General features: G+C 40.4%; 3 protein-coding genes and 1 long non-coding RNA gene across 9 annotated transcripts; 3 read left to right on the top strand and 1 right to left on the bottom strand.

Moving 5' to 3' along the window:
* The first annotated feature begins 9,425 nt into the window (after positions 1-9,425).
* Positions 9,426-14,338, top strand: LOC126803450 (uncharacterized). The gene is made up of 3 exons (XM_050531258.1): positions 9,426-9,550; positions 9,898-10,642; positions 14,316-14,338. The coding sequence occupies exons 2-3, from the start codon at positions 9,898-9,900 to the stop codon at positions 14,336-14,338; spliced, it is 768 nt and encodes a 255-aa protein (XP_050387215.1). The 5' UTR covers positions 9,426-9,550.
* A 3,143-nt stretch (positions 14,339-17,481) lies between these two features.
* Positions 17,482-20,662, top strand: LOC126803242 (MATH domain and coiled-coil domain-containing protein At2g42480-like). Of its 4 annotated transcripts, none has more exons than XM_050531032.1 (4): positions 17,482-17,672; positions 17,776-17,936; positions 18,887-19,047; positions 19,506-20,662. In XM_050531032.1, the coding sequence occupies exons 2-4, from the start codon at positions 17,812-17,814 to the stop codon at positions 20,468-20,470; spliced, it is 1,251 nt and encodes a 416-aa protein (XP_050386989.1). In that variant the 5' UTR covers positions 17,482-17,672; positions 17,776-17,811; the 3' UTR covers positions 20,471-20,662. The 4 variants fall into 4 exon arrangements, with proteins under 4 accessions (XP_050386989.1, XP_050386990.1, XP_050386992.1 ...); XM_050531033.1 differs by lacking the exon at positions 17,482-17,672 and adding an exon at positions 18,541-18,669 and having other exon boundaries at positions 17,796-17,936; positions 18,891-19,047; XM_050531035.1 differs by lacking the exon at positions 17,482-17,672 and adding an exon at positions 18,541-18,669 and having other exon boundaries at positions 17,796-17,936.
* Positions 20,663-34,708: 14,046 nt separating this feature from the next.
* Positions 34,709-38,027, bottom strand: LOC126803255 (uncharacterized). 3 transcript variants are annotated; one of them, XR_007673079.1, is made up of 8 exons: positions 37,239-37,571; positions 37,026-37,133; positions 36,836-36,933; positions 36,497-36,745; positions 36,283-36,394; positions 36,001-36,072; positions 35,091-35,136; positions 34,709-34,931 (listed from the first exon to the last, which is right to left on the bottom strand). It is a non-coding gene; the product is annotated as an uncharacterized LOC126803255 (long non-coding RNA). The 3 variants fall into 3 exon arrangements; XR_007673077.1 differs by lacking the exons at positions 37,026-37,133; positions 37,239-37,571 and adding an exon at positions 37,585-38,027; XR_007673078.1 differs by lacking the exon at positions 37,026-37,133 and having other exon boundaries at positions 37,239-37,568.
* An 18,115-nt stretch (positions 38,028-56,142) lies between these two features.
* LOC126803243 (uncharacterized) lies at positions 56,143-58,172 on the top strand. Its single transcript, XM_050531036.1, has 3 exons — positions 56,143-56,399; positions 56,500-56,660; positions 57,071-58,172. The coding sequence occupies exons 1-3, from the start codon at positions 56,275-56,277 to the stop codon at positions 57,997-57,999; spliced, it is 1,215 nt and encodes a 404-aa protein (XP_050386993.1). The 5' UTR covers positions 56,143-56,274; the 3' UTR covers positions 58,000-58,172.
* Positions 58,173-60,948: the final 2,776 nt, after the last annotated feature.

The raw sequence follows: 60,948 nt of genomic DNA, 5'->3' as shown, positions 1-60,948 counted from the left end.
CTCTCTTGAATTATCTCTTAATTTAAATCTGAAAAAAAAAAAGAATAAATACAAGATAATTCATCAAACAAGTAAGTTACTAGAATAAGAAAGTTCAATTAGGAAAGTTACGGTATAAGAGTTTCAGTACAAGTAGGACTTTCCCAAATGGTACGTTTCCTAGTCTAAAAAGGATTCCTAATGCAAGTAGGATTCTCAATATATCGCCAATGCAACAGAAATGTCGAAAGATGAAAACTCCTAATCCCACTAGGTTTCCTAGTCCTACAAGGATTCCTACTCAAACTAGGACTCTAGACAATTTCTATGTTTTCAACTCGTTTAATCACAAAAATGCATCAAATACCGCTGAAGACTCCTACTATGACTCAATGACTCGACAGTGCAACAATAAGGGCTAGGCAAAGTACAAATGAGGGTAAAAGTATGTTAAGAACGTCGCACAAAGTGCTCTTATCACTAATGCACCAGCCATATTCATGGACTTGATGAATCGAGTTTTTAGTTCATTTTTGGATAAGTTTATTATCGTCTTCATCGATAATATTTTGATTTATTCCAAAAATGAAGCAGACCACGCACAACAGTATAAAACTACCTTACAAGTGTTGAGAGAACACAAGCTATATGCAAATTTTGAGAAGTGTGATATTTGGCAACACCAAGTGAAATTTTTGGGCCACGTTGTCTCTCAAAATGGAATAGCAATGGACCCTACAAAGATCGAAACTGTGTTGGAATGGAAAGCTCCTACCACTCCAACCGAAGTACATAGTTTTCTTGCCCTTGCTAGGTATTATCGGAGGTTCATTGAAGGCTTTTCAAAAATTGCTCTTCCATTGACAAGGTTGACTCGAAAGAATGGGAAGTATATTTGGGACGCCAACTGTGAACAAGCATTTCAGAAGCTAAAGGAAAGGCTGACGACAACACCAATCCTCACCATTCTAGAAAGTGGGATTCCTTTTGTTATATATAGCGACGCATCACATCAAGGACTCATTTGCGTTCTCATGCTAAATGGGAAGGTGGTAGCTTATGCATCTCGAAAATTGAAGATGCATGAGAAGAACTATCCAACCCATGATCTTGAGCTAGTAGCTGTGGTTTTTGCTTTGAAGGTTTGGAGGCATTATTTGTACGGAGAGCGGTTTGATCTATTCTCTGATCACAAAAGTCTAAAGTATATTTTTCTCCCAGAAAGATTTAAACATGCGACAAAGAAGATGGATGGAGCTTCAAAGACTATGACTTCACATTGCAATACCATCCCGGTAAAGCAAACGTAGTGGCTGACGCTTTAAGCCATAAACCCAGAAGTCACCTAGCTACAATTATAAGAGAGGATTGGAGCATATTAAGAACTCTAATTGAGTACAATCTTACTCCTTCAACGAACATGAATGAGATGTTTATTGGAAACTTAGTGGTGCAACCCTAATAATAAGCGAAATCATTCAAGCACAACGGGAAGATGAAGGGCTCGTGGAATACGTTCGGGGAATGAAAGAGAAGCACCCCGAAGATTGGAACACACATACGGAAGAAGGGATGTGTCTTAGAGGGACGCTTTGCGTGCCAAATGTTACATCATTAAAGGAAGATATAATGCAAGAAGCATATTGTTCAAAATTCACAATCTACCCAAGAGGAATAAATAACTATTGGTGGAACAACATGAAGAGAGACATTGCTAACTATGTCTCTAGGTGTCTTACATGCTAACTTGTGAAGGCGGAGCACGTGCGAAAGGGAGGATTATTACAACTTCTCAAAATCCAAAATGGAAGTGGGAGCACATCACGATGGACTTCATTATTGGATTGCCAAGGACGCAAAGAGGCAACGATGCAATTGAGGTCATTGTTGATCGCCTTACAAAATCTGCCCATTTCTTACCAATAAAGGTAGCAGATTCCATCGACATCTTAAGTAAGCTATACCTAAGAGAAGTAGTATGTCTGCGCGGAGTTCTTGTATCGATAGTGTCAGATCGTGATGCCCGATTCACCTCAACATTTTGTGTTAGCTTACAAAGTGCAATGGAGACGAAGTTAAACATGAGCACTGTATTTCATCCTCAAACTGATGGACAAACTCAAAGAGTTAATCAAGTGATGGAGGATATGCTTAGGTCTTGCATTTTTGATTTTGGAAGAAGCTGGGAGGATCACCTATATTTGATTGAGTTTGCTTACAACAACAGTTATCACTCAAGCATATGGATGGCCCCTTTTGAAGCTCTCTATGGGAGACCATACCGTACCCCACTATGTTGGGCTGAAGTAGGCGAAACCGTTCTTCCCGGACCTGATGTAGTTAAGCATTCTGCGAAGGTCATTGCTTCAATTAAGGAGCATTTGAAAGCTGCACAGAGTCGACAAAAGACCAATGCCGATCAACATAGGAGGAATGTAGAGTTTCATGTCAGAGATCGTGTTTTGTTGAAAGTTTCACCCATGCGAGGCGTTGTCCATTTTGGAAAAAAGATTGCCAAGTTGTCACCGCGGTTTATTGGACTTTTCCAAATTATAGAAAGAGTTGGTGATTTAGCCTATCGAATAGATCTACCACAATATTTGTCCAACGTGAATAACGTTTTCCATGTATCTATATTACGGGAATACAAGCCAGACAATTCCCATGTCATAGACTATAGTATCATAGAACTCGCGGAAGATGTCACATATGACGAATCACACATTCGCATATTAGGCAAGGAAGTAAGAAAGCTTCGTTTAAGGGCTCACCACCCTGATCACCCTATTAAGTCTATAAGGCTTGATAACGCTGGAAAGTTTACATCAAAAGCATTTGATGATTATTGCATGTCTATTGGGATCGATGTAGAGCATCCTGTTCCCCATGTGCATACACAAAATGGTCTAGCTGAAGCCACCATCAAAAGATTACAAATGGTGGCTAGGGCACTTATTATGCGCACCAATTTACCTATAAGTGCATGGGGTTATGCAATATTGCACGCAGCCTTGCTTATTCGTTTCAGACCTACTGCTAGCCAACCATTTTTTGCGTACCAGTTGGTTACTGGATATGAGCCTGGCATTTCACACTTACGCATATTTGGTTGTGCTGTATATGTGCCTATTGCACCCCCACAAGGCACAAAAATGGGTCCCCAGAGACGAGTAGGTATTTATGTTGGATATGAATCCCCAACAATTATTTGCTATTTGGAACCTTTGACAGGCAATCGTTTTACCGCTAGATTTGCGGATTGTCACTTTGATGAGACAGTCTACCCGTCGTTAGGGGGAGATAAGAAAAAAGATTTTCAAAGGGAACGACAGGAATTGTCATGGTTTGTCCCCACTCAATCTCATTTTGATCCCCGCACTCCACAATGTGAAAGTGAAGTGAAAAGAATAATCGATCTTCAGAACGTAGCATATTCGATGCCTGATGCGTTTTCTGATATCGCTAAAGTGACAAGATCACATATACCAGCTGCAAATGTGCCTGCAAGGTTAGAAATCCCTAAAAAAGGGCATGGTGCCGTAGTAGGAGGCACTGCAACCACACTTGGTGGAGGTGTGGTTGAGGCCGTGGCTCCTCAAAGGAAGAAGGGGAGGCCACTTGGTTCGACTGATACTCGCCCAAGGAAGAAAAGGGTGACTAAGGCACAACCAGATCTATTAATCATCGATGTGGAGAATCCCTCTCATGAGATTATCTCTGATTATAGTTATGTCCATGAATCATTACTGGAGGACGCTCCGATGTTTGGTATGATTTCAGAGAACAAAGAAATCTCAATGAATTATGAGAGTGCACATGAGTTGATGGAAAGATCTTCCATACACATTGATGATGCATTTGCATATAACGTTGCTCATGAAATAATAGAGCATGATGATATCGAACCACGCTCTGTTGTAGAATGTCAACAAAGAGCAGATTGGCCTAAATGGAAAGACGCAATCCAGGTAGAATTAGATTCACTGGCAAAAAGACAGGTATTTGGTCCGGTAGTGCTAACCCCACCAAGTGTAAAGCCTGTAGGACATAAATGGGTTTTTGTCAGAAAGCGTAATGAGAAGAACGAAGTCTTAAGGTACAAGGCTCGCCATGTGGCGCAAGGTTTCTCACAACGCCCTGGAATTGACTACGAGGAGACATACTCTCCCGTAATGGACGTCATAACGTTTCGCTACCTTGTTAGTTTGGTAGTTTCCGAAGGACTGGACATGCAGCTTATGGATGTGGTTACATCATATCTCTATGGGGATCTAGATTTTGAGATATATATGAAAGTGCCTGATGGCCTTCAATTGCCCAAATCAAGTGACTCTAAACCACGGAGTGCGTTTGCAATCAGGTTGAAACGCTCACTTTACGGACTAAAGCAATCTGGGCGGATGTGGTATACCCGTCTAAGTGACTACTTGATTGGGAAAGGATATAAGAATAATGAATTGTGCCCCTGCGTATTTATAAAGAAAACAAGTTCCGGATTTGCTATTGTAGCTGTATATGTTGATGACATAAACATAATAGGCACTCTTGATGAAATAAGAGAAACCACGAGCTATTTGAAATCCGAATTTGAGATGAAAGATCTTGGGAAAACTCGGTTTTGTCTAGGCCTTGAGCTAGAGCACCGAGCTTGTGGAATTCTAATCCACCAGTCTGCATATGTCCAAAAGATGCTCAGGCGATTTAACATGGACAAAGTGCACCCTGTTAGCACTCCCATGATCGGTCGAAATTTGGATGTAAAGAAAGATCCGTTTCGCCCACTAGAAGAGGACGAAGAGGTATTAGGAGCTGAAACTCCCTACCTAAGTGCAATAGGCGCATTATTGTACTTGGCCCAATGTACTCGACCAGATATTGCATTCTCAGTGAACTTGTTAGCTAGATTTAGCTCAACACCTACGTAGCGTCATTGGAGTGGTGTCAAGAACATATTTCGATACCTAAAAGGAACCATTGACTTGGGTTTATTCTTTCCTTATAGTAAGACATGAGGATCCGCGAATGGAATTGCAGTTCCTAAAGAAAAGGTCGATGACAAAATTACTATCCCCTACTCTGAAACCCCAAATAATATTTTGGTTGGTTTCGTTGATGCTGGGTATCTTTCTGACCCACATAAAGGCCGTTCCCAAACTGGTTATGTATTCACTATTGGAAAAACGGCAATATCTTGGAGATCAACCAAGCAAACCCTTGTGGCTACCTCTTCGAACCACTCAGAGATTATCGCTCTACATGAGGCGGTTCGTGAGTGCGTATGGCTAAGATCCATCATTACTCATATTCGAGGAACTAGTGGTTTAAGTTCTACCACTGAAGAGCCTACGTGCATTTATGAAGATAATGCAGCTTGCATCGAACAGATGAAGCTAGGTTATATCAAGGGTGACAATACGAAACATATATCTCCAAAATTTTTCTACAATCAGCAACAACAAGCTATCCTCAAGATTCAAGTAAACCAAGTTAAATCTGAGGAGAATGTGGCAGATCTATTCACCAAGTCATTGCCTAAAGTTACGTTTGAGAAACATGTAAAAGATATAGGAATGCGAAAGCTTTACGAACTCTCTTAATCAAAGTAAGAGTCATAGGGAGTGGTAGACTTTAGGGAGAGTCTAGACCCACACATGTCATTAGTGTGTTGTACTCTTTTTTTTCCTTAGACCAAGATTCATTTTGTCCCATTGGGTTTTTATCATTTGGCAAGGTTTTTAATGACGCAACAGTTCACGCACTACTGTGTCTTTGACTTGGCACAAGGGGGAGTGTTGAAGGAAACACATTATTTCCTTATTAGTGTGCCCTCGTCAAAGTAACTAACGGAGGCAATTGAGCAATCAGTATTTAATATATAGTTAATTACAGATATGAATTATGTAACGGACAATTCTTATTCATTGCCATTAAACTGATTGATATCTTTCCATGTAATATTTCCCCTATATAAAGGGGTTCGTAATAATACGAGTAGACCATTCCATTTTCCCTACAACACAAATACAGTTATATTTGGGGAACATAGTCAGTTTCTACAGCTAGCTAAAACATAAAATCTTCTTTCGGAAACATGCATGATATATAATGGTCTATTTTCTTGTCCATTTAGCATGTGGCTCTACTCAGAAAAGTAAAAGAACAACTTGCTTAGCACTGTTAGATAAAAGCGAGAAATTCCGAGTATGTTCTTAAATTACATAACTTAATACAAGTTAGGGCTCGTCAACGGGCAGGGTTTTAGTACATTTAAATAAGTAACGGGCAGAGTATTTTCACAAATATGAAGATTCAAGCCCGCCCACCTAAAACGAGCCTTGCGGGTTTGGCCGGGCCTAGCCTTGTGGGCTTATACTAGAAAAAACATAATCCTTTAATTTAAAAGTTTGAAACAATAAAAGAATTATTAGAAAAAATTCTAAAAAATGCACAAATAAATTCTAGTTTCGTAATATTGTCGATCGACACCAATAAATGTGATCGATATATATATTTAGGGACCCTGTAAAAATTTCATCCATTTTGAACATGGTTTGACCGTCCGTATATACAGTCAACAAAAAAGCGTTTTGACATAATAAAACCCCATTAACCGGGGATTTGCCAAATGAGTTTTATTGTTGTGACCGCACACAATTAGTGACAAAAATTAGGTGATTTCAGATATGCAAACGGCTTTCGGTGTTCGTATTTTGGTAATGGGTCTTCCTTTATGGCATATTAGTGTTGCTTTCGGTTTACTGGAAATTCCGACGATTAAACGAGGTCCGAATTGGATGAAATTTTTACAAGATCACTAAAATATATATACCGATCATATCGGCTGGTGTCGATCGATCCCGAGAAGTTTCATTCATATAGTTGTTTCATAATGTGATAGTTTTATTCTAAACATAATAAAATATGTATGTATAATGTTTTATTACTTGACGGGTTTTTACGGACCGGGTCATGGTTCACTCCTCTAATTTAAACCCGGCCCTCTACCTACGGAAGCGGGTTTTAACAGACTTTCTTGCTAGTCGGGCCGAGTAAAAGCCCATTGGACTTACGGGTCTCCACATGCTTTTCAGATTCGTGAGTTAAATAATGAGGCCTAATTACTAGTGAATAATATAATAGAAAATACAGACAAAGCTCAACTAGAATGAAGTGAAGTAATTAATGAAGATTACAAAGCATAATATTTTAATTGCAAACAATTCAGAAGTAATATGAACCAATTGGAGAAGTTGGAGGATTCAGAGTTGAGTCCTGAGCTCCGATCATCTCTTTCAGCCAAGGGCGGATCCAAGTACACCATAGGGTGGACTTAAGTCCACCTAGTTCTCCTTGCGGCCAAAAAAATCCTAGTGCATGTTCCAGGAGAATTACTATTCTACCCTTATGTGTGTCTTAGCCTAATAGGTTTCCTGTTAGGAGATAGATTAGCATCTCCGTAATAGATTAGGACTCCGAATCCTATGGGATTGTGGTTTTGTAAATGCCTATATATAGGCCACCATATCATTCAATAATACACAATTATTTCATCCTACATCACGTTATCAGCACGTTGCCCTAAAACCCTGAACTTTTAGAACCCTAGAAATTTTTTTTCCCTCCGCCGCCTGATAGGAGCACAAAGTGTGACGTTCTTAATGTATATATGCCCTATTCTTATGCTTTGTTACTTCTTATTTAGTTGTTTTAGGTTCATATTTGTCATATGTATGTTCTAGGTAGAGCTATTTCGAATTTAGATGATTTGATGATGGAATTGTGCTAAGTGTTAGAACTCCTGATTGAGCTATGATTCCTTATTCGACTAGGACTCTACTTTCCTATTTTCATTCTTTCCTATTCCTTAATAGACGACTTCTTTTTAAGAAAGACAAATCATATTTGGAAAGAAAGGAGAGTTGCCGAGTTGCATTCCTAGTTGAACAAGAAAATCATATTCGAGTTGAAGAAGGAGAAGAGGAGGCCGGCCTAGCTACTCCTAGCTTGACCAAGAGAATGCCGTGCAGCCCTTAAGTGATCTCCCTATTGGACTTGGTTTCCTACATCAAGTTGGATATGGAGTACATAAACCAAATCCATAACGAAGAGGATTTCAGTTTCCCAATTGGTTTCTATCTCCTTTTGGCACAGCAAGAAGGCTTCCTAAACCTCTATATATAGAGGCCGGCCTCTCCATTCAGCAACATCATCAGCCCTATACACAAACACAGCCATAGCTCTACCGAATTCATCCTTCACCATTCCAAGAAATCCTAAAACCGATTCCATCATTCCCCACCTATCAATAGCCTTCAAACACGCTTGTGAAGAAGGTTTCATCCATAGAAGTCTCGGCTACACTTGTGGATTGCTTGATTTATAAAGTGTAACCATGATTCACTCTTGTTTAATTTCGGTTTTGGTTTTGTTCTTGTTCTTGGATGAAGCTTGCGATTTGTGTAGTGTCATCTTGTATCAATTTTGTCTATGACATAGCTACTTGATTCAATTTACATAGAGGATTCGAAAATTGTTTTGGTTTTATGAATTTCTGTTTTTGGTTTCTACCGAACCTAGCTATGATCAATTTTCGATTTCTAAGTGTTATGACTATGCTTGTAGCATGATATTTAGGTTGTTGGATTAAAGACTTATGCTAAGAACATGTTTATTCTTGTTTATGTGATTTTCGAATTGCATGGTTGTTGGTTAAGTAAGTGACATACTTGATGAATTCAATGTGCATGGCTTTGGAATTACATGATGAAGATGAACATGTTAGATTTCGATTATGGCTGCTTGGTATTGATCGAATGTGTTAAGTGTCTATGTGTTTAGGTTACTGCTTAGAACCCTAAATGCATGATCCATCTTTGGTTGCTCAATATATGTCTCGGCATGATTCTAAGAATGGACATAGAACTTGTTTCGATTCCCTCTATGTGAGTTGTTGTGGTGATTGTTTATGTGTTGGTTGGTTGATCACATGTATATATTAGTTTAGGTTTTATTTACTGTTTTTATGACTCAATCCAAAATCTATATCAAACCTTAAAACCTTTATGAATTCGTGTAAGTATTGTGATCCTAAGCCCTGGCTGGATCCCCGGTTTGTGAACGATACCCTCTTGCTTTATACTACTATGATGTGTTCAGGGTTAAATATTGATGTCGAGTAATCGAGCACTCATCACCGCCCGCCGCAAGCAGCCCCTGCCCACCGCAGCCCCCGCCGCACGCAGCCCCTGCCCACCGCAACCCCTGCTACCGCCCTGCAGCCCCGCAGCCCCTGCCGCAGCCCCCCCTGCAGCCCCTGCCGCAACCCCCCCTGCAGCCCCTGCAGCCCCTGCCTGCAAGTCCTGCACGCAGCCCCGCAGCCCCTGCACGCAGCCCCGCAGCACCGCAGGGTCTCCTCCGCATTCGCTCCGCAAAAACATCTTTTTGCCCCGCAAGTCCCCGCATCAAAACCTTCAAAATTGCTCCTCCCGCATATTCACGCAAGAGACGTGAAATTCACAAGCAAGGACTTCGCTCAAGAGAAGCTACTCCCGTATACTACAAACCTTCAAAGGTAAATTTTTCATAAACGTTCCCGCTTTTGAACGTATAGATATATTATATCGGGCGCTATTAGCCTTCTTCTTGTCTTAATTCCGGCCTTTCTTATAACGCCGATGAGACTATAGAGGGATGGGTTTCCCCTCTTGGTCGATGTTTTCTGTGTGACGGTCCTGGGGGAGTCACGATTGTTTTGAAAGGGAAGTTAATCGATTTTCGTGTGGTCGCCTGAGTGCACCGTTGTTTTGGGTGCGATCATGAGTATCGCCGCTTGCATCGATTTTTTCTTGTGACCATATACGTCACCCCTTCTAATTCCTATTATACTTGAATCTAATCGATTTTGTATTCGTTTTGTAGATGTCATCGCCATCTCGACCGGAATTTGGCCTTCTTGATCTAGAAGGAAAGGAATACCACCGCTGGGTTTCCGACATGGAACTCGCTTTCGAGAGCCGAGGGATTGAAGGCATGTTTGCCGACCCTCCTGCTGATTTCCCACCCATGGCTAAGACTCAGACTCTCATCTTCATGAGACGTCACATCCATGCAACTCTTAAGAGGCAATACTTGAACGTAAAAGATCCTAAAGAATTATGGGACAAACTACGCTTGCGGTACAACAACGTTCATGATAAGCTTCTTCCTGAATTGACCGTTAGATGGGATAACATCCGTCTATTGGACTATAAGAGAGTGGATGATTTCAATCAGGATATGCTATGCTTGCAATCCGATCTTGGCACCGTTGGTGTCATCAAGACCGACCTAGATCTTCTCAATAAGACATTGGACACGTTTCCAATCAACTATGAGGTTCAAGCTCATACGTACCGCACTCATGTAGAGGAAGGGAAGATCCGGTCTTTTGCCGACTTAATGGCACTCTTGGCTAAGAAGGAGAGACATTTTGAAATTCTCCTCAACAACAACAATAGACCTGTTGGCACTAAAAGAATTTCTACGCCACAGTCTAACTATGGGAAAGCTCCTAAACAAAAGAATCAATCAAGGAACGCTCCATATCAGCACCAAAATAACAACTCTCGTGGTGGGAGGCAACAAGGCCGATCTCGGCCTCGGTCCAATACTTGGACCCGTGATGGTGGCGGCGCCTCACCCTCCGGGGGAGGCCGTCCCCGTCCCACACTCCAAGGAGGCCGTGCGCCTCCTAATGCCTCCACTTCTGGTAATGGCAAGTCTCCATGCTTCAAATGTGGCTCCTTCAAGCACTTTAATCGCGATTGTCGCGCTAGCAAAGAGATGATCAAGGCTTACTCCGCCTACAAGAAGTTTCTACAACCCGAATCGAATCATGTGGATGAGGACCATGAGATCGAGACTCACCATATCTCCATGAAACCCGAGCCCCTTGCTTCTAAGGCTAGGCCTCCGGTTGCTACCATGGATACTCCCGACTTTGATTAGTCGTTTTAGCTTCTTTAGCTTTATGATTCAAGTATTGTTATGGCCGACCGCCATTGTTATTTTCATTGACTTTGTAATAGTCTTTTGATTTTGGAATTAGAAGTTCATGTGTGATGTATTAAAGATTGGCATTCAATAAAATTTCTCATTTCTTGCTTACAAGACGATCTCTTTGAGAATTTTATTTATCCGACACTTAGCATGATGATCAACGTGTGCAACTCACGTGGTTTTTAAATTGGACGCTTTTTGGGTCACATGGGACCCCAATAGCACTACATTGTGGATTTGGAACTTAAAATTCGGAAAACGAACCTCGGAACGTCGAAAACGACGTCGTTTTGCCTTGGCCAGACCCGGTTACTATACAGGCGTTTCCGGCACGTTTTGCCAACATATTCGCCGTCTTCCGGCCATTTACCGGCGTTTCCGGCACCGCCACCCGGTTCCTGCCGGCGTCCCCTGTCGGACCTGAAGTTCCGGCCTCCATACCGGCCAGTTCCGACCGCCGCCGGCCGGTTTTCCGGCAATCGGTGCCGCCGGTTTTCCAATGAGTTTTTCGACGATTTTTTCGTCGTTTCTCGTCATTTTTCCGGCATATTGCAGCAGTCCCTGCTGCCACGTTTTCCTCATCCAAAATTCACCCGGTTTTGAGTTCTTTTGACATGGTTTTCCGGTTTGTTTTCCGGTTTTCTCCAAGTCCGTTATATGCACTCACCGGTACTCTTTGTGTGTGTTTTCCACACTATTTTTGGATGGTTTATACCACCCTAGTTTAATGTTTGGTATTTCACTGCTTCAATACCATGATTTCCAACTCTTTAGTTGAAGAATGTAGTACTATTGTCATGTGATACATTCGATGGGATCGACCTTTGTTCTGATTCCCATTCTTACAATATCCCACGGCGTATTGTATAGAATTGTTCCCGTGTTGCTGACTCTCTTAATTGTCATTTTGTAGATGTCCCGCGGTGAAATCGAATGTCTAGCTGATTGCGGAACCACCCACACTGTCCTACGGCACAGGCAGTTGTTCACGGATCTAGTGTTTTCGACTTCTTCGATGACTACAATGATTGGCTCGAAATCCATCATTCAAGGAAGAGGCACTGCTTCTTTCATGTTGCCTAATGGTACGACTCTTAACGTCGTAGACGCTCTTTATGCGCCGAAGTCTCCCCGCACCTTGCTACGTTTTAAGGACATACGTGCCAATGGTTTTCACCTCGATACTTATGTTGAGAATGGAGAGGAATACCTTTGTGTTACCTCTGAGAAAGCAGGCCATCGCCGCATCTTAGAGAAGATGAAGAGTCTTGGGAATGGATTGTATCTTACTTCCATTCGGATCTTTGAATCATATGCGGTTGAACGCAACTTTTGTGATTCGGACTCTTATATGCTTTGGCATGCCCGTCTCGGGCACCCTGGACGTGATATGATGATTAGAATTCTTAAGAATTCACATGGTCATCCATTTTTCAAGTCCCGGAAGCGATTGGAGGATCACCTCACCCGTGCTCCGCACGGTGAGGCCGTGCCTACCCATGCACCGCATGGTGCGGCCGAGCATGCCCCACTCGGCAGCTCCACGGCTTTCATGCCGTCGGTGGTGGCATCCCCTCTTTCACAGGAGCTTGTGATGCCTCCCGTGCTTACACATGCCTCCATGGCAATTTCTGATGCCCATCGCTCGTTTTGCAAAGCTTGTTCTCTTGCTAAATTTCAAGGAAGTCCTTCTTTTGCTAAGGCTTCAACCGAGAACATTCCATTCTTACAACGTATCCAAGGTGACATTTGTGGACCTATTCAACCAGAATGCGGACCTTTTCGATATTTCATGGTATTGGTTGATGCATCGACGCGTTGGTCACACGTCGCTTTGTTATCCACAAGGAATGCTGCATTTGCTAAGTTATTAGCTGAGATCATCAAACTTCGGGCTCACCACCCCGATTATCCTATCAAATCCATTCGTTTGGATAATGCTGGAGAATTCACCTCCAAAACTTTTGATGATTACTGCATGTCTATTGGGATCGAAGTTGAACATCCCGTTCCTCATGTTCATTCACAGACGGTCTAGCAGAGGCTACCATCAAGCGTATTCAGCTTGTTGCTCGGGCAATGGTTATGGGTACTAACCTGCCGGTCTCTGCGTGGGGATATGCAGTGTTGCATGCAGCGACACTTATTCGTTTCCGACTCGCGGCTAACCAAGCGTTTAGTGCGTACCAGATGGTAACTGGTTACGAACCCAATATTTCACACTTACGCATCTTTGGTTGCGCCGTTTATGTGCCTATTACGCCTCCGCTGCGTACTAAGATGGGTCCTCAGAGACGATTATGTATCTATGTTGGCTATAATTCCCCAACGATTGTCCGCTACTTAGAACCAACCACCGGAGATCTCTTTACTGCAAGATTTGCAGATTGTCACTTTGATGAGACATGCTTCCCGTCGTTAGGGGGAGATGGGAATGTTATCATTCCAAATGAACGTCAGGAATTGACGTGGTGTGTCCCCACTATGTCTCATTATGATCCCCGCACTGCTCAAAGCTATTAGAAGTGCAACGCATTATCGACCTCCAGAAAGTCGCGGATTCGATGCCCGACGGCTTTGTAGATATTGCTAAAGTGACGAGATCAAACATACCCACTGCGAACGTACCGGCATGGTTGGATGTCCCGAAATACGGGCGTGGAAGACAAGCTCCTGGACCTAGCAACGTTGGCACCGCCCCTGACAGTGGGACGGAGGCCGGCGGCGGCACCACCGTACGCCGTGGTGTTGCCGGCGCCCCTTGTGGCGATGATGCCGAGATGGCCCGGCATGGAGCAGCTTCGGCCTCGGCTCCTCAAAGAAAAAAGGGGAGACCGATAAACTCTAGGGATTCAAAACCTAGAAAGAAGCGAATGACTAAGGCACAGCGCGTCATCAACGATGAATCACCATCGTATGAAGTTGTCTCTGATTACAGCTATGTCCATGAATCAACTCAAGTATTTCCGTGGGACGCTATGGAACCTTGTTTGATGCCAGAGAACAACGAAATCTCAGTGAACTACACAAGTGAGCAGTCGGTCCGAAACCGAGCCACTACATGCATTGATGACGTTTTCGCTTATTCCGTCACACTTGAGATCATATCTGAAGACGACGTTGAACCTCACTCTGTAGCTGAATGCGAACGCAGAGCAGATTGGCCGAAGTGGAAGGAAGCAATCTAGGCAGAACTTGACTCATTAGCGAAGCGAGAAGTCTTCGGAAAGGTTCAATTGACTCCAAGAGATGTCAAACCTGTTGGACATAAATAGGTCTTCGTTCGTAAGCGTAATGAGATGAACGAGATCGTGCGCTATAAGACAAGACTCGTGGCGCAAGGATTCTCACAACGACCTGGTATTGACTATGAAGAGACTTATTCTCCTGTTATGGACATCATTACCTTCCGCTACCTTATTAGTCTGGTAGTGTCCGAAAGACTAAACATGCAGCTTATGGATGTGGTCACAGCTTATCTCTATGGGGATCTTGACGCAGAGATATACATGAAAGCTCCAGAGGGACTACCTTTACCTCCATCAAGTGCCTCCAGACCACGGAGTGCTCATGCAGTCAAATTACGTCGTTCGTTGTACGGGTTAAAGCAATCCGGAAGAATGTGGTACAATCGGTTGCATCAATACTTGGTGAGAATGGGTTACAAGAATGATGAACTATGCCTATGCGTGTTCATACGAAAGACAAATTCCGGATTCGTCATCGTTGCGGTCTACGTTGATGACATGAACATAATCGGTACTCTTGATGAGATTGAAGAGACCGTGTCTTATTTGAAGTCGGAATTTGAGATGAAAGACCTAGGGAGGACGAAATTCTGTCTCGGCCTTGAGCTTGTGCATAGGGCCGACGGCATCTTGGTGCATCAGTCAAATTACACGCAGAAGATGCTTCGACGCTTCAATATGGATCTATGCAGTCCATTGTCTACTCCCATGGTCGTCCGAAGTTTAGATATCAAGAAGGATCCCTTCCGTCCTAAAGAGGATGATGAAGAAGTTCTTGGTCTTGAAGTTCCATACCTTAGTGCGATTGGGGCACTATTGTATCTTGCCCAATGCACTAGACCGGACATATCTTTCGCAGTGAACTTATTAGCTAGATTTAGCTCCGCACCTACGCTACGTCATTGGAATGGAATCAAGCATTTGTTTCGATACTTGAAAGGTTCCCTTGACATGGGATTGTTCTACCCCTATTGCAGAGAGAACACCGCCACGGTATCTCCCCACACCACCACCGTCGCCGACCCCGGCCTTGCCGCCGTACGCCGCAGCGACGCCGCCAGCCGCCATGGCGTGGAGACCGTGCGCGGTGCCGAGAGCAGCAACCGGTCCCGTGCAGCTCTTTCCCCCGATGCAAAGACTCCAAACAACTTGTTAGTTGGTTATGCCGACGCAGGGTACCTCTCTGACCCTCACAAGGCTCGTTCTCAAACCGGTTATGTGTTTACCATTGGGAATACGGCGATATCTTGGAGATCCACAAAGCAAACTCTTGTTGCTACTTCTTCGAATCACGCGGAGATCATCGCTCTCCATGAAGCAGTTAAAGAATGTGTTTGGCTACGATCACTTGTTCGCCATATTCGTGATTCTTGTGGATTAGTCTCTACAACTGATCAACCTACGTGCATTTATGAAGATAATGCTGCTTGCATAGAGCAGACGAAGTTAGGTTTCATCAAGGGAGACAACACCAAGCATATTTCGCCTAAGTTCTTCTACAACGTTCAACAACAGAAGTTCTTGAATGTTCAGATCAATCAAGTGAGTTCAGAATCCAATGTTGCGGATTTGTTCACCAAGTCTTTGCCTAAATCTACTTTTGTGAAACATGTGAAGAGCATTGGCATGCGTCGTTTATCAGAACATTAGAGTTTGGTAGACTTCAGGGGGAGTCTACATCTCATGTTAAGATCCTTAAGTAGTTGGTGCGTTGTGCTCTTTTTCCCTTCGATCAAGCTTTTGTTTTACCCAAGAGGTTTTTGTTTTGCTTGACAAGGTTTTTACCGAGGCAACGATATGTGCACCATGCAACCTAGGCATGCGACACAAGGGGGAGTGTTCCGGGAGAATTACTATTCTACCCTTATGTGTGTCTTAGCCTAATAGGTTTCCTGTTAGGAGATAGATTAGCATCTCCGTAATAGATTAGGACTCCGAATCCTACGGGATTGTGGTTTTGTAAATGCATATATATAGGCCACCATATCATTCAATAATACACAATTATTTCATCCTACATCAGTGCAATATATATAAATATTGATATATATATATATATATATATATATATATACATGAAAAGTCTTTCTAAACCCACAGACTACAAACAAAGTTTAAAGTGTAGGTGTTTAGCCCAACTAAAACTCTACAAACTCGTCCTAAAGAGTAAAGACGTCTTATTTAGGCACACATCCTAATATATTTAACCAGCAACCAAGAATGTTACTATTGATACAATTGATTTTTTTTTTCATGTTTGTGATAATCTAAACGTGAAAACTTGAATATCTATAATTAGATTAATTCGTCGGTTAGTTGAATAATTGAATATCTATATTTTGATGTATAGGTGTTAGATTATAATGTATGAACCTCTACTGAAGAGATATAAATTTATTACCTCATGGTTTTCAAGAAAAAATGTTGAGTTTTCTAGTTCAAATGTCATCTCTCAGCCTTATTTATGCACTCCACCTATTAATAATTCACCCCAAACTTCCATTCCGGAGCCAGTACCACAAGTTGACTTCATCAATGGGAAAGTTATACAAGAGTTTGAAGATTTATCGAATTGTAGAGTTGGATTTAACTAGTTTAAACTCATATATTACATTTGAGGGATAATGTTTTATGTCTTTTTTTTAAGTGTATTTTTTCTTTATAGTTAATAAATTTTCTTACATCATCGAGATTTTTCCTAATGTATATCAGCAAACTCAAGTCCACCCTAGTTTCAGCCTCCTTTTGGTAAGTCAATAATTTGGCTATTCCTCATTTTAGTGAACCACAAGGTTTTTTAATTGGCTATCGAGATCGATGAAGCACAGCCACATATCTTTATAGCTACAGAAATAATAATGATTGGAGTCTCAAGTCTTCTTCTTGTGTTGGGACCCACTCCACACCTGAACCTCGTCTCATAAATCTCGTCTGTCGGTAATTTTTAGATGGGTTGGACTAATATTTAACTCAGGTTAATATACAACTCACCTATATCAGATGGCTATATCAGTCAGTCCTTGGTTCTCAATTCTCGATACAACAATGAAAAAAGAATTGATGTGAATTATGTTTATTGCTTTCAAAGATAATTAATCTGACGGCCCATAGTAAATGCTCATGGGGATGCAAGTGGCCGACAAAAATGTAATGGTAGGCCAGACAAAATTTGATGCAACTTTCTCACCCCAAGCATTAGTCGGATTAGGTAGCTCCACACCTCTAACTCACCTAATATCTTCCCGGTGGATTTTAGTATTTAGCCCTGAGGCCTGCTCAGATTACCCCACTGCTGCAATTGCTCTAAAGCCCTACAATCCACTTATCTCAAACCTCAACTCCCTTTCTTCGCCCTAGTTAGCTCCAACCCCCACTCTTACTCGCTCAAACGGAATCGACTCCACAAAGGTATATATGCTTCGTACTTCTTACTGAAATTTTCTCTGAATCCGGCTAGCTTCTTCTGCTGCGTTTTGTTATCCTGATATATATATGTTCATCAACATGCCAGTGGGTTTGATTTGGTTACGGACGTTGGATTGAAAGAATGGGTAGCCAGCAACAGGGTCGTGAGCTTATATCCATGACCTACACCTGGACTATCGACAACTTCTCTAAGATCAAAACCCGCAAACATTTCTCCGATAGTTTCGTCGTCGGCGATTTCAAATGGTATGTATATATTTGTCCTCTGATATTCTCCTATTATTAAAAAGAGGGTCCTGCCTTTTGTTTTCAACATCTGATTGTTTGATTATATTGGACTGATTAGTATGTGTATGAATCGGATCAACGGCAGCTGATTTCAAAACTAAACCGATCATACTTTTTTTCATTTGTTTTTTGGGGTTATTTCACAGGTCGGTGATGTCGAGTATGGCTCAAGATCACCCCTTGCGTCTTGTTTCTCTCAGTGTTTGAAGTTTTCTCTGTTGCATTTCCCAGAATTTGTTGATTTATTCAATTACGGAAAATTGTTGATCGGTTATAAAGAGATTTTGATAGCATTTTATGAAGCTTGAGTGCATACAAGATTTAGTGTGTGCGTATATATATACACTATCTCAATATCATACTAAGATATTTACCAATCTCGCGTGTACATGAAGAGATTCCTGGAGTGGCAAGTTCACGGAATATGAACGAAAGCAATGATGCACATTAAGAGAGTCTTCTAATTTTTCGTTCCCCCCCTTTTTTTTTTATCAATACATGAAGAAAGTTTTACAAATAATGGATTTTTTTCTTCTGATTTGCATGATGTACATGAATGCAGAGGGTCTTAGTTTGTTCTTGTTCATGTCTAAAATCAAAAATTTTAACATGAGAGATGAGAGATTCCTCGAGGGAATCTGAACTTTTTGAATTCATGGACATTCTCGTGCCAGGAGTTTGCCGAGGCGAGGTAAATCATCTTTGCTATGAATAAGAGTATTATGTCAGTAAACCTGATTATTCTGTTACTAGATTTAAGTTACCAAACAGATTTTTTTTTCAATTTTATCTTTATTTTTTACAACAGATTAATTTCACTGCAGAGGTTTTATTTTATTTTAAAGATAATTCTCTGTACAAGACCAATTAACTGAGCCTCACAAACTTGGTTGCGTGGTTTTGATCAGGAAGATTGTGGTGTACCCAAAGGGGAGCAGTGGGAAGCAATACTTGTCAATGTACTTGAATGTTGCAGATGTTTCAAAGTTACCATCTGGGTGGACTAGATATGCCGATTTCACCTTGACTGTTGTTAATCAATTTAACAACGATAAGTCGATAACAATAGGTATTTTTATCAATCCTTACTTTACATTTTTCTTCATCTATTTTTTTTTTCTATTTTACTCTTTTGTGTGTGAAGACCTTTTGTCTCTTGTTCAATTACAAGGTAACTTCTGAATGCAGTAGAATTATTCAGCTTTAGATTGCTACTCAATGTGTGATTGTCATTTCTTGAAATTAAGTACTATCTTATACCCCGTTGTTTATCTCAAAAACAATCTGTACATCTGCTCATTTCGTTCTGGTTTGTTAAGTTTGTATACTTTTATTTCAAATAATTTTACTTGCTGATTGGAGGTCAACTTGCTCTATAATTATGATAATATATGCACTAAAATTATTGTCTCAAGTCCAACAACTTATTTGAGACTTCCAAGCATACCAGACCATTTTTTATGTTTTTGTATAATTGCATAATGAGCTGTGCATTTGTGATGTTTTCCTTCATATCTTGATTTACAGACACTCAGCATCAGTTTTGTGCCAAAAAAAGTGATTGGGGCTTCACATCGTTCATGCCTCTAAGTGAGCTTTATGACCAGAATGAAGGGTATATTGTGGATGACATATGTATTGTTGAAGCTGAGGTTGCAGTAAGTAAAGCTGACATTAAGGTTCTAAAAGACCAAGAGACTGCCTTTCGTGAGCAGGAACTTCAAAGTCAGTCTTCAGATGTGGAGTCTTTGAAATACTCAGACGGTTCAACAGCAAATACATCACTTTCTTCTGATCAGATTCTTAGTTTCCAGGATGCACCAACATCTTACCCTGTCCAAACAAATGTTAATTATGTGCAAGTTCCAAGCTTGGAAATTAAACCAAGAATTGATCAAGTGCTTCCGTACCAGGAGACTGATAGCCCAGTTGACCCTCCTATCGTAGACGATAGCGATGAAGATCCCTCCAACCCGGTTGGTGAGCTGATAGATTTTAGAGGACTTGGGAAAATAGATAAAGCTTTTGTTCCACTGCTGGAAGAAGTCTGTTCGTGGCATCCCTCATTGATTAGCTGCCAGAAGAAAAGAAGTCGCATGTTTAGTGAATGGGCATTCACAGCTTTGGGCCGAGTATTGTATTTTTTGAACACTGCAAAGGTTAAGGATATGATGGAGGATTCATGTGAGCATGGTCCTTGTGAGCATCTTCATGTTTTGTGGGAGGAGGTTCAGACCTTTAGATTTGACTTGAGTTGGCTGGAGCCTTTTGTTCAATCCGCTTTGGGAATGAAGAAATTTGGGGAGAGGGAGGGAGTATTACAGAAACTCAGAGAGGATGTTGATGCCTTAGAGACTGAAATAAAGGGCTTAAGGGAGAGGCTAGCTGTTACTGAGGTAGCTCTTGGAGTTGCGAAAAGAGACCTCACGAAGGCAGAGAAAAGCTTCAGCAAGGCATATATGAACAGCAAGCTTGGTTATGGTTGGCATTAGCCTCTCTGCAGATTTATTTGTTTGATAAGATTTGCAATGTGTGCTATATACTAAAGATATGTAATCCAGCTTTCCAAACGTATATCTACGTATAGCAGCTGCCTGTGGCTAAAGCTCAATACATGAGTACCGAAAACTGGTTTAGCTTGTAATCTTTATTTGAAACCAGTGAGAAGATCGTCATTTCCATTATGGCACAAACGCAACGTTCAGAGCAGTGATAAGTATGAGAAGTTTACACCCTTGAACTTAGTGATGTATGGGAAGTGAACCACTAATTTATCCAGGAATTATCGAATAACACTGTATAACTGCCATGTTCTTTCTGATTCAGCTAGGTACATCTGTGTGTTGTTCTGTTTACAAATGCAGGCACATAAAATGCATTATGTGCAAAGCTGCTAGGCAATCTGAAATTCTGAATACAATCCTCAAACATGAGATATTGGAAACATTACACAGATGGCTGGAAGTAGCCTCGAGCTGCTTGTGTTCGACTCGTGTTCAGTTTGTTTTTAGTTCGTTCGGCTCGAGCTCATAAAGTTAAATAAGCTGAGCTTGAAGCTTAATATTAAGCCTGACCTTAAAAATGAGCATAGCTTGAATAACAAGTATTTGGCTCGTTCGACTTATTTAACTTGTGAGTTAGCTTAGACTCGTTAAAAGCTCGGCTCGTTTATTAATTAAGCATGACTTATTAAATATAGTATACATAAAGTATAATTTTTATATGAGAAATAAAAATATTATATTAGTTCGAAAGAGCTGAAAAATCTCTTTTTAGAATAATTAGTTGAAAACTTTAAGTTCAATAATGAGTTTGATTTGTTATTTTTAATTTATAACAAACAATTTTTTTTATGATGCTATGACATCAAATTTTGAATTTTTATTTTTATTTATTAATTTCTTCATGAATCAAACCGGCAAAATTTGAGTTCGATTTCATCTACTAAAATGAGCCGATCCAAGCCCAATTCGAGCTTTTTCAAGCCGAGCTAAGCTTGAAAATGAAGCACAAAAATCAAATTTTAGTTAGGCTCAAGCTCGATCGAATGAAAACGAGCCAAACATGAACAACCTATTATTCGGCTTGGCTCGGCTCATTTACACCCCTAATTACACAAGGCTTAAATGGTTTCTCATCCCTAAAATTATAGTATATCAAAAAGGGAAAGTACATAATTATCATTTGCACTTATTCAACAATTTGATCAACAAATAATTAGCAAAGGACTTGTGTCAATCAACTTCCCATCACAGGCAGCAAAGTCAGCAACTACCATATGATCGATATGTTTTTTTTTTATGTGAACTTGATATGCTCCTTTTCTTGGCCACAGTCCTTGAGGTGGGTTGCAACTTGAGTATTTCTCTTTGGCTTCTTGTTGATGCCCTGCATCAAGTTGGGGTGTATTTTAATGGAGTTGTTCTAGAGGTTTTTCAAGGATTCAGAATTGGGTTTGTGGGGGAATTCAGTTTATCCTATATATGATGTGTTACGGGTGCTGAATCCAGGGGATCATGCGCCTCGTAGCCTGTATTCCAATGTGTCAGCTCAGTAGGACTTGCACACACCAAATGTCAAGTCAAAGGGCCAGTGGTGCACCAGCTTTTGACCATCTGAAGCTTAAGTTAGCATCCGGTGCGAAATTCAAGTTCGGGAGTTAAGGAATTAAGAATACGTTACCATTTTTAAGAGATTTATAGCGAGTCTTTATAGGCGCATTGAGAGAAGTACAATTTCTTATTCCTGATATGGGAAAACGTGCCTGAGCACTGTGCATTTAATGTGTAGATTGGTGGTCGTTTTCTCCCTTTGGTGTCGTTTCAAGCTTTATCTTTGGTGGTCGTTTGAGCAAATTGCTATGGTTTTATTATTTGCTGCTGCATTTATTGCAAGTTCGATTTTGCTTACTTTCTAACTTGAAAACTAGTTTGCTTCACACACAAACTAGTTCACAATCCCTTATTTTCTGGTTGTACTAGTGTAAGGGGTCCTTTTTGAATTAAGCTATGACTAGGCCAAATCGATCCATACATGATTGATGGGAAAGATTTTTGCGTGATTGACCATATTGAAATTAAAGAGAGCTTAACAATGTGAAACACACCGCAGTGAAAGAGAAAGGTTTTGTTATGAGTGTTGACGGGGAGTCTTAGTCAATTTAGGAATAGTAGTTTCAAACACTGCATTTTACTAAAACTCATCAGATAGTTTCTAGGGCTTGTCATGTACTTAGATGCTTGCCATGTGGCTAGATCTTGATGGTCAGTCATACTATAAGTATCAGAATGTAAGAGAGAGGCCGCAATGAATGAAAAATGCTATCTTTCCTTTGAACTTTTCTATTCTCAGCTTTCATTCTTAGCTTTCATTTCTTATTTATGGTTAGGGTCATATTATCTGGTACCAGAGCCACACATCTGGGTTTATCATGGGGCGGCCAAAGGGTCAAGGAGGTAATAGCAACCCTCCAATGTCCGATCTTACTTGTGTTGAAGCGGAGTTGAAAGAGCACAAGGCACAGACTGCTGCTCAAATCTCAGATCTACAAGAGATTCTCAAGTCCTTCAGATATGAGCTAATGGAGGAGCTAAGGTCCTTACGGGCTTCGTCGGCGGCCACTGCTAATAAGGTCGATATGTCGCTCTTGCAGTTTGATTCGCTGCCTTCTGGGAGTGCTACAACGCCTTTGGTGTCTGCAGCTACATCACCTCATAGAAAACAACCTACATCTCTTCCACTGCCCATCGACGGTAACCCCAACACTTCACTCGTGCCAACATCTCCGATTGATAGTGCTATTGTTAATGTTGAGACTGAGGAGTTGTTTGAGTTCACTACATCTAGGCCTATTATTACTAATGCCTCCGGGGTGGTCATGAATGCCTTAACTGTTGCCAAGGTTGGTTCTATACCGTGCTCTCAACCCACTAGACCGTTTGAATACGGAGGGTTGAGTGAGAAGGGAAAGGAGAAGATGTCTGAAATCCCTAACCCTAAACCACCACCATCTCAACCTACTAGCAGAATATCTTACACTCCACACTCAAATTTTGGGGGTTCTACATAATACAATAGGAACAATGGCTACATTCCTCCTACAGGAGGCAATTTTGGACTTTCCAATTTTGCTCCACCATCCTACAGTTTTGTAAACCCAAATTTTGCTCAACAAAATTCTGCTCAACCACATTTTGTCCCGCCCATTTTGGCTACGTACCAGCCATACAACCCCTCTTGCCAATATCAACCATATATACCAATTTCACCACAAATACATCCATACTCACAGCCCGCTTATCAATCAGCACCATCTACTTACACCATGAGTACAGTCCCTACACCAACACAAGCGTTTGTTTTGCCTGGTCAACAAGGCACACCCAGTTGGTCTGATCCCAATTTACCAACAATGAGCAACTCAAGCTGGAGCTAAGTACTTTTGGAGGGGGTGATCCAGTTGAATGGCTTAACAAAGCCGAGCAGTACTTTGAGTTTTACCAAGTGCCAGAGGATAGAAAGCTTGCTATAGCTACTATGCATTTAGTGGAAAAAGCTTCGGATCGATGGTTCATGTTTCGACATGAGTTTGCACAAACTTGGTCAGGGGTAGCTGAACTATTAATGAGGGAATTTGGTGGCCACAATGTGACTGATTATCAAGCTACATTAGCTAGGATGAGTCAAACTGGAAGTGTGGAGCATTTCATGGACCAATTCACTCGATTGTCAAGGATGGCTAGTGGTTTCACGCCACAACAGTTGTTGTCCTTCTGAAAGAGAACATTAGAGCCAATGTTCGAGCATTGAAGCCAAAAACGTTATATGATGCATGTGAACTCGCCAAGTTGTTTGAAGAACAAAACCTCAGGCTGCAACCAAGAGTATCTTATCAGCCAAGAAATGCCAATGTGATAACTCCTACACTTGCTCCTACAAGGCCTGCTTTGCCTACCCCCACCCCGGTACGAGCTGCTACTAGGCCACCAACTGGAAATCTTGGTGGAAGAAATAGGAGACTAACTCATGCTGAGTATCTACAAAGAAGGGCAAATGGTCAATGCTTGTTTTGTGATGACCAGTTTAGACCAGGTCACAACTGTAGGCAAGGCACTGGTGTTATGGCTTTGGAAGTGGTTCCAGATGAGATAGAGCTGCAAGCTCCAAATGATACCAATGGGGATGAGCAACCACTAGGTGAGGAACAGGTTGAAGAAGTGCAGTTGCATGCCATGGGAGATGATAGTAGCTCAAGTACAATGCAAGTGAAAGGGAGACTCAACATGAAACTTGTGCACATTCTTATTGACTCTGGTGCATCACATTGCTTTGTACATCCCACTTTGCTTAGGAACATCCCTCATCAAGTGAAAACAATAAAAACAGTAAAAGTAAGGCTGGCAGGAGGTCAGTTCATGACAACCAATAAGATGGCAAGACTAGAGGTGCACCTGCAAGGGTATGTTTTCACTTTCAATTATTATGTTCTCCCTTCTGGATGTGAACTCATTCTAGGTGCAAGCTGGCTAAAATCGTTAGGGGATATACTTTGGAACTTTGAGACAAAGAAGATGGGATTCGTTGTGGAAGGAGTGCAATATAGGCTACAAGGGGAGACCGAGACAAAAGCTACTGTGGTCAGTTGCAAGTGCATGTCCAAATTGCTGAAAAAAGAAAGGGAGGCAGTGTTGGTTCAAGTGAATGCAGTGTCTCAATCAGACAAGCAGGTGCATCCTCAGATCCAACCTCTAATCACAAAGTTTGCAACATTGTTTGAAGAACCTACTGAGTTACCACCCACTAGAGCTCAAGACCATAGAATTGAGTTGTTCCCAAACACAGCACCAATCAATGTGAGGCCATATAGATACCCTTCCAAAAGGGTGAGATTGAGAAGATAATTCAAGAAATGCTGAACAGTGGGATCATAAGAGCAAGTGTTAGTCCTTTTTCAGCCCCTGTGTTGTTGGTGAAGAAGAAAGATGGCTCTTGGAGGATTTATGTGGATTACCGAGCTCTAAATGCTGTGACAGTGAAGGACAAATACCATATTCCCGTTGTTGATGAACTGATTGATGAAGTACATGGAACATCAATTTTTTCAAAACTAGACCTCAGATCTGGTTACCATCAAATAAGGATGCATGAGGATGACATTGCAAAGACTGCATTTAGGACTCATTCAGGCCATTATGAATTCCTCGTTATGCCATTCGGATTAACAAATGCTCCCTCCACATTCCAATCTTGCCTAAATGAGGTACTTCGTGATCTTTTGCGCAAATTTGTTCTTGTGTTTTTTGATGACATATTAATTTACAGCCCCTCACTCAATGCGCATACTAAACACTTGGAAATAGTATTCCAAAGATTGGTAGATCATGCCTTAAAGGTGAAGTTAAGTAAGTGTAGCTTTGGGTATCTCAAGTGGAATATCTAGGTCACATTGTGAGTTCTCAAGGAGTGGCAGTTGACCCTACCAAGGTCAAGTGTGTACAAGAATGGCCAGTACCAACTACTGTGAAAAAGCTCAAAGGGTTCTTAGGGCTAGCTGGTTGTTATAGGAAGTATGTCAAGCATTTTGGGATCATTGCCAAACCACTTACCGATTTGTTAAGAAAAGATGCTTTTTTGTGAACTGAGAAGGCTATGGCTGCATTTCAAGCTTTAAAACAGGCACTTGTCTCTACACCTGTCTTGGCATTTCCTGATTTTTCAAAGGAATTTTCATTGAGTGTGATGTTTCTGATTTGGGAATTGGAGCTGTTTTGTCACAAGAAGGCCACCCTATTGCATATTTAAGCAAGGCTTTAGCTCAAAGACACCTAGCTCTCTCAGTTTATGACAAAGAGATGCTTGCTGTGGTGAGTGCTGTCCAACATTGGAGACCTTACCTCCTTGGCAATCACTTCAAGATTTTTAAAGATCACAGAACAATTGAACATTTTTTGAGTCAAAAGATCACAACACCAGCTCAGCAGAAATGGCTACTTAAATTGCTAGGATACGACTATTCTATACAATACAAGGCTGGAAAAAACAATGCTGCACCTGATGCCTTGTCTAGAGGCCCGACTTTGGCAGCTATCACTGGACAATCTCAACTTGTTCATGAGTTTGTGAAGGACATACAAGCTTCTTGTGCAAAGAACTCGAAGGCAAGCACCATCATCCAACTGCTACAACAACAACCTGATGGTAAGAGGCATTACACTCTTTCTAATGGCCAACTATTTTATAAAACAAAAATTTTTGTGCCCGATGAAGATGGATGGAGAGACAAGATTGTGGCTGAATATCATGAGGGATATGAAGGAGGACATGCAGGCAGATCTAGAACTTACAAGAGAGTGCACAACAATTTTGCTTGGCCAGGGTTACAAGCATATGTCAAAAAGTTTGTATCATAATGTGACACTTGCCAGAGGCATCACTATGAAACAATGCTACCTCCTGGATTGTTGCAGCCATTGCCAATACCTGATAGGGCTTGGTCTACTATTTCCATAGACTTCATAGAGGGCCTGCCTAAGTTTAAATCTACTGGCCACAATGTTATTTGGGTAATCATTGATAAATTCACCAAATATGCCCATTTCATTCCATTATCACACCCCTATACAGCTGTTTCTTTGGCTCAGGTTTTTGTGAATGAGATTTTCAAATTGCATGGAATGCCTGACAACATTGTGTCTGACAGAGACCCAACTTTCATGAGCTTGTTTTGGGAATCTTTTTTCAAATTACAAGGCACTAAACTCAGCAGATCTTCAGCTTATCACCCACAATCTGATGGACAGACTGAGAATTTGAACAGGACTTTGGAGCAATATCTTAGATGCACAGTAGGTGAGAACCCACATGATTGGCCTGCAGCTCTGCCATGGGCTGAATGGTGGTATAATTCAGCTTTTCACTCTACAATCAAGATGTCACCCTTTGAGGCTTTGTATGGGTATGCTCCTCCTACAATCACACCATATGTGCCTGGTTCAACAACAATTGATCAAGTGGAGAAACAGCTGACTCATAGAGAGGAATTGCTGGCAGTGCTCAAAAGGAATTTGCAACTTGCTCAAGAGCTGATGAAACATTTTTATGACAAAAGACATACTGAAAGGGTGTTTGCAGTGGGAGACATGGTGTACCTGAAGTTACAGCCGTGTAAACAACAATCAGTACAAAAGCGGCCCTTCAACAAGCTAGCAGGTAAGTACTATGGACCATTTGAAATTATGGAGAAGATTGGATCAGTTGCATATCGGCTCAAGCTACCACCTACAGCTCAGATTCATGATGTTTTTCATGTTTCTTTACTCAAGAAAAAAATTGGAGAGAAATTCACAGTTGATCTGCAGCTACCCCGAGTTATTGACCCAGCTAATCCTAAATGGTACCCTGAAGCAATAATGCAGAGGAGAATGATTAAGCAAGGCAAGACCGCAACAACTCAGTGGCTTATTCAGTGGTGTGGCACCAGCCCAGAAGAAGCCTCTTGGGAAAATGCAGATGAAATCATTAGCCGGTTTCCTGATTTCAAATATCAAGCTTGAGGACAAGCTTCTTTTGCAGGGGGCAGTGATGTTATGAGTGTTGATGGGGAGTCTTAGTCAATTTAGGAATAGTAGTTTCTAGGGCTTGTCATGTACTTAGATGCTTGCCATGTGGCTAAATCTTGATGGTCAGTCATACTATAAGTATCAGAATGTAAGAGAGAGGCCGCAATGAATGAAAAATGCTATCTTTCCTTTGAACTTTTCTATTCTCAGCTTTCATTTCTTATTTAAGGTTAGGGTCATATTAGGTTATCTGGGTTTTTAGTTACGGGAAGAAACAAAGGTTGAAGGTAATGGTTTGGTGCTTGAAAGCATGAAAGCTTAAAAGATTCTAGGTTTTGCGTGTTGATGCCCGGTGGTTGTTCTAGTTCCAACGTGCTTCCTTTTATAGACTCAAATTTGGGTATTGTGGTGATCAGAAGCATTAGAGTTTCTGAAGATATTTTTATATTAATTGACTTCGTTATAGACATTATCTTCTTTTGCTCACAGTTTGTATTCTATTTTTATTTGCTGCGGGGTTTGCTTGATTTTCTGGGCTTGGCTTGAGAGACTGATCAATATCGATTTTTTTTTGGACAAAAGTTTCTTTTATTACCGCAGTCTCCACTTTCTTCCTACCACGCTGTTGCAGGGAATTAATTTCCCACATAAATTTGTCTTGTCTTTGCCTGGGTGGTTGCTTTGATTTTCTGCATCTCCGAGTTGAGTATCCTTATGCTTGGGTCTTGAATGCAGAGAGGTTGTGCGTGGCTGCTTCATTTTTTTTTACAGCAATAAGTCTGCACTTCGTATGGACATGCCATTCCCATGTTTGATTGGTATCAAGATTTCTTCCTTTTTCTAGGGATGGCATTCTGCGAGTTTGCAAGTGATGCAGTATGAATTCTATATTAGGCGTTTAACAATTGCTTGTGGAAAGCTCACTGACTTGAAACATCGCTTTGCACATGACTTTGTATGTTTTTTCTTTTCTTTTGTGAGGCATCTTCATTGGACTGAGACAATTAATCTAATAGCAATCACAAATTGGCTGCCTCTGTTGTTCACGGGTGAGGATTGTATGTATAATATGCACAGGTAACTCATTGATTAGTGCTCTAGCATGCTGGCATATCACAGAATGTGGATTTCAGTTTCTGAAGACTCTTGACATTTCTGCAACCCTTTCCCAAGTGGTTGATGATGGGTCGCGTGAGCGTCTCATAATAAACTCTGTAAAATGTCATCGTTAGTATAAAATAAACAGGGAACGTTCAGTCCGGGGAATTGAATAGTACTCAACACTCATCAAGTTAACGAATAAGGGGGTTTTAAGATTTGATTATTTAACTATTACATAAAAATAAAACGGAAATTACTATTTACATGATCGACTTCTCTTAGTAAATTTTCACACGAAACAATCCTAACACATAACAATCATATGTTTGAACTTAGAAACACATTTAGCATAATTAATTACATATTTTTAGCTCCGAATTTAATTAGAGCCTAAGTGGTCATCCAATCATTATAGACTTCTTAAATGTTTAGAACTAACTCAGTGTTGAATCCTAAAATTTATGCTAATTTGTTTAAAGACACTCAATATAGAAATTAAACAATGAAACATATAAGCACAAAAGTCTTTATCGGAGACATGTTAACACGACGGCGTCACTCACCATGAGATACATGTAAATTTCCAGATTATTTAAACCACATAGTACAAACACAAACCGAATATACTCAGTGCATGATCCGATTTATATTGATATGGCTAATGAAAACGGTACTCAAATAACAATCATGGCCGGGATTGCATTCAAGCACCAAATCCATTTGCACAAATCTAGAAATTAACTAAAAATATATAAAGAACTATGAAGAACGTAAAAACTAAATTCCAAGCAATTAAATTGTCACATGAATATGCTGCAAATTGCCTTTTAATTATTAAATAAGAACTAAAAATTTACTAACAACATACAATACCAAAGTTTAATCATAAACACAAATTCACACCCTTCATAGACAAAGGGTTGTAAAACTACAAAATCAGATGGAGCCATAGTGAATGGTTGTGAGAATCACACTTTAGAGTGGCTTTGGAGGGCTCGGCTGCAAAGAGGACTGCTCGGCTGGGTGGTGGAGTGTCACACGGCTATGGCTCAGTTCCTAGGCTGTGAGAGTGGTGGTAGAGAGGTGGTGATGGTGGTGGAAAGGCTGCTGAATTTTGTAGGTGTGTATGGAGAGAATTTGACAGAGTTTCGGCTCTTGTTTACAAAGGAGAAGTGATACATTTTATGAAGCTAGGTTGTGCTATATATGGAGGAAAATTCGAAGGTATATATCCCCAAGAATATCTCAAGGATCTTTTCTTTTACTCAAAGTCTTTTCCTTTCTTTTCTCTGAAAATCGGCAGAATTGACTTATGTGCATTGTTTTCGTCATAACGGTCGCTAGAAAGTAGCTATTGATGTGATTCCACTTAATTGCATTGGAAACTAGACTTCCGTAGCTTTCTATCTATATATCACACGTTATCTGACTCATCGTGAGTTGTCCTGCGGAGTTCGTCAAAGTTGGATGACGTGAATTGACAGATTTCTGATTTTGATAAGGATTAGACTTTAATTGCATATCTTCTTCCTTCTTTAATTCTGATTTTTTTGCATGAATTTCCTCCTTTATCTTCTCCTTTATCTCATGATAATTCAGCTGCATTAATCCCTCTATATTATCTTCTCTTTCTTTTCAATTTAATTATTTCCACCTTTATCTATTCCTTCTTCTTTTCTTCTCACGGTTGCTCCTTCATTTCCTCTCCTTCTTTTCAGCTGGCATTATCCTTCAATGACTCCTTTATGCCGTGATTCTTCATTTAGTTCTTCTTAATTATCTCCAAGGGTAGCACAAAATATGGCTCCTCAATTCTAGCTGCATTATCTCTTCTTCAAAACCTGAAATTAAGAAAAGAAAAGAATAAAGACAAGATAATACATTAAGATAAACTTGTCCTAATCTAGACAATTGTTGTCTTAATAAGAAACATATGAAATAAATAAGCTCATTTAGATTATGAAAGTTTTCATTTCACAACAAGGAACTTGCTTGAACAAGTAAGTTACTAGAATATGAAAGTTCAATTAGGAAAGTTACAGAATAAGAGTTCTAGTTCAAGTAATATTTTCTAAATTGGTACGTTTACTAGTCTAAAAATGACTCCCAATGCAAATAAGATTCTTAAAATATTACAAATGTTACAGAAACGTCGAATAATAATAACTCATAATTCAACTAGGTTTCCTAGTTCAACGGGGAATTCTACTCTAAATATGACTCTTGACAATTTCTGTTTTTTCAGCCTATTTTACCACCAAAATGCAACCAACGCCACCAAAGACTCATACTTTGTCTCAATGACTCAATTTTACAACAATAAGGACTAAGAAAAAAAAATTGAGGTAAAAATATGTTAAGAACGTCGCACAAAGTGCTCCTATCGGTTGAGAAGTGGTTCGTTGAGAGTCTGATCTGGGACACCCCAAACATGTTTACCAAATTAGAGTTTGATAAATGCACTCTGGGTATTCGAATAATGCCTAAGAGAAGAGATGCATGTCATTTTGGCTTGGGCACTTGTGCCTTTGCTGCTTGAGATTTCTAAAATAAAACTTTGCTCACCTTTTGTGAGATTCATGAACGATTGTTGCTTAGGCTTTACTTGTCTGCTTGATTGCTTGTTTATGAATAGTGTGGTTTGTTTTGGCTGTACCAAGCACAGATGGTGATTTTAATGTGCACAAGGATATGTGTTAATAGGGAGGAGTTTGTTGTATTTAGCTTGCTAGATAGGGGAAATATAGAAAGTGTAGAAGCTAGGAAAATGAGGTCGGATGATTCATTACAAGAGTGAACGTAAAATTGAAGGGGTTTGATTACTAGGGAGAACCAAATTCTAAGGAGATGATTGGCGGAGGAATTAGCAGCCATATAGAAAAGGTTGTTATGTGCTCATTTTACGATATGACGGAGAGATAAATTTAGTTTGGTTGGATAGGTATGGTAAGGGCTTGCTCTTGTTTCCTTCATCTGAAAACTTCAAAGAATGGATTGGCAAGTAGTGTAGGCATAAAGCGATATATATGACTACTGATACTATCACTCAGATTACTTCTTAGGTAGCTTAAAATTGGAGCTTGCGTACCTGAGGTGCATGAGTGACCCAAAGATTGATATAATTAGCATGCTGGCATTTCTCCTAGAATAAGCACCTGAGGCTGTGAAGTCTATTACCATGCTTGCAATTATTTTCCAAGTGTTTGAGAAGTCATGCGACTTTGATTCTATATTTTTTTTTCTCGAATCACCGCAGCTATTTTTCAGGGAGACTCTTGATTCTCAATGTGTATGATGATTTCACTCATCTTTTTCCTTTGACTCCATTTCCTCGAACTACCTCAACCAATATTTCTCTTTTCTCTTTTCCTTTTCGAGTGTTTACGTGTGTATTGCTTGAGAAAATGGATATGCATGGCATGTTGCGTGTGGTATATGCATTCACATGATTTTGCCTTACACATTGCAAGGATTTTTGTTGCTTGAGTTTAAGTAGATTTAGCTTCGGGCAACCTTGTATGGGTATATATACATGCCTATTCTGATTGCCATGGCTTCAGGTTGTCTTTTGTATTTTAATATAGCCACGAGAGAGTGGGTGTGCATTAAAAAAAAAGAGTTTTTTTCACCAACAGTCCCTCAACTCTGGTGTACCTACCAATGTGATACCTCAACTCTTAATCGTACCAATGTGATACCCAGACTCTAGTATTGCTATCATTGAAGTACTTCCGTTAGTTTTTTTCAACTTTTCCGTTATCTTGGTGACGTGGCAGGTACGTGAGGCCCACAAAGAGGGTTAAAAGACAAAATTAACCTCATCTGAGAGGAGCAATGTTTTTCCCGCCCTTTACCTTGAGAAAGACACCCAACAATTCCAATTTTGGCGCCAATTTTCCCTCCCTACTCCTTAATTTGTGTCTCTTATCTAACTAAAAAACTACCGCCAACCAATCGACCACAATCTGATAAAACCTAGATCAATCTCATTTTCTATTTTTACCCTAGCACTTGTTAAACTAACAGAATAAATATAGAAATTTATACGGAACATCTCATTTCCACAATCTCATAAGAATATAAAAACACATAACACATATTCTTATGAGATTGTGGAAATGAGATGTTCCATATAAATTTCTATATTTATTATGTTAGTTTAACAAGTGCTAGGGTAAAAATAGAAAATGAGATTGATATAGGTTTTATCAGATTGTGGTCGATTGGTTGGCGGTAGTTCTTTAGTTTAGATAAGAGACACAAATTAAGGAGTAGGGAGGGAAAATTGGCGCCAAAATTGGAATTGTTGGGTGTCTTTCTCAAGGTAAAGGGCGGGAAAAACATTGCTCCTCTCAGATGAGGTTAATTTTGTCTTTTAACCCTCTTTGTGGGCCTCACGTACCTGCCACGTCACCAAGATAACGGAAAAGTTGAAAAAAACTAACGGAAGTACTTCAATGATAGCAATACTAGAGTCTGGGTATCACATTGGTACGATTAAGAGTTGAGATATCACATTGGTAGGTACACCAGAGTTGAGGGACTGTTGGTGAAAAAAACTCAAAAAAAAATTTGTTTTGGAGATGGGCTTGGCATGGTTCTATCATGGCTTTTAGCATGGATGCGCGACTTTCGAAAGAGGAGCTTGGCAAGGTATGCGTTTTAAATGTATTAAACTCATATGCATGTTGTTTATATGCTTAGAGTAATCCTCTTAGTCGTGAATCCGCTTGGCGTGGCATTCTGCTTGGCGCCTATATATGATTGAAGTATGTATTGGCTTGATGTATCTAGGTATGAGCCTGGTGTATTTGAGTTTATATGGGAGGATCACCTTCGGTGTATGTAGGAATTAGGACAGAGCCTGTAGCTTGATTTATTGACCAAGTACTTATACAAGCTTGGTATTGTAAATAGTAGAAAATTCTGTAGTGTAGCATGTGACTAGTAGTGACCTTTAGGATTTTGAGGTTTGTACATGAATGTAAGGAAAACATGGTTCTGATGTCACCGCCACTATGCCAAGAAATGCTTCAGACCACAGATATCGACCGTTGTCTGATAGCATACCTATGTGTCGTCTATTTTAATGCTGTCTCTTTGCACATCAGACCACAGATATCCACCATGGTCTCATAACACTATCAAACAACAACTAAAAAGTCCTCTGTTGTCTAATGTTATACTATCATTTCCAGGTTTCAAATGATACAACATTTATATGTGGACGTATTGGCACTAAAATTACACAGATATGTTGATTTTATCTTAGTTTTAGCAGAGATATGGATAATATATGTTGTTTGATAGCTAGTTTAATAATAATTATATGTTATGTTAGCTAAATTTATATTTACACTTATGTGTTGTATGATGTGCACGTTATTGAACCTATATCTATTTCTATATGTTGTCTGATGCACAAAACAACAATAGAACTTTAGTTCTTTCCATTGTTTGAATGTGGTTCAACTAACACATGGTAGTTATGTATCTATTGTTTTTCCGTACATCAAATTACAGTTATTGTTCAATATATATAGTAAATCTAAAAATTTGTAATTTAACAAATCACCAACTGACAAATATATGAAATAAGTGTATATTATTTACGTAGTTTATGAAAGCCACATAGTTTCATTTTACACAAATACATACAAAATCAGGATGGTGCCTAATATCTTTACCCAGCAGTGAAGTCTTCTAACTCCCAATTCAAAATTGTCCCATTTTGTGGTCACCAAGACATTTTTGCTACTCTTAGTACTGAATGGATTAAAATTCCTTGATAAACCTATCACAAAAAATACACATTTGTAATTCTCTATTTAATCACTGTATGGCATTTCAGTGCTAGTCCATAATAACTAACATATGGTGCTATGCAATATAAAACATAGATCAATTATATAAACAAATCATGAGAAAACCAAAGAACAAGCAAGAAGTATACTGGTGTTTAGTAGGTTCCGAAGACGTTGGTTCATTCAACAATGTTCCTGAATTGCATAGCAAAAGAAAAAGAAACAAAATATTAGCTCCTTAGAGATTATTTATTACACTACAAAAATCTTAAGCAACAAGAAACCATTAACTGATGCTATTACAGAGGATGACAAAGTGAACTTTTATTCAACTATCTAGTATAATGCTCTTTAAAAAAAAATCTAGAACAATGAATTCTTTGAAATAATATTTAATGTAAGAAAAATATCAAGACATGATTATAATGAATATAATGAATATAATGAGTTGGGATAGAGTGATAAATACAGCTTAGTGCCACATATAATAAATATTAGCAAACAAACAACATGATCAACCTATGCCAACTATATGGTAACTACCATGGATAAGCAGTGGGTAGAATAATTCCATGAACATAGGATGATCAACCCTTGTCCTATGTCAACTATGGTAACCACCATGGATAAATAATGGGTAGAATTAATTTAATAGACATAGCACATTTAATAATTGATAAGAAGACTACCTAGTGACACCACCACAAGGATCCATAGAAAGCTGAGCTATGCCCCAGAAAACGCCATGAAACTTAATTTTGATGGCGTTTCTTATGTGCCATTGATTTCATGGTGTTAACAAACGCCATGGAACGTTTTTTCATTTTAAAAAAATATTTATCATGATTTCTGTTTTAATACAGAAATCAATTAATCCCGTGGGTATGGCAAAAACTGTAATACATCCCCATGACAAATCTTTAACAAATGAAGATTATGCTCAATCTGCAACACTTCCATCAATGTAAGGTTTATTGTTTCTCTACAGTCTACACATCTATGTATATATGTAAGCTTAGAGAAAGAAAAATAAATACAACAAAATTTGCTTTTGGCTACCTAAACCTTAATGGCACAGTATGTCCGAACTGGCGGTGATTATCCTGCTGCCTTCGTGGAGATTAGCAACTCCTATATATCAAAAAATAAAAGATTAAAATATGTCAATGTTTCTAGTTGCAGCTCTCAAATCATACAACACAAAATTATGATGTATGTATCCCCAATCAAAAATATAAAGATATTTGAAGCGATTTTATAAGGTTAAGTAGAACTTAGGATACAAGATCATTAGTTAAATATGGACAAGTCAGTTCAAGCTAAATCTGAAATTTCATTTACCATACTTCCTCTTCTCAAAGACCTTACAAACTTGGCACATCTATGATGATTACTGGGCAAGTACACTCTGCCCTCATCAAGAAATGACTATGATCTCAACGGTCAAGCTGGTCTGTAATGGTGCTGAATAAGAAGACTGACTTTCAACACAAGTTCAAAATCCAAAACCAAATAGCAAAAATGTATATCGGCATGATCACAAAGCAGGACTTACCAACTATCAATTGCATAAGTTGTGTAACTCATATCTTCCTAATGGTAGATCATGTCCGATTCCCATTTCATTTTCAGAATAGCATGCATAACAGTGGGCCTTCATTAAGAAGCTGCAGCTACAAGTTCACATTATTAGTAAAGGGCATAGGAGAGAAACCATACCTTCAAATTTATAACAAATGAGATGAGTGACTCTACTTGCCACCAATGGTTTAGAAAATTGAGCGCCCATTAAATTCACCGTTGTCTGGCAGAAAAAATAAAATCAAAATCAAAATGTAAAGTGGCTGTTGCTACGTTGCAACTATCCAAAAGGGGACTTAAACCAGAAGCATACCATAATGTCCTCTCTTGTCCTTGATATCCATTCAAGAAAATTAACAAATTCTTGGCACCAGGAATACCATTCAAATGTTTGAGAAGCCTATTTATAATCTGCACAAGACACAACAGCACACAAATCCTAAATAGTCACTAAACATTGGTTGAGCCTCTAACCTATTAGGGAAATGAGATGAAAAACTCACAACAGCGGCATCAAGGGGCATTCCAACATTAAAACTATCCATAGGTAATCCTATCCACAATGATGTGAGTGCAATTGGAGAAAGTGGACACAATCGGTGTTCATCTTGCTATACTCAAAGAAACATGCAGTTCCAATGTTTAAAATGAACTTCTAATTCACTAGTTTCTTATGGAAAGCAAATTTATCAATTTGACAGTAAAGACTCCGGTACCTGGTGGCAGCAATGGATTGTTGAGGAGCCTCATTTCGAAGAGTCTTGGCCTTGAGCTTCTTCGATAACGTTTCCAACTGATCCAAGTTTCTCTTACAAAAAACACCGAAACAAAAAATGAAATCCACATTTTGAAAAATACAAAAAACAGCCTACATTGAATCAACTTGAGCTACACCAAAGCTCACAAAGCCAAAATTCAAACAAACACGAGTTTTCTCATTAGTTTCTGGAAATTTAAAGGCGCTGCGCTCTAAGTGGAAACCTAGAGAGATTCAATTGAAGAATACCTAAGCTGAAAACCTAACATTCAATTTCCAATGGAGAGAGAAAGAGAGTAGAGAACCTGGAGAGGGGGAAAATGAGCGGCTTGTTCGAGAAGCTTGGTGGAGGAGTGGAGGAGATCGGTCCAGCAACTCATGTTCTGATCCGACGCCATGGCATTTAGCTCTATCTAGGGACTCCCTACCGCTTAAACCCAGGTGGCGGAGACCTTCGAGGTAGAGGGGAGCGGTCGTAGTAGTCGGGGAGGGAGACTGCAAAACCCATATGCAAATTGGTTCCCAATAGCAAAACCCATCACGAAATTAGAGAGGCGGAGAGGATCAATTTCCCATATGCAAATACGAAGGATTTTGTTGCCGTCGTCACCGTCAAAGTCTTCAAAGTCGTGAATGGAGAGGAGTTGAGGGATGGTTTTGATTTTGGGGGTTTTGATATTGGGGATGCGTTTGGAGCAAAGGATTCTTGGGTTTAGAGGAAAGGTCGTAGAGGGTTTTTGAGATCTGAGTATTTGGAAACTAAGGGCTCAAGGCTTTTTTGCCTCAGTCGCTAAAGATTGAAATCTGAAGCTCCAAGTCAAAATGGAAAAAAGTTTACTACGCATAAACAACATTGATGTTGTCTAATATATAAAATTTTAAGTCAGATTTTTTATTCCATGGTTAGACAACATATGTGTGGTTTAAAGTTCACAACACGTTGAATAAGGAAAATATACGGTTGACTATTTCGAGAGAGAGAAACCAAAATATTGATACTAGGTTTGATCCTTATTTCTGGCAACTTTAACTTAACCGCATATAAGTATTGTCTGAAGACAAAATCATGTTTTGGTCTTCAAATGAGTGAATTTTCTTATTTTCACTTACAACACTTAATTGTTGTTAAAACGAAAAATATAAAACAATTTTCATGACCCTATTAAACGACATATAATTTTCTATGTGTTGTTTCAAAAACTGGGATAACAGCAAATTTCCTAAATATTGTCTAAATACTATGATATGATACACTTCTTGGCATAGTGCACGGTAAACGTAGTAAAAACGTGAGCACGTTGTTTTTTGAGTTGTTAGAGATTGCTGCTGCAAATTTGGTAGCAAAAGAATGAACTTGACTGTATAGCGGGTTTTGTTTGTTGTAGGAGTAAAAATTTTGAGATACAGCACTAGTTAGTAGGTTTGAGAAAGAATATCAATAATGAATTTGGGTTGACACCAGGCTTGAGTGTGTATAGAGAAGGTATTGTGTATAGAGGTGGCTGCTGGAACCAATGTTGATGGGGTTCAGGTAGTAAAATAGTTGCTGCAGAGTAAGCTCTAGCTATGGCAGAAAAGCTTTCATAGTAGTATTGGACGTGTGAGGCAGGATTAGGAGCCGCAGGGAGAGAATATTTCAAAAATAAACCATAGTATGAAAGTAGCCTTAACTCTTTGACTTAGAGAAGAGCTTAGTATACAATTGTCATACTGACATTTAGGATAAACTTTGGCCATTGTGGGGAATATATTATGAAAGATACATGATTTCTGGCTGTCACATTTGCCTGAAAGAGGTGCTGACTTGTACAAGACATTGACTTTGGGATGTTGACCAGAGAGATACAATTTGGATGATCACATGAATATATGTATGTTAGTAACTAAATATTTTTAGCAACCTTGAACAAGTTTATCATCGATCAGCCCCCAAGTAGCACACCATTTGAGAGGCTGATCTTGCTTGAGTTTGCTTGCTCAAGTATTGCTTGTTGAGTTGTAATTGCTTGCTCTAATATTTTAGCTTTCTAGAGTATTGCTTGCCACTTAGTTGTGTAACAATTGCTTGCTCTAAGGGTTTTTTGGCTTGATTATACATTGCTCTTGACTTTATTGCAAAAAATCTGACTTTCAGCTTTCAGTAGTAATATGCAGTCCGATAGGGACTTGTAGACTTGGACTACATAAATGAACACCAAGCATAATTTGCATATAAGCATGGATCTTTGCTTGACTAATACATGACATAGCCACTAAATTCAAGAGATATGATCATGGCAATATGTGGAAGTTATTTTCCGTGGGGGTTGGCCAAAGATGGTTCAGGGGTTGTTAGGAACTGGAGAAAGAGGACATGAGAAAGGGTTAAATGTCTTAATTCTGGAATTTGGGCAAGAAATTAGAAGAATTGGACTGTAGTATCCGGGTATAGATAAATGTGTGTACACCACAGTGGTAAGCATAGTAACTCTGGGTCTGAGTTAATTGATTTGCTGCTGGGAATCCAATAGGTAAAGGATTGAAATGTGGATATCAAATTTTGTTGCTTAAGGTTGTGACTTCTTACTAGGAGGACACTCGTTGTTGAAAATGGAAGTTGCATGCGAGAACTGGGGTATTGGTAGGTGATCTAGGATGAGTACACAAGTATAACATAGAATTTATATTACTGCTACAGTAAAATGTTGGATATAACAGTAAATGTGGATGAGGCATGGATAATAGATTAGTTACAGTAGTGTTGGCTTTTGGCTACAACATGAAATTTCTTACTATAGAAAGTGTGAGTTTAAGTCTGGGAGCTGCGGGGGGAGGGAAACAATAAAGAAAAACATAATATACAGATTAATATTAGCTAGTAGATCTTTTTTTTGAAGGCAGAGTCCCTAGCACCAGCTAGGAGTCGCAAATATTATTTAGTAGATAAATCAGTTTGCAATGAGGAGGACATAAGACCAATACCCCATGCTACAATAGAACTCCCACACATATCCTCGTAGAGCGCATCCCGTATAATGTCAGGAGACTCCTCAAACCAAACACTATCCATAGAACCACCACAAGCAAAGGGAGTAAGACGATTTGCAACACCATTAGATTCCCGGAGAATGTGACTAATAGTAGAAGAAGGCAAAGCAAGTAAATACCGTTTGCAATATTCTATAATTCGACACACCTCCGATAAATCCGCTCGAGAAGAATTAAAAGCAGCTACCAACATAGAAGAATCACTTTCAATGTCAATGTTAACCTAATCTTGGCGTAGACCAAGAAGCAAACCCTCTCTACACGCGTCAGCCTCCATAGCAAGAGCGGAGTGAGCATATAGATAGGACTTAGCACATACAACGATACTCCTTCCACTATCGTTCCTACAAACTATCTCGACTCCACCCCCATTTATCCTTGAGTCAAAAGAGCCATCTATATTTGACTTCAGGCGCCCCCTGATGGGGATGACCACTTAACATGAACTCTCTTCTTATTCCCCACTGCTTTCGGATGATAAAACTGAAATTCATCCAACATTTTATACACCCAATGAATCATATTCAAAGGTTGAAAAGACATACCTTTCCACAACACATTGTTACACTCATGCCAAATAGCCTACAAACTCATACAAAACAAATCTCTCGCAGGACTATCACTATTTTCTAGAACCTCTGACAACCACTTCAACAACGTCCCTGCCGGGTGAGAGTCAACCTGCATATGAAGAGGACCCAGCTGCCAAAAGCTCTGGACCACTGGACAATTTTCAAACAAATGCACATCTCTCTCCAACTCGGCCTCACATTAAACACAAGAAGGATCACTAATCTCCACCCTCCTTTTTACCAAAGCCACCCTAGTAGGGACAATACCCTTAAGGAGCCTCTAGATAAAACTTCTCACTTTAGGAGGGACTCTAGCTTTCCACACCATGGACCACACATGACTACCAACACCCCCACTATCTCCCATTGAAGTTGACGCCCTCCCCCTCAAACGTTTCACATGATTATACACAAAATAGCCACTTTTGACTTTGAAAATACCATGTCTGTCAAAATGCCAGACAAACCTATCACTCTCGGCCACATGCCCGAGTTTTATATTTGCTATAACATCCACCTCTCCCTCTGTGAACAACTCTCTCAGCCGCTCCACATTCCAACTCCTCCCATCTTCATTTAATAAGTCACAAACCAAAAGGTCCTATGTACCTTCCATAATTGAAGAGTATGGGGAAAAAGAATTCGGAAGAGGCACCCAAGGGCAAGGTTCTAAAAAACGCTAGGCGTTAATCGGGCGGACAGCTAAAAATCAGCGCCTAGAGGATTAATCGGGGATTAATCGGCCCAAAATCGAGACGGCCAAGGGTCTCCGGGCGCCTAGGCGGGGATTTTTAGAACATTGCCCAAGGGTCAAACCACACTTTCGACTGTTCCCCAGTACCCACTTGCAGTCGAATCCCCAATTTTAAGACTTCCCTACCAGCCAAGACACTCCTTCACGCATACGACTCACCACCCTTTAGTTTCGCTTCCAAGAAAGAACAATTAGGAAAATAACGTTATTTCAGAAGTCTAGTGAGAAAAGAATCAGGCTGATGAATAATCTTCCATCCTTGTTTAGCAAGAAGGGCCAAATTAAATGAATGCATGTTCCGAAACCCCAAACACCCCCCCCCCCCCCTCATTTTTTGGAGAACATAGTTTCTCCCAAAAAAGCCAATGGATCTTCCTCCCACTCTCCTCATCCCCCCCCCCCACCAGAATGTTGCCATAATCTGATGCATCTCATCACACATATTTCGGGACCTCAAAACAATTCATTAAAAAAAATGAAGGAATCGTTTGAGCCACCGACTTAATCAACAACTCCTTACCGGCATCGCTCAAACATTTCTCTCCCCAACCACTGGTACGATTCCGGATTTTCTCGTTAAGAAAAGCAAACGACTCCACTTAGAGTAGCTAAGCTCCGTTGGAAGACCCAAATACTTATCATGTTTCTCTACAATCCCCACACCAAGAAGAAAAGCAATGCCTTCACTCATAAACGGGTGGACATTCTTACTAAAAGAAATACAACTTTTAGAGAAATTCACCACTTTCCCTGAGGCAGCCTCATAATTAGCCAGCAAAGACCTCACCACTTCACATTCCTCGCTACCCACTTGGATAAAATAAAAGCATCATCAGAAAAAAACAAATGAGACACACTAGGCGCTGAACGACAAATATGCACTCCGTGCAAAGCACCAAATTCCTCTGCATACAAAATACTCCGAGAGAGAACCTCCCCACAAAGCAAAAATAAATATGGCGAAATCGAGTCTCCTTGTCTCAGCCCTCGAGTGGGAACAACTCGACCCCGGGGCTCCCCATTAATAATGAAAGCATATGAAACAGTAGAAACACAACCCATGATCCAACCAATCCACTTGTCCCCAAACCCCAACCTCCTCATTACCTCCTCAAGGAAAATCCATTCCACCCTATCAAAAGCTTTACTCATGTCTAATTTCAAAGCACCATACCCAACTTTACCACCCTACGCCGTTTTAGACAACTTGACACTTCAAACGTCATTAAAGAATTATCAGAAATAAGACGTCCTGGCACAAAAGCACTTTGAAACGGACTAATAATCCCATTCATAAAAATCTTCAACCGGTTCGCCAAAACTTTAGAACCGATCTTATAAATAACATTGCAAAGAGAGATCGGTCTAAGCTACTGCATATGCTGGGGTGACTCTACTTTAGGGATTAAGCCACATAGATTCTATTAACAGTCTGAACTGCCTCTACCGAACCAACATATCCCTCACCGCTGACACAACATCATCACCTACCACCTCCCAAAAGTGCTGATAAAAACAAGGGGCAAACCCATCAGGGCCCGGAGATTTAGAAGGATGCATTCCTTTTAACGCAAAAAACACCTCCTCCTTATCAATAATATCATCAAACACTCATTATCACTTTCAATAATCAATGGGGCCATCCCTGCCAGAATACTACTAAAATCAGTAGGACTCGACGTTGAAAAGAGATCCTGAAAATAATTCAGAACAATAGCCTCAACATCAGCCACAGTCGTACACCACACCCCGCTACTATTAAATAAACAAGAAACACTATTCTTCTTCTTCTTCTTCCGATTTTTCGTCTTTTGGTGAAAGTACTTGGTATTAAAGTCATCATCCTTCAGCCAGTAGACCTTGGCCCTCTGTCGCCAAAACACATGCTCTCTGTGTAATAAAGAATACAACTTGGCTTTCAAACCCACCCTCTCCTCAATAATTGCCACAAACAAAGTGTTCTCATAAAAGAAAGCCAATTGTGTAGAGACAATCTCAATTTCTTGTCTTAATCCATTGAACTGATCACGGCTCCAATCCTCCAGAGCCCTTTTAGTCATGCACAATTTTTGAGAAAAAATATCTAAAGACCCACTCCCTTCCACTTTCTGCCAACTCTCCTTTACTAAAGTCAAACAACTCTCCTCATCCAACCAAAATTGTTCAAACTTGAAACGTTTTTTCCTCTTCCTCCTAGGCCGACGCTGTTTCGAAGCCTCTAACAAGATTGGAATATGATCTGAAGCAGAAGTATTTAAGTGTCGCACCCGTGAAGCGGGAAATAAATCATGCCATGAAAGAGAGGAAGTGAACCTGTCCAACCTCACCTTCACCTCCTCGCCACCTCTATTCCCACTCCAAGTAAACCGAGGGTCCACAAAATTAACATCAACCAACTCACAAAAACTTAAGGCATCATGCATATCATTCATATGACGAACCTTTCGACACAACCCACTCTACTTGTCAATCAGCTCACAAATCTTGTTGAAATCTCCACCCACCACCCAAGGGAGGTTCCCTATCAAGCTTAACTGACAGAGGAGATTCCAAGTTTGGATATGTTGCTCCGGTGTAGAAAAGCCATACAAGCCCGTGAACCTCCAGCAATCTGCCTCCCCTATCGTGCCCACCACCATATCAATATGATGATATGACAACGACTTAAGAGACACCTTCTTCTCATCGGATCACAATAAACAAAGACCCCCAGCTCTACTAACACCCTTACCATTATGCCGATTAATAAAGCGACAATCCACTGAAATTGCATTCCCGCCAACCTAACTGCTTCTTAACATTCTCCATCTCAGCCACCGTACAAAACGTTTCACTTAAAAAGTAATGTTGGGAAGATTAAGGGAAACCATCCCTTTAAAACCCGTAACTGTCCAAAAGTTCTCAATCCCCTGGCAGTTCCAACATATAACATTTATTATTCGTGATGGGTCATCGACGAACCTATCACGGAAGAGCGAACCAATGAACGTTCAGCTTTAATTTTTTTCTCAAATTTGGAAGCAGGAACCTTAACAATTCCAGCACGATATTTCTTCAAGCCCCCGCCAATACGAACACCCCATTTAGGCTTGCCATCACCTTTAGAGACAGGCTGACCTGCATTTGGACTCAACTCAGCCTGATGTTGACTCCCCACCCCTGATTTGACTAATCCCTTACTCAAAAGCCCAAGCCCACAAAACCCACTCTCCTCAAAAGAAATCTCAACAGCTGGTAGTACATCTTCAACCAAACATGCGGACCCCACCACTACTTTATTCTTAGCATGTGAAGATAAAACCCCAGCTGAAATTCCGCCTTTACCTTCAGTCAATCCCTTACAATCTTCCACCAAACATGCAGACCCCACTACTACTTTATTCTTAGCATGTGAAGATAAAGCCCCAGCTGAAATCCCGCCTTTACCTTCAGTCAATCACTTACAATACATTCTCGAAGAAACAAAGCCGGACATATCCTGGACACCCGCAATCACTGTAATAGACCCAATCTCCTTAACAATCGCAATTTCCTTGGAAGTCTCGTTCAGATCAAATAACAGCAGATCCTGCAATAATTTTGCCCCCTAATTTCCGCTGAATTTAAAATTTGAACCCAACTAAAACTTACCGACTGAATTAGGACTCGACCCCTTTGGAATCCACTCGCCACCCACGTGCCGCTTCTTCCCACTATTCTCCACTGAAGGCTCAAGATCAATCAAAATTCTTTCCCTTGTAACTTGCCCCACGACTTCATCCTCAAACTCCGACCTATCCCGCATAAAACCTGACAACATTAGCTCAGGGCCGACATCCTCCACCCACCCTTACTTTTTTCAAGAACACCATGGTTACTCTTGAGTTCAGAGGGAGGATTCACGACCACCGCTTGTTCCCTAGACTCCTGTGCCACAAGCCAGGCGTCCTTCTTCTCCGCACAAAGACAAACGTCAAACTGCTTTTCGACGATTTCACCAGACTCATGATGCCCACAGGAGTTCGAATCATGCCACAATAAACCACAATACTCACAAAAATTAGGAAGGCCAATATAATCAACTTCAAAGCAAGACCCTCTGCTCTTCCTAGGCAAACGAACATGAGCAACACGACGGAGCGGCTTATTCGTATCCATTCTAACACAAATTTTTAAATTTGAACCCAAAAACATCCTGTGCTTCGCCTCCTCCATCCTAGAGAATTCCCCAATTGTGTTTCCAATTCTAAGGCCAGTCTCTGGCTCCATATACAAAGGAGGAATCCCCTAGGCTCTAACCCAGAAAAATTGCATGTTAAGCAAAATTTGGAGCAGATCGTCTTCCCCATTGCTCGCAGCCACAACAAACAAGATCTTATTGAAGTGCCATGGACTCCCTCTCAACACCCTATTACGGTCGTACTTGTGAGAAAACGAGAACACGATGGGTTCACTCCCCTCCAGAGGCACTGCCGTCACCCTAAGTCTGTCATTGGCATACTTCTTCGGCCTCCACAATGCCTTCATAGTCGCCATGAGAGCCTCCTTGTTATACTTCTTATGAGTCAAAAGTTGCCCAACAATCAAGAACTTCTTCTCCCTCCAAGCTCCGGCAGCCTCTGGAAGAATAATCTCTCTAGCCTCATCCTCCGTCAAAACCAAACGTCGAACCATCTCTCCCAATGTATCCTCCATCCTACATAACCACACACCCAATCTCCCCAACCCACGGCCAATACCACATAACAAATCCCACATGCGACTCCCCACCACGCAAACAGAAAAACTCAACTGTAACTCTGTGTTGCCGACAAAGAAACCCTAACTCTCCTCCGACAAAAGGAACAAAAGAGAGAGAGAAGGGACTATTGATCCAGTGAACTCAGCTCATAGTCTTATGATGAATGAGTTAGTGATTACAACTGCTCAATGGACTCTGAACAATATTGTCATTAACCAACCCCCAAGTGTCAAAGCATATCATTTGAGGAACTGACAATTACTACTGCTTGTTTCTTGGCATTGGCTTAATTAAGTAATAATTTGCTTGCACTGATGGTTGTGAGTTTGATTTAGTATTGATTGCTTTCTTTGATTTTTTTTTTTTGGCTTGATCAAGTATAGCTTGCTGCTTGGTTGAGTATTCTTTGCATGCTCCAATAGTGTTGGCTTGAGTGAAAATCGATTGTCAAGCTTGATTCAGTTTTGTTTGCATGCTATAATGTACTTTGAAAAGTACGTGTTTAGTATTTGAAGTCACATGACTTAGGCAATGAGCTTTGGGAAAGAACATGAATTGATTGATTGGATTTAATCCTCAAGCTGGTATGTGCTAGCACTATATTAAGTTTCACTGCAGCTCACCATGTGCCGTTGAAATATAATAGCTTTGGGTTGCTGGGTAGTTTATTGTAGACATACAGATGAAAGATTGGGTTTAGAATAGCTTGTGTGTTTATGTATGACATAAAGCTTGGCATGACAGGGATATAGGATAGATCTTATCTACTAAGCAATTGCCCTTTTTATTGATGCAATATTGAGCTTTTAGAGTCATATATATGACTGTTGCATATGATGTATTTCCGTTATGTGTAAAATTGTGCATGTAGCCAATGGCGGATCCTAGATGGGTGCTTAGAGCATCCGCACCGGCGAGCAAATATGCCGGCGTGCTCGAGCAGGAGGAGGGACCAGCCGGAGGAGCTCGAGCAGGAGAAGGGGAGGCTCGCACCGGCGAGCAGGAGGAGGCGAGCTGCTCGCCCAGTCAACCCAGCCGCGGTGCTCGTCCGATCGCTTGAGCAAATTTTGCTCCGGCGTTAGCTCGATCGCCTGGCGGAGCCCACAGCCCGTGGGTGACTTCAGGCACGGGCGAATTTTTTTTATGTTAGGCGCGCACGCGCCAAAAAAAATTAGCGAGCCAATGAATGGCTGCCACATGTCACACTGATTGGACAACGGTCCAATTGATCTGGGCCTTCCATTTTGTATCAGAAATTTCGATCCAACGGCTAGAATTAATTGGCAACGGCTACTATTTGATCATAACGGAAATAAACCCAAAAAATTGTAAAAAAATCCCCAAAATTTCAAAATTCTCCCAAAAAATTGCCTATAAATACTACTTCAATTTGTTATGAACTCACACCAATTTGTGCACAACAAATTTCACATCTTCCTCCATCTCCTCTCTCTTTTCGTTTAGCATTTTTTTCCAAAACAATGGGCACCCATTGGCTTCCTTCCGAAGATTTACAAATGTGCATTTCTTTTGTCCGTCATAGCATTGATGAATATGACGGTAACAAACAAAAGAGGGACAAATTGTGGGAGACAATTCATGGCGATTATATGCAAAATTGGGTGCTAGCACCGGGTGAGAAACCTCCGAAGGAGCCAAGGACCCGAATCGCGCTCGCTTCTCACTACAACAAGTTCAAGCTACTCTTGCAAAAATGGGGCGAATGTTTGGCGGCATCACGACAACGTATAGCTAGCGGCACTTCGCTAATGGACGAAGTAAGTACATTGTTTTATCATATATTATAATTTTTATTTGATTATATGAATTAAATTATGTAATTTATATCTAATTTGTTTAAATATGTAGCATTGTTTACATATTTAATTATTTTAATATATCTAGTTTTGTTTACATTATTTGTTTTATTTAATTTGTTTAAATATGTAGCATTGTTTACATTATTTGTTTTAATATATCTAATTTGTTACACTATTTGTTTTATCTAATTTATTTAAATTATGTAATTAAATAAATACCTAATATAAGTTTTTTACATCAGGAACGACAAGCTCAATCATGTTACTATAATGCCAAGAAGAAAAAGTTTACACACTTTGAATGTTGGGAAGTGGTTAAAGATCATCCATCTTTCGTTGCGGTGCTACCTACTACTCCATCTCCATATGCAAGTAGTTACCACGGTACTCCTTCTGCAACTGAATTATCTCCAACCATCAATTTGGATGACGACCAATTGAATGAGACACCTCAAAGCAACACGGCAGCTCCATCGAGTCCACCTAGACCAATGGGAACCAAGGCGGCAAAGGAAGCTAGGCGCCAAAAGAAACAGGGTAAGACTCCTATTGAGCAACGGGTGGAGGTTTTGCATACCATTGCAAGTGACCAAGCATCATGGCATACCAAGAGGCTAGCCCATAATGAAAGTGAGCTTAATTATTATGCGGAGTACATAGACATTCAAAAGCGAAAAGAAGCAAGGGCGAAAGAAGAGTTACGATTGAAGAAACAAGAGAATGACACAAGGATCATGACAATGGATTTGGAGGCTATGACCCCAATCTCGAAAAGGTATTTTACCAAGAGGAAACTAGCAATCCTTAATGAAGGAGAAGCTAGTCAAGATCAACCTACCGATGAAACATATTCGGATTGTTATCACCCAAATCGTGTGCTTTTTCCATAGTAGTTATAGTATTGTACTAAGAATAAATCTGGGCTTGGCTCGTCATTTTATGTAATTTAAATTTTTCGAGAAATAAAATGCAATTTATTTATTAAGTTGAAATTGAAATACACATTAAATTAAAACACATACTGAAATTAAACACAAGCTTAATAATTAAACACAAACATCATGAAAACACACAATAAAACATATTTAAAGTATTTCACCGGTTTCCACTCTCCAAATGTGTTTCACCAAGTCTTTCTGGAGCTCTCGATGGATGTAAACGGATTCGAGATCGGCAACACGGTCGTGAAACCGTTGTATATTAGCTCCATCTCTACTGATTGGCTCAAAAAGAACTCGATTCCCTTGTGCATTCACCGGCCCATCATAAACCCGGAAAGCCCTCGATGGGTTTTGCAAGTCTTCTTCTTCTTCCTCATCATCATCCTCATCATCCACATACTCTTCCTCAATAATCATGTTATGCAATATAATGCAAGCTAACATGATGGTAGTCATTACCGATTTGTGGTGCAATGTACAACTATGACATATAATTGCCCATCGAGATTGCAAGATGCCAAATGCCCTCTCCACATCTTTCCGGTATGCGTCTTGTTTCTTTGCGAAGAGCTTATCTTGTGGCGTCTGGGGATTGGAAATTGTTTTGACAAATGTAGAGTACCTTGGATATATTCCGTCAGCCAGATAATAAGCTGTGGTGTACCTCTATCCGTGGACTTCGTAGACGACAGTTGGGCCTCCGGCAAGGATCTCTGAGAACACATTCGATAGGTGGAGCACATTAATGTCATTTTTAGCTCCAGGACAGCCAAAAAAACTGTGTCATATCCACGTATCATACGAGGCCACTGCCTCTAGGATAACCGTTGGGCGACCCTTTCGGCCCGAGTATGCCCCTTGATAGGCGGTTGGGCAGTTCTTCCACTCCCAATGCATGCAGTCGATGCTTCCAATCATACCTGGAAAACCTCGGCGTTCTGCTTAGCTAGTAGTCGCGTGAGGTCTGCCGGTGTTGGACTGCGGAGGTATCTTGGACCATAGAGATGAACAACTTGGCTGCAAAACTCCTTCATACATTTCAGGGTAGTCGATTCCCCCATCCTTGTAATTTCAGTACACTGATCTGCGGCTGACCCGTACGCTAGCATTCGTAGAGCCCCGGTCATCTTTTGTTGGGGAAGTAGCCCTAGCAAACCAGTGGCGTCTTCTCTTTGATGCCAAGACATGTCGTGGTTACAGAGGTCCGTCATGATAATATTGAATCGGTCTCTGCTCATCCTGTACCTCCAATTCAATCATGACATCCTAGCAAACCAGAATGATGAACAAGGAAATGTTGCTAAGTGTTTAGATTGAAGGATGAGTTATAATGAGTGATATTAGACGTTTTTATAGCAAATTGGTCAAAAATCTTATCAGAAATTTGGTCCAATTATTTTGCTGACAGTGACACGTGTCAATTCTCTACTAGTCGAAAATCTTATCGGAAATCTGCTCTAATTATTTTAGCGACAATGACACGTAGCAGTGACACCTGTCAATTATCTATTAGTCGAAAATCTTATCGGAAATTTTGGATAATATCGAGTCGATAATGACACGTGGCACATTATTATTGGTTGTAAATATATCTGGTAAAAAAAATTAATTATTTCACAACAAGACAAAATTGAATTGCTCAAGCAAATTGTAAATGGGTGTGTGAAAAAATCGATTTGCTTGAGCAAAATATGAAATCGATTTGCTTGAAGCAAAATTTGTTTCTGGCCCTACCATTTGCTTGAGCAAATGCAATTTATGAGTGCGGATGCTCTTAGGGAATGCTTGATTTAGAATTGTAATTTAGGGAGGGTTTGAAATTTGGCTGAAATCAAAAAAATGTTTTTGACAATGTACACAAAAGATGGGATTCAACCAATGTACACAAAATACTATGTGATTCACACTTTTGAACTAATTGTTTTACATTATCTGCATCAAAATACCTCTAAGCATATGTAACCGAGGGTGGATGGAAAACAAACGCAGAAAGCCAGAAATCTCAAATGCGAAAATCTCCAATTCGATCATGACATCCCGTGCTAGCTAGAAGAGTGGAGGCTGCGCATAACTTCTTGGTGGAATGGTGGAGTGAGCTCAATCCCAAGTGCAATCTATCACTCTAATTTAAGAATTAGGCTTTAGTTTTTAGGATTAGAGATTTAATTTTATGGAAAAAAAGAAGGGGGAAGAAGCACATAGAGAGAAAAAGACGAAGACAGTAAAAAAATAGTGGTCTGTGTGAGATTAGAGAGGTTGGTGTAGGAGGAAATTGAGTGTGGGAGGGTGTATATGCAGGTGTTGGTGGGAGGATTGAGTGTGGGAGAGAGTAGGGGATGCTAGCTCTAATGAAAAAAAATTAATACCAGTTTTTTTTCCTTTCTAATTGACTTAGGGATGCTTGAGCATCACCAACCTTGTGAAAGGATCCGCCCCTGCATGTAGCCTTGAATCTTTATCTAGCAGTGCATGTATTTTATGAAATGCGCATGGTAGTTATAAGAACAATGCTTAGGATGCTCTAATTACTTGGTCTGATATGATGCTTATATTCCTTGTTCTGAATTTTATATATTTTTGCAAGAATAGTTATATTCTTCTTCTCTTGCAGCAGTGATCTATGGTTAGATTGCTGGGAAAGCTATCAGGAAGGTTTGTACAAGCTAATGTATGTCTAAGTTGGTGAGAACAAAAAGGTTAGATTGCATTTGTCAGCCCCCAGTGTAGGTATGAACTATAAAGACAATTCATCTTTAAAAGTCTTGGTGTAGATCAAATGTACTAAATCTATGATTAAGCTTGTTTGCATGGCTTGAGTTGCTTGACTAGGGTTGTGGGTATTCTGTTGCAGACTAGAGGCTGATAGGAAATTCTCTAGTCAAGCATAGAGCTAGGAAATTCTATAGTCATATGCTCAGATCTAGCAGAAGAGAGAGCAATTGCGAGCTGATTTGCCGGTTGGAGAACATCATATCAAACTTAAGCATAGAGCTTTCATATGCCGAAACAATTGAGGAAGGCGCACGAGCACTAGATCTGGTGTCATATAGCTTGTTTTGTGTATTTGAGTTATCTTCGGTTGCACAAAACTTGTAACACGAGGGTTTCAATCAACTCCAATGGTTCATAGATCTATCACAATTTTGACTTTCAGTAGGTGCATTGACTTGAGAAAGGCTTGCACTAAATTGTTTGGACTTTGAACAAATTTGGCTGATATAAATATAGAAGGATGTGTGTATTTGGTTACTGCAATGGGAGTTTTAGCTGTTGGATAAGCATAAATAGATGAAGTTTTCATTTTGGCATGAACAAAAATGAATGATCCTGATCAAGGGTTGAACCTTCACCCTTTAGCCCCCAAGGTCATTAGAATGAATACATAAGTGCACTCAGGTAATAATTCAAGATTGGACAACATGCCATCAGTTGCTTTTGAGAACCATAGTTGCTGGTATTTTGCCGCAGTATCTGTATTTCACTTATGATATTCATTGAGCACATAAACTTCTGCAAGAGAAACAATAGTTGCTCGTGCTTTGAGTATAATAGATATGATCTTAGCATGAGTGCTAGGGTTGTCTGTATCTTTTTCATTTTCAAAGACCATACGCTGTAGTGCAATGCCACCGCAGCAGATAGAGTCTTCAAAATTTAACTAGTGTTTGAGTGTGCATCTTGTGTTAACTGCAGTAAAAAGAGAGCCCGAGTGTGAGCGTGAATAGATGGTTGCCTTAGCTCTGTCCATGGTCGCAAATGCTTGTTCTCAAGAGGGCTTGAATTTAGTGGCCATAATTAGGAGAAAGTTCAATACAGCATGAAATTGCTGCTTGTGCTGATAAAAATAAACATAAATCTCCATCGGGATTCATCAAGAAACCTGTATTCATAGACCACAACATTTTTGCTTGTTTGTATTGACTAGTAGGTTAAACAGACACCCTGGTAATCAATTGCACATAACATAGTTTAGCATGGCTTCATCGAAGATGAAAAACTACTTGTTGTATTGTGTTACTACATCAGTAAATTCACGTTTTCGACTTCTATAGCTGAAGTCTGAATCTCCAATAAACATGAAATTGAGTAAACAGTATTAACATCGGGGCCTCTTTTAGTTTCCTCCAACAATATTCGTGAATAACACAAGCTTGATTGAACTGAAGAACAGCATGATGAACAGTTATCTGCATCACAACCCAGTCCCCAGTAGAGTCGCCAAAATGTGAGGGGTCCTTTTTGAATTAAGCTATGACGAGGCCAAATCAACCCAAAACATGATTGATGGGAAGGATTTATGCGTGATTCAGACCATATTGAAATAAAAGAGAGCTTAACAATGTGAGTTTGGCGTGGGAGCAAGCTAGATGAAAGAGAATTGAAGGTTTTATGAGTTTTTGGTTACGAGAAGAAACGAAGGTTGAAGGTAAAGGTTTGGTGCTTGAAAGTAAGGATTCTGAGATTTGCGTGTTGATGCCCGGTGGTTGTTCTAGTTCCAACGTGCCTCCTTTTATAGAGTCAAATTTGGGTATTGTGGTGATCAGAAGCATCTAAGTTTCTGGGTAGCAGCCTCCCTCCTCAATTTATACATGATTTATGCCTTAAAATCATGGAAAATAAAGCTTTCTTGAAGTGGTTTGTATGGGAAAGAGAGACTGTAGCAATGACATGAAACACGTTTGCATGAAATCTAAAATTGGGTGAAATAGAGGGATTGGTAATTGTGGACTCATGATTTTTAGGAGAAGGGGAAGACTCATGATTGGGTTAAATGTTTTCTTAACAGGGTGAGATGTCAATTCTGAAGAATTTTGGTGAGAATCGCTGCAGGGAGGAAGAGTTGCAGGGTAAAAAAGGGGAAGCATAAACTAGAGAAAAATGACCAAGTTGGGGTTGTTCTTACATGGGTTTTGGGATTTTAAAGAAAAGACAAAATGATTGGCTCAATTCTATATTGTTATGCATGTTCACCATTTCATTTATCAATCTAAGTCGTTGGGTTTTGATTTCGGGCCTAAGCCCGAAATTACTGACGACATTAAATCGATAAATGAGCATGTGTGATTCCGTAACCTGGCCACGGCTTCAGCTTCTTTTGTTGTCCCCCTTGCCCAATTCAAGATCTGAACAAATCTCTCTCATAATTGTTTCTTCCGATCTTTTTAGTTCATTTGTTACCGGCTCCCCCTTGCCCAATTCAAGATCTGAACAAATCTCTTTCATAATTGTTTCTTCCGATCTTTTTAGTTCATTTGTTACCGGCTCAGTATAGCTTATGTGAGCCAAGAGACTGGGTTTCGATGGACTACATACGTCAAAAGCCATATAAGTGGAAGAAAGCTGGGCCAACCCTTCGCCAATGAAAGACTGCCACATAATGGGTCAAAATAGGAGGGCAGCTGAGGCACAGGGCATTCCAGACGTGCCCCTAATTATGAGAACTATAGGAGTTGTAGGCGTATACAACTTCTGTTACTGAAGAACACCAAAGCAATCTGTAACTTCAAGATGATGAGATTGTAGATGTTATGAAAACTAACCGTAGAATAGGATGTGAAATGAATGCCTAACACAATCACACACACTAGCCTCACCAATCTCACAAATAATGGAAACGTATGCACAACCAGACTGTTGAAATATGGTATGAGATGAACTGAGAGAATGAAGGACATGAAGATGGAGAAATTTCCAATATATTTCAGGTAAAATTATTATATGTCTCTGGTACATAGTTTACGTAACATACTTTTTAATGTTATTAGTCCATTTTTACTGTGTTTGTTTTTGATTGTTTACTCATATTTAAATAATTTTTTCTCTTTTTACCGCGTACATGTTTACTACATCATAGAGTAATATGATTAGCTGATTACATCACATGACAGTGACATGTGGTGTTCCGAGTACACAGAATAATTACTCATATTTTTTAGTTATGATGAATTACAAAGATTACCTAATCAACTAGTACAACTAGAAGAGAATGCTAAGCTAACAACTCTAACGCTCTATCACCTACTGTCTACAAACTATTGAGCTATAAGATAAAACACTTATCTCTAGATCTAATTAAGTAGTTGTTGATACCCAAAAAAATCATATGATTAATTACTATGTTCTCAGATAACATAGTCACAATTCATATAAAATTTTGTAGCTTTACATGAATTAATAATCGTCTTTCGACTTTGACGCACCGAGCAAGCATGCTTTATATGTGGACCCAAGCCACATCCACAAATTTTTAAGATCTATCTTTGCCCCCGAGAAGAGATCAGCATGTCAGATCCATCGTCAAATCCCGAACAAGGGCACGAGCGCCGTCGCCTTCAGCACCTTCTCCTGGGGCATGTACCATGTCGGCAAGGGCAACATGATCCGAAGGTCAGTCTGGGTTGCTCGATAAACTGAAGAGAGATTAGAGATTCGGTTGGTAATTACAAATATGAGAAAATTAGGAATTTTGAGAAGAAGAAGGAACAAATGCAAATTCATCTCCAAACCCAAATCCGAGACTTAATTTCATCTCTCTTATCCATTCTCCTTCCTTTTTTTTAGCCTAAAACCGATTTGTTACCGAATGAATTAATACAGCTCTGAGAGAGAATGGGACGCGGCCGCCAAACGCGCGTTGCATAACAAGTAATAAACAATGAGAAGAGTGGCGGGACCAGGGCTCTTCGCCAATTGGATAGCGACACGTAATAAGTTAAATTAGGCACATGGCGTTATAGCCGAGGCCATAATTAGCTGCTTTGTAAAATTTTGTTAGTGTGTGCTATACTACGTGTCAATGAATGAGCGGAGTCGTCGACTCTTCTCCTTAACTGGGTTCCACCTACACCTGTACACAAACACGTGTGTGGCTCCGTGCACGCCACGAACCTTGTTCATGATTCTCTTCATGTCGGTAAAGTCTTTTGTGCACATCGTAGGAGGGGTCGAGCTAGCCGTCCACACATCTCAAACTCAACTACCTCCATATAATAACCAAGCCCTGCTCTCTTTCTCTCGAAAAAGCCAAGGTATGCATGACATAGAGTTTCTGAATATCTAAACTAGCTAGCTTCTGCTTCGTTTGTGATATATGCTAACATGTATGGTGGCGATCACCATGACAATGGGTTTGATTTGGTTACTTATATTAGGTAGACGAATATGGATGACCAGCAAGCAGGTCGTGAGCTTATATCCATGACATACACCTGGACAATCGACAACTTCTCTAAGCTCAAATCCCGGAAACATTACTCCGATGGTTTCGTCATCGGCGGTTTCAAATGGTATACATATGATACATATCGCACATAACGTAGTATCTCATGTAATCATTCATTCTGATGCTTTTGTTTCGTCACTAACTTGCTTGGTAATTCTGGTCAGGCGGATCGTGGTGTATCCAAAGGGCACCGGTGGGAGGCAAGACTTGTCCATGTACTTGAATGTTGCAGATGCTTCTAAGTTACCATCCGGGTGGAATAGATATGCTGAATTCTCCCTGACTGTCGTTAATCAATTTAACAGCGACAAGTCCATAACTATAGGTAGTTTTCTTCTATACTTTACTCTCTGCTCCATCGATCTCACGTACTCTTATGCATCTGCGTTGCAAGCGGATTTGATCTTAATGTAGTAGACTGATTCTACTTTAGAGTGCAACTCAATGTCTAATTTGCCTTTTCTTTACAAAAAGCACTATGTTATTCTCTTCAATTGCTCAAGTCATTCTGGTTTGTTATGTTTTGTAACACTCGTCTCTCGAGGACTTTTACTTGCTGATAGTAGGTTCACTTGGCTCGATCTATACTTATGATCCATAGAAGTGCTGAAATTTTTCTTAATCCAGCAACTTACCAGACCCTTAATTCTGTTCTTGTATTACTTCTCCATGAGCTGTGTATTTCTTGCACATGTGTTTTGAATTTTGATCCTTCATATATATCTTGATTTACAGACACTCAGCATCAGTTTTGTGCCAAAAAAAGTGATTGGGGCTTCACATCATTCATGCCTCTAAGTGAGCTTTATGACCAGAATGAAGGGTATATCGTGGATGACATATGTATTGTTGAAGCTGAGGTTGCAGTAAGTAAAGCTGACATTAAGATTCTTAAAGACCAAGAGCAGGAACTTCAAAGTCAGTCATCAGATGTGGATTCTGTGAAATTTTCAGATGCTTCAACAACACATACATCACTTTCTTATGAACAGATGCTCGCTCTCCAGGATACAGTAATTTCTGACCCTGTGAAAGTTCCAAGCTTGCAAATAAAACCAAGCTCTGGCCAAGTGCTTCCATACCAGGAGACTGATAGCCCAGTTGGCCCTCCCGTAGTTGAGGAAAGCGATGAAGCTCCCACCACACCAATTGGTGAGAAGATAAATTTCAGGGGATTAGGAAATATAGATAAAGCTTATGTTCCACTATTGGAGGAAGTCTGTTCATGTCATCCTTCGTTGATTAGTAGCCAGAGGAAAAGAAGTCGCATGTTTAGTGAGTGGGCATTCACAGCTTTGGGTCGAGTATTGCATTTTTTGAACACTACAAAGGTTAAGGATATGATGGAGGATTCATGTGAGCACGATCCTTGCGAGCATCTTCAAGTTTTATGGGAGGAGGTTGAGGCCTTCAGATTTGACTTGAGCTGGCTGGAGCCCTCTGTTCAATCAGCTTTGGGACTGAATAAGTTTGGGGAGAGGGAAGGAGTATTACAGAAACTGAGAGAGGATGTTGATTATTTGGAGACTGAAATGAAGGGGTTAAGGGAGAGGCTAGCTGCTGCTGAGATAGCACAAGGGGTTGCAAAAAGGGACCTGGCAAAGGCAGAGGAAAGCTTCGGCGAGGCAAATATGAACAGCAAGCTTGGTTATGGGAGGCAGTAGCTTAGCCGAGGATTTTTCTCCCTGATATGCAGAGATTTGCAATGTGTGCAAACTCTATTTCTAATTCTCATGATATGTAATCCAGTTTCCTAACTTGTAACTATTGTGTATTCACTGCCTGTGGCTTCAGGCTCAGCATAATGCAGATGCGAATAAAGGAAACTAATTTAGCTTGTCAAACTCGGAAGTAATTAACCCCCCCCCCCCCCCCCCCCCCCCGTGTTATATCAAGCTTGTCAAGACTAGAAGACTTGAGAATGAGAATTTACTAGTGTACCAGTACGCTCTCAAAATACGCTCCGACTTTGAGCCGGGCCACCCCCCCCCCCCCCCCGCGACGGTCGAAACCCTAGCGCCGCTTCGGTTTCTAACCTCTGTTTTCTACCCCGATCTCTGCCCCTGGTCTTGGCGATCCTCTCTTTCGTCGTAGTGATATGGAATTGTTAAGGTATGGTGAATAATCGCACCCGTCATGCCTTGAAGATGCTCATTCATGTATGGTTTTCTTATCGGAGACCAAATGCAATCGGAAGCAACACCGATCTTTGCAACGTGCCCTAGGAATGGCGCACAGCGCCCACTTTGATCGATCAAGTTGAAACTGCTGGATGTTGTGCTGGTGATTTGGCTCTTCTCTGGAACGATTCTATCCGAGTCGACGTCAAGGATATTGTTAGGGAAATATTATGATGTCCGAGTTGTTCTAGGATGAGTCTTGGATTAAGAGATGTCACGTGCATGGCATGAGCTAGTTAGCCGTTAAGAGTGTTTGTTTAACTATTAATTATGTTTAAGTTAGTAACCAGTAGTAGAGCGCCACGTATCCGTAGTGGTTAGCCATCCTTATGTAGCTGTAGAGCACCCCTTTCTGGTTATCTATGATAATTATCCTATATTGATTTCATTCTCTCTTCTCTCAGAGCTCCTTCTCCTCCTTCTTTCGTTGGGGGGTTTTACCCTAACAAGTGGTATCGGAGCCACCGATTATGGTGAAACTTCGGAACCCAGGCAAGTCGCCTTCTTCTATAGATCCGGACGCTCCAGAGCTTTCCGGTGAATTGGTTCATCTCGAATTTGAGCTGCAAGCTCATCGCGACGAGACGAGCGCTCGTTTGGACCGGATGGAATCGTCCCTGCAAGCTTCGTTGCAGGCCTCTCTACAAGCTTCCTTGGATGCTTCTTTGGCGAATTTCCAGTCACTCCTCTTGTCAGAGCTTCAACATCATCGCGCACCACTGCCATCACCGGTCGCTACTGCTCCTTCGACAACAGTTCGCTCTACTGGATTTGCTCTGACGGGTGCTATACTGTTTGGGACGATACCACAATCTCCAGTGGCGGATGGTGGGCTTGTTACCTACACCTTCGGTGGTGGTGGGTTCGGCGTGTTCTTCGACGAAAGCTCGCACTGAGGGTAATAGTCCTTGTTCCCCTATTTTTGCTGATGGTCATGTTTCCCGCCATGGTAAAGCTACTTTGGTGGATATTACTGATGATTGTGGTACCCACAACACTGCTATGTCTAGATCTACTCGTCCTGTAGTCAAATATGTTACTTTTGCTAGTCCTATTGGCCATGTTTGTGTACATGCAGGCTCTTTGGGCGGAGGAGTCTCTACATGGTATGGGGATTCCTAGGGTTGAGATTGAGTCTCATTTGTTCACTAATAAGCTAAACCATGAGACTATGCAGGGTACTTGTGAGGGAAAGATGTGTGAGCACAACAATCCTTTTTCTAGGTATTATATTGGGCCATCACAGCAATCTTGTGGCTTCTCTAATACCACAAATTGTTCAGTACCAAAAACATCACAACCATTTGGTGATACTAAGAGCAGTACCCAATACCATCACTACCAGCCTCACTACCATCCTCCACCACAATGCAACCACCATTATTCTAGCCAGTTACACTGCCATAATTTCCAACAACACTACCATAATTCCCATTGCCAAACACCATTACACGACCCCAACTTGCCTAGCATGAAACAGATGCATTTGGAATTTCAGACTTTTAGTGGTGGTGACCCAGTTGAGTGGCTTAACAAAGTTGAACAATATTTTGACTTCTACCAGATCCCAGAGGACAAGAACCTATATAGCTAGTATGCATTTATGTGATAAGGCAGCAGATCGTTGGTACATGTTTAAACATGAGTTCCCTAACTCATGGCAAGGGTTATCAGATTTACTTATGAGAAAATTTAGTTGGAATAATCGTTCACAGTATCAAGCAGCTTTGGCTAGAATGAACCAAATGGGGACAATGGACAATTACATGGATCAATTCACTAGATTGTCAAGACGGGCTACAAGTTTTTCAGAGGAGATATTGGTTTCTTTTTTCATTGGGGGGCTGCGAGAAGATATCAGATATAATGTGGAGGCATTAAAACCTCGGACATTGTATGAAGCTTGTGAGTTAGCTAGAGTGTATGAAGCACGAAATAAGGGACTGAGAAAAACAAATATGTCTTCTGGTGTTAGGACTATTACAACTAGCAGTGCAAGGCCTGTGTTGACACACACGAACTCTGCACCAAATACCACTACCACTACACCAATAAATCAGACCCCTAATGTGAGAGTCAGACTCACTGATGCCGAGTTTGAATCACGAAAACTCAACAACCAATGTTATTTCTGCAAAGGACCATATTTTAAGGGTCATAAGTGTCGCAAACAAGGCCAATTGATGAGCATGGAGGTACCTGATGATGATGAAGGAGAGAATGATTCTAATTCGGATAAAACCATGGAAGTACCACCAATTACAGCTGCAGAAATTGATGAGCCCTTGATCCGATTGCAAGTGATGTACGGAGGGAGAAATGATACAATGCAGTTGAAAGGAGTATTTTATAACAAACCAGTCCATGTTTTGATTGACTCAGGTGCAACTCACAATTTTGTGCATCCCCATCTATTCAAAGGAACAAAAAGTG

The sequence above is a fragment of the Argentina anserina genome, chromosome 7, assembly GCF_933775445.1.
Source record: "Argentina anserina chromosome 7, drPotAnse1.1, whole genome shotgun sequence".
Classification (NCBI taxonomy): Eukaryota; Viridiplantae; Streptophyta; class Magnoliopsida; order Rosales; family Rosaceae; genus Argentina; species Argentina anserina.
Note: the sequence above shows the minus strand (reverse complement) of the source record. Positions and strands in the feature narration are given on the sequence as shown.

Excerpts from the sequence above, each read along its gene's own strand:
- LOC126803450 (XM_050531258.1), top strand. The coding sequence starts at position 9,898 with ATGTCATCGCCATCTCGACCGGAATTTGGCCTTCTTGATCTAGAAGGA. Across the intron at positions 10,643-14,315 it reads CAATACTTGGACCCGTGATG|ATGAACGAGATCGTGCGCTA; the intron begins GTGGCGGCGCCT and ends AAGCGTAATGAG.
- LOC126803243 (XM_050531036.1), top strand. The coding sequence starts at position 56,275 with ATGGATGACCAGCAAGCAGGTCGTGAGCTTATATCCATGACATACACC. Across the intron at positions 56,400-56,499 it reads GTCATCGGCGGTTTCAAATG|GCGGATCGTGGTGTATCCAA; the intron begins GTATACATATGA and ends AATTCTGGTCAG. Across the intron at positions 56,661-57,070 it reads CGACAAGTCCATAACTATAG|ACACTCAGCATCAGTTTTGT; the intron begins GTAGTTTTCTTC and ends CTTGATTTACAG.
- LOC126803242 (XM_050531032.1), top strand. The coding sequence starts at position 17,812 with ATGGGTAGCCAGCAACAGGGTCGTGAGCTTATATCCATGACCTACACC. Across the intron at positions 17,937-18,886 it reads GTCGTCGGCGATTTCAAATG|GAAGATTGTGGTGTACCCAA; the intron begins GTATGTATATAT and ends GGTTTTGATCAG. Across the intron at positions 19,048-19,505 it reads CGATAAGTCGATAACAATAG|ACACTCAGCATCAGTTTTGT; the intron begins GTATTTTTATCA and ends CTTGATTTACAG.